At 34.8% G+C, this 72089-nt stretch overlaps 6 protein-coding genes and 1 long non-coding RNA gene across 9 annotated transcripts; 3 read left to right on the top strand and 4 right to left on the bottom strand.

Moving 5' to 3' along the window:
• Positions 1–8208: 8208 nt before the first annotated feature.
• On the top strand, positions 8209–9167 carry LOC107468428 (uncharacterized). The gene is made up of 3 exons (XM_016087710.1): positions 8209–8597; positions 8648–9020; positions 9093–9167. Exons 1-3 carry the CDS (start codon positions 8209–8211, stop codon positions 9165–9167), a joined length of 837 nt encoding a protein of 278 aa, XP_015943196.1.
• Positions 9168–13944: 4777 nt separating this feature from the next.
• LOC107468633 (heat shock 70 kDa protein, mitochondrial-like) lies at positions 13945–17277 on the top strand. Its single transcript, XM_016087952.3, is given in 7 exon segments — positions 13945–14155; positions 14697–14761; positions 14864–14942; positions 15031–15597; positions 15683–16303; positions 16509–16608; positions 16611–17277. Coding segments are annotated over 7 exon segments (1944 nt in total). The 5' UTR covers positions 13945–14080; the 3' UTR covers positions 17048–17277.
• A 2526-nt stretch (positions 17278–19803) lies between these two features.
• LOC107468594 (transcription factor GTE7) lies at positions 19804–22506 on the bottom strand. Its single transcript, XM_016087900.3, has 4 exons — positions 20925–22506; positions 20586–20805; positions 20316–20490; positions 19804–20214 (listed from the first exon to the last, which is right to left on the bottom strand). Exons 1-3 carry the CDS (start codon positions 22242–22244, stop codon positions 20432–20434), a joined length of 1599 nt encoding a protein of 532 aa, XP_015943386.1. The 5' UTR covers positions 22245–22506; the 3' UTR covers positions 19804–20214; positions 20316–20431.
• Positions 22507–30028: 7522 nt separating this feature from the next.
• Positions 30029–31174, bottom strand: LOC107468505 (uncharacterized). Its single transcript, XR_001587984.3, has 3 exons — positions 30901–31174; positions 30713–30806; positions 30029–30316 (listed from the first exon to the last, which is right to left on the bottom strand). It is a non-coding gene; the product is annotated as an uncharacterized LOC107468505 (long non-coding RNA).
• A 2568-nt stretch (positions 31175–33742) lies between these two features.
• On the top strand, positions 33743–35070 carry LOC107468725 (40S ribosomal protein S26-2). 2 transcript variants are annotated; one of them, XM_052255402.1, is made up of 6 exons: positions 33743–33880; positions 33961–34053; positions 34145–34229; positions 34334–34467; positions 34770–34852; positions 34911–35070. In XM_052255402.1, coding segments are annotated over exons 1-6 (399 nt in total). In that variant the 5' UTR covers positions 33743–33877; the 3' UTR covers positions 34912–35070. The 2 variants fall into 2 exon arrangements, with proteins under 2 accessions (XP_052111362.1, XP_015943557.1); XM_016088071.3 differs by having other exon boundaries at positions 34770–35070.
• Positions 35071–35684: 614 nt separating this feature from the next.
• Positions 35685–38550, bottom strand: LOC107468718 (uncharacterized). Its single transcript, XM_016088064.3, is given in 3 exon segments — positions 35685–36454; positions 37665–38098; positions 38101–38550. Coding segments are annotated over 3 exon segments (1278 nt in total). The 5' UTR covers positions 38528–38550; the 3' UTR covers positions 35685–36037.
• Positions 38551–55763: 17213 nt separating this feature from the next.
• Positions 55764–64625, bottom strand: LOC107468620 (probable RNA-dependent RNA polymerase 5). 2 transcript variants are annotated; one of them, XM_016087933.3, is made up of 18 exons: positions 64154–64625; positions 63435–63606; positions 63222–63348; positions 62777–62851; positions 62358–62547; positions 61921–62119; positions 61728–61815; positions 61492–61632; positions 60646–60717; positions 60010–60116; positions 59200–59348; positions 58819–59041; positions 58291–58516; positions 57910–58082; positions 57457–57616; positions 56813–56951; positions 56326–56498; positions 55764–56197 (listed from the first exon to the last, which is right to left on the bottom strand). In XM_016087933.3, exons 1-18 carry the CDS (start codon positions 64500–64502, stop codon positions 55961–55963), a joined length of 3000 nt encoding a protein of 999 aa, XP_015943419.1. In that variant the 5' UTR covers positions 64503–64625; the 3' UTR covers positions 55764–55960. The 2 variants fall into 2 exon arrangements, with proteins under 2 accessions (XP_015943419.1, XP_015943420.1); XM_016087934.3 differs by having other exon boundaries at positions 63435–63600; positions 64154–64624.
• Positions 64626–72089: the final 7464 nt, after the last annotated feature.

Here is a 72089-nt window from a genome sequence, read left to right as displayed (position 1 = left end):
TTAAGTACTCCTTCTTACTCACGAAAGAATGCTTGAAAGATTCAGGAGACCAAAATTATTTGTCTAGGCTAATCTTGCTCACACAAGAGGCGGATTCAGAGGTGGAAGATCAGGCAGAGGAGAAAGATTTTTGTACAATGACAATAACAGAGTTGATTCTGGAGGACAATTTCAAAATAGCAATTTTCAAAGCAACAATTTTCAAAACAATAACTTCCAAAATAATAATTTTCAGAATGGCAACTTTTCGAACAGCTCAAGATCTACCTCACAATACAATGACAATTTAAGACTCACTCAGAAAGGCTACAATGAAAATTCAATATTTAATGCAGAATGATGAGATAAACAATGGGAGAATGATGAATGGTGAGAGACCCGTGTGTCAAGTCTGTGATAAAATTGGCCACACTACCAAGAACTGCTGGTACAGATATGAAAGGAACAACAATTATAGAGCTGATTCGAGGTCTGATATGCACAACTCACAAAATTCACAAACAAGTGCATCCTCTTCTCAACCACCTCATGCACTACTTACAACTCCAGCAACTATTCATGATCCAAACTGCTACTTGGACTCAGGAGTAACCCACCATATGACCTCATATCAACAAAACTTGATGGAAGGACAAGCCTACGAAGGATCAGACCAAGTGATCATAGGAAATGGTTCAGGTTTACAAATCAATCTTGTTGGAAAATCTTTCTTTAAATCTAATTTGAGCAATAAGAAATTTATTCTACAAACACTACTACATGTGCTTGATATTACTAAAAAATTGTTGAGTGTATATCAATTTTGCTGTGACAATGCAGTCTACTGAGTTTCATTTTGACAAATGCTGTGTAAAATCCCAGGGAACCAGTAAAGTAGTTATCTAGGGAGAAGTTGAAAATGGAATGTACAAATTCCTCAATTTCAAACCATCAACCAAGTCTGCTTGTGTCTCAACACTGTGTAGCAATGACAACTTCTTGCTTTGGCATAATAGGTTGGGGCATGCCTCCAATAGTGTAGTGTCTACTGTCCTAAAGTCCTATAATGTCCATTTTGATTCAAATAAGTCAGTTTGTGAAGCTTGTTGTGCAGGAAAGTCTCACCAATTGCCCTTTCCTGTTTCTAAATCTGTATACATAGGCCGGTTGGTAACGGGTAGGGTAGGGTAGAATTTGGACTCTACCCGCGGGTTGAAAATATTTTTAAAAGTCTACCATACCCTATCTGCGGGTTGAGAATTTCTCAACCCTAACCCTACCCCCACCCTAAAGTTCTAAACCATACCCTACCCGACTCTACCCATAGAAAAATAAAAAATTTTCAAGCAAATATAAAATTCAACTATTCCAAATTTCATATATATTAATAAAATAAAAAATAAAAACTAAGTTCAAATTAAAATTAAAAACAATAAAATCTTAAAGAAATCTAACATAAAATTACAAATAATATGATCATTAACTAGCTTAGTGGTTATTTCAAGTTTTTATAAGAGGAAGATTGTGTATTTAACATTCACTTTCTTCACTACATATATAACTTTTACATATATATTATATAATATATTAGGGGTACGGGTAGGATATACCTTGGACCCGTACCATACCCTACTCGCAAGCAAACTCGCATCGCACCCTACCCTACCCGCAGCGGGTTGGGTAGACAACCCTATCTAAACAGATTAGTTTGGGTTGGGTACCCGCAGGTAGGGTATATATTGCCAGCCCTAACACAGCACCACTTCAATTAGTGTATTCTGATATTTGGGGTCTTACCCCCACTCGTGACACTAATGGAAACTTCTACTTCATTTTATTCATTGATGCATTTTCTAAATATGCGTGGCTATATCTCATTAAAGCATGATCTCAGTTCAAATCAGTATTTACTTTTTTCCAACATATGGTTGAGTTGTAATTAGACACTAAACTAAAAATGCTACAAACTGATAATGCTACTGAATATACTAGTTTATCTAAAGAACTGCAGGCACAGGGAGTTATATACAGGTTTTCATGCCCTTATGTGCATCAACAAAACGGCAATGTTGAGAGAAAGAACAGATATGTAGTCGAGAAAGGACTTGCAATGCTTGCTAGAGCTGGCATGTCTACAAAGTACTGGAGAGAAGCCTTCTCATCAGCAGCAAACATGATTAATCAACTCCCTACACCAACCCTTGACAATTGCTCACCTATGGAGAAGCTCTTTGGAAAGAAGCCAAATTATGACACTCTAAGAGCCTTTGGCTGTCTTTGTTTCCCTCATTTAAAGCCCTACAACAAACATAAATTGGACTTTTGCTCTGCTCCATTTGTATTCATATGATACAGTTCAGCATACAAGGGTTACAAATGCCTCACACAAAGTGGCAAGATAGTGGTGACAAAAAATGTAGTCTTTGATGAAAGTAGGTTTCCATTCAAAGAAGGAAAATTTTTGATAAGCATATCAGAGAAGGATAGCTCAGAAACCAACAATCATGTTCCACCAAGAATACCTCTTTTGCCAAGCTTTATGTCCCAAGGACACCACCTCTCAACATAGTTGCAGCAGCAAACTCCATCTCACTCAACCACATCAGACACAACTACGAATCTAATTACAACACCTAACATTTTAACCCTGCAGCCTACCTCACTCATACAGCAACTAATTCCTTCAAACTTACCTAATCAGCTAACTTCACCTATGAACCACACATCACAACCTAGAACTCAAATCTATCAACTTATGTCACAGCCTATAGCACCATCTAGCATTCCAGTTCCAATTCCTATCTCTGATTTAGAGATTGTCCTACCACCACTATCAAATACTGCTCAACTAAAAACCATTAATATGCGCCCTATGACCACAAGAAGCAAACATGGCATCTTCAAGCTAAGAGCACTACAAGCAACAGTTGAACTAAGAAATGTCAGAGAAGTATTAGCTCACCCTGAATGGAAAAAAGTCATGGACAATGAATATGAAGCACTAATGAAAAAACTAACATGGAAGTTGGTACCATTGCCACAAGAGAGAGATGCCATTGGAAGTAAATGGGTATTTAGAGTCAAGTACAATGCTGATGGCTCATTATAGAAGCATAAGGCCAGATTAATTGCACGGGGGTTCTCACAAAGACATGGATTTGACTTTACTGAAACATATAGCCTAGTAGTAAAGCCAACTTCGATAAAAATGATCCTGACAGTGGCATTAGCAACTGAGTGGAGTATCAAACAGCTAGATGTTAATAACGCATTCCTTCATAGTGACTTAAGTGAAGATATTTACATAAGGCAACCTCATGGGTATGTAGTTGGAGATAGCAGCCTAGTTTGCAAACTCACAAAAGCATTATACGGTTTAAAATAAGCACCCAAGGCTTGGTACCACAAGCTTTTCACAACACTTAACCACTTAGGATTCACTGCTACCAAGTCAGATGTTTCAATCTTCTCAAAGTTTACCAAAGGAGCTAACCTCTTTGTTTTGGTGTATGTCGATGACATCATCATCACTGGAAACTCAAATACAAAGATCAATCAGGTGATTCAACAATTAAATAGATAATTATCACTCAAATATTTAGGTGACCTGCATTATTTATTAGGGATATAAGTTTAAAAAATTTGCAATGATAGGCTGCTACTTACTCAAGAAAAGTATGTAAAGGATTTACTCATCAAGGTTGGAATGGTTGGATGCAAACCTTGTCAAATTTTGAGGAGCAAGCTTTGAGGATCCCAAATTATACTGGTCAGTAGTTGGAAGTCTACAATATCTGACTATTACAAAACCTGAATTGGCCTATGCTATAGGAAAAGTTTCACAGTTTTTTCATAATCCTTTGCTTGAACATTGGAAGCTGGTTAAAAAAATTTTGAGGTATATTAGTGGGACTTGCAATTATGGACTACACCTACACAAGAACAGCTCCATGCAATTCACTGCATACAATTATTCAGATTAGGGTGGTGACCCAAATGATAAAAAATCTACATGGGGCATTTATGTCTTCTTAGGCAAAAATCTCATCTCTTGGAGTACAAAGAAGCAGATAGTTGTGGCAAGATCCAGTACTGAGGCTGAATATAGAGCTTTAGCAGACTTGGTAGCTGAAATAATATGGCTCTAAAACTTGATGATTAAATTAAAAATTGACATCCCAATTCCTCCCCTGATGTACTGTGACAATTTCGATACAGTCCTACTAGTTGCAAATCCCATTTTACACTTAAAATCAAAGCACTTCGAGATTAACCTCCACTTTGTTCGAGACTATGTGATAAAAAAAAATAGTAGTTGTCAGTCACATTCCTGGTTCAATACAGATAGCAAATGTGTTCACAAAAGCTCTTCCCAATGTTGTGTTTCTACAATTTCGATCATTGTTGAATGTAGAAGAGAATGGGCCGAGTAGTGAAAAAGAAAGACAAAAGTCAGGAGAGTCCGAAAATGGGAGGTATATAGAGAAGAACTTAAATTACAGCAAAAACTCAAAATTGGTGGAAGAATCAGAAGAACTTGAAAGTAGGGAGCATGATAGAGTAGTGATTAACTCTAGCTACTCAAAGGAGTTAGAATTCAGTTAGAAGCAGTTAGAAGTTAGAGCTTTCTATTAAGAGTGTCAGGCTGGCTTTCAGTTAGTTAGCCAGCCTTTTTCACCTCTGTGTCTATATATATATATTCTGCTCAGGAGTCAGGCCTGGTACCTTTTAGGGATAAGTAGTTTTAGGATAAACTTACCTGTTCCAATTAAAGCATTAAGAAAAATAGAGTGGTACGAGGTAATTGATAATGATTTGAAAATTAAAGTGCCCTTTAAGAATATTTATCAATTAGACATTAGACTAGTCTATAAATAGAATTTCAAATAAATATTATAATAAATTTAGTTTTTTTTAAATATATTTAAAAACACAAAAATACTATTAACCTCCCTAACATCACAGAATAAATTAAAAATTTTAAGTAATTTATCTGAAGCTTAAACTCAACTTTGTATTCTATTTTTTATTTTTAATTAAAGTTCCTTATTTTTTGTTGTCTTTTTCATCTTTATTTTTTTTCTTTAATTTCTGCATTTTATTTTATTTTCAAATCTTGTATACTTTTTTTTTAATTTTATTTTTGAAATTACAATTGAAACTCTGAGACACTTACAAGAAAAGTCATTTCCACTTCTTGAATTCAGATAGTGAAACAATACTAAAAATTTATTAATTTATTTATTATTAACAATAGAACAAAAATTGAGTAAAATATTGAGTTTACAAATTGTAAAGAAGAATACTAGATGGCTATTAGAATTTATTATTTTTGGTCATCACTTAGTTATTAGTATTTAAAAGTATTTAAGTATGAGATAAAGGTCAGTTTGGATAAACAACTTAATTAAGCTCCTTTTAAAAAAATAATTTAAATAATAAATGACTATATTAAAAGTAGTTTATAAATAAATGATTTTGTGTTTGTGTTTTTAGTTCTAAAAGTGCTTATTTTATAAAAATATGATAAAAGTAACAGTATTATGAGAGAAGTCATTTTTTTTAAGTATGAGATAAAGGTCAGTTTGGGTAAACAACTTAATTAAGCTCCTTTTAAAAAAATAATTTAAATAATAAATGACTATATTAAAAGTAGTTTATAAATAAATGATTTTGTGTTTGTGTTTTTAGTTCTAAAAGTGCTTATTTTATAAAAATATGATAAAAGTAACAGTATTATGAGAGAAGTCATTTTTTTTTAACTTCGCTATAAGCTTCTAAGAACATCTCCAACAGTAAGAAAATGAAGGACCCGTTCTGACAAAAGCTGAAGACCAACCATTAGAACAACATAAGCATGAGTCCCAGCACGTATTTCAAAGCAAGCAAGGCCCTGCTCAAAGGGACTTGCTTTGTTTTCATTATAATCAATAAAATTTTAACATGTGGCACTTAATTAAAAAAAATTAAATAATATGATAATAATATAATAACTAATAACGTTACATAATATGTTATCAATAAAGGGTTGGTCTTCGTCTTATTATATACCAACTTATTTAACTTTACGTATATAATTAAATATTATAATTATTTATAAATTAAATATGATTTAAGTATTTAATTTAGTTATTTAAAAAATTATATTAAATAATTAAATTATATTTAATTTATCAATAATTATAATAATTAATTATAATTCTATTTAATTAATAATTTATATTAATTATTTAAATCATAATTAGTATAAGTAATTAAATTAATATTGTATATTAATTATATTATTATATTAAATTAGCAGTTGTAAAATTAGCTGTTGCAAAATTAGCTGTTGAAAACTAGCCGTTACTATGTTACCGTTATCATTAACAAATTAATATTTTGTTACTTTATATATCTACCACTTAGATACATTTCTATTCTCACACTTTCTACTACTCTTTTTCATCTTCTTCCAAGTTTACAAAATCAAAGTTCTGCTAATATTATTTTTTATTCGAAAGAATGGATCCAAACCAACTCAACTCTTTCTTCACTCACTTACAAAACTTTTCTCAAATTCCAAATACCCAACAATCTCAAACCTCAAACTCTCAAGTTTCGAATCAAAACTTCACACTACCGAATACATTTCAAAATCCAATTCCACAAAAGTTTTCTAATTTCAATTTTCAAACTCCTTATAATAATCAATTTTCTATATTCCAACCGCAAAATCAAAATTCACAAACACCACATTTTCCGTTTTCATCCATATTTAACCCCTCTATCAGAAATGTTACTCCAACTTTCTTACCATTTCCAACTCAATTCAGTGCATCAAGACATGACTCATCTGGTGTTGGTGGCTCTTCTAACCCATCATCTCAGACTCCTATACAATCTAATCCAAATTCGCAATATTCAGATTTTGCCAACCCTCGTGGATTAGATGTTATCGACTTCAATGATGATGGTATTAAAGATCGGAGGCAAGATAGTATTCAACACTAGCATTGGAAAGAGGATGAGATGCTGATCAGTGCATGGTTAAATATTTCATCTGACCCTGTAGTTGGTATCGATCAAAAGGGAGGAAATATTTTGGAGTCGAATTCATAGCTACTGTCTAGAATTTTAATCCGACATGACAAGGGAAGTAGTTGCATGTAAGAAACGATGGTATAAGATCAACAAGGCTGTTGCACAATTTGCTGGTTGCTACGATCAAGCTAGTCGAAACATAAGGAATGGTTCGAACGCTAATGATATAAAGGAGTTGGCTTATAAACTTTATTCTACAAATTATGGTAAAAAATTCACTTTTGAGAGGTATTGGAACATGCTTCGGTTGGAGCAAAAATAGAGAAGCCAACTACCTACACAGAGTGATGACTCAAAGAGAACCAAAGTTAGTGCAACTGGAGCATACTCATCCTCATCAAACCCAGAAACACCGTTGGCTGACGAACCCGGTGTGGACTCTCCCGTTCGCCCACAAGGATCAAAGAAGAGCAAGCGAAAAGGTAAGGAAAAAGCACAGATATCTGAAGATTTTAGCGAAAAGAAATAATCGGTTGTTAAAAAATTATCTCTCATGGAAGATATTAAGAATGTTAGAGAAAAGGAATTAATGGATAGGCAAAAAGAAAGAGAAGAGGAGAAGGAACATAGAGCAAAGATTATGGCAATTAGAGAGAATGAGTTACAAATTCAAGCGGCAATGAAAGAACAAGAATTACAAGCTCAAGCGGCAATGAAGGAACAAGAATTACAAACTCAGAGGTATATTAAAGAAATGGAGATAAAATCAAAAGAAAGAAAAATGGATAGGATGGCCAAGGAAAGGGAAAGGGAAATGGATATGCAAATACTTAATGCTGACACGTCTACAATGAGTGAAAAACGACGAGCTCTTCATGAGATTGCATGTGAGAAAATAATCGCCAAGTGGTTTACTTAATAGTTCCTTGTATTCGTAGAGTTATGTAGCATGCTCTTATTTTTATTGCGTATTACTGTTATGTGATGTAGTTTGTTTTATTTATTTCTGATGTAATTTTTTAAATTAGTCAATATTATTGTGCCTTTATTGTTCATGAAAGTGACCGTTGCAAGACTAGCCATTAAGTAGCCATTGCAAAATTAGCCGTTAAGTAGACGTTGCAAAACTAGCCATTGCAAAACTATCCGTTGCAAAACTAGCTGTTAACTAGTCGTTAAGGTACTTATTGGAGACACACTTATAATATGGCTAGAAATTTTGATGATATGTTTAATGAGGCTTTGTATGGCGAAAGAAGATGGCAAGATAACACACTCATAGATAATTGGATCGATGAGTGTTTACTCGAAGATTCAGAAGAAGAAGATATCGATAGAAGCTCTATACCAACTACTCGTAGATGGATCAACAGAGATCGAGAAGCAAGACATGATCGCCTTTTCCAAGATTACTTTACAGATGAACCGGTGTATAATGCTAACATTTTCCGACGAAGATTTCGAATGAGAAGACATGTGTTCCTTCAGATAGTAGACGCTCTCTCAAACGTCTATCCGTATTTTCACCAGAGGGTTGATGCAACCGGAAGAAGAGGCTTGTCGCCACTCCGAAAATGTACCGCTGCGATACGGATGTTAGCATATGTCGTAGCAGCTGATGCTGTTGATGATTATGTGCGCATAGGCGAGAGCACACAATTGAATGCTTGGAAAAATTTGTTGAAGGTGCCATTTCGGTGTTCGATGATGAATACTTGCAAAAACCCAATCCAAATGACGTACGACGCCTGCTACAAATGGCGGAGGGTCGTGGCTTCCCTGACATGTTGGGTAGCATTGACTGCATGCATTGGCAATGGAAAAATTGTCCAAAGGCGTGGAAAGGTATGTACATGAGTGGTTATCGTGGGGTTGCAACCATAGTACTTGAGGTTGTAGCATCTTCGGACCTTTGGATATGGCATGCGTTCTTTAGAGTTTCTGGTTCAAATAACGATATCAACGTGTTAGATCATTCTCCAGTGTTCGATTATATTCTAAATAACTGTGCTCCAGAGGTAAATTATACTATTAATGGTAATAATTATACTATGAGATACTATTTAGCAGATGGTATTTATCCTGAATAGGCCATATTTGTCAAATCAATCTCAAAGCCACAAGGGGAGAAACGCAAGTTATTTGCACAATACCAAGAAGGGTAAAGAAAAGATGTGGAGCAAGCATTCGGAGTGTTGCAAGCACACTTTGCAATTATACGTGGTCTAGCTCGTTTTTGGAAAAAGAAGAAGCTTGCCAACATAATGAGAGCTTGTATTATATTGCATAATATAATTGTTGAGGATGAAAGAGACACTTATGCAGAAAATTTTGCTCAAGGCTTAGAGTATGATGATGTCGAAAATGGCTTATCACAACCTCAGCTGGGAGAAGAAGATTTTGCACCATACTATCAATTTCTCCAAAGAAATGCCCAACTTCGAAATAGGCAGCAGCATAGACAATTGAAAGAGGGCTTGATTGAACACATATGGCAATTTCACAATGCTTGTCGTCAACTATAGAGCTTAATTATGTTTTTCTTTGTATTAAGTAATTTTACAAATTAGTGTAATCCCGAATTATATATTATTTATTATTGTTATTGAAGGTTGTGGTAGGCTTAGAGAAGGGGGGTTGAATCTATGCCTTCCTTTTAAATTGCTGTTATGACCCTTTTAAAACAAACTTTCAATTCTGATTCTGTTTGTACTCAGCAACAGAAATTTATGAGACAATTTATTTTTGTCTCATGAATATCAGAAAACAGAACTCAGCAGAGAAGAGAAAAGCTAACACTAGCATGTATCATAGTTCGATTGCTTTGTGCTATGCAACCTACGTCCAGTCTCCTCCACAACAATGGAGGAATTTTCACTATAGTTAAAAGTATTACATACACCAATTTTACAGGATTGACGCAGTCCTTTCACACTCAAGTTCTAACCTAACTTGACATTGGCTATGCTAATACCTTATTCACTCTTAGTGCTAACCAAACTAAGAAAAGGGATACCTCACAGGTACAAGATACAAGACATAGACATACCTAAAGAAATCAGAAAATAACTCTAGGCTTTTCTCTCAAGTGTATCACTCAACCTTTTTCCACTCATGGCTTTTAATTGAGCTTTCTCACTATGCCTTTTCTCACAAGAAATTACAGAAAGATAAACATAGAAAAGTACATCACAATCTGTAAAACATGAAGGAGATTGACTTTATCAGCAGCCTTTTTGCTATGTGCAAAACCAGATTTGCAAACCTCAGATACAGTTCTTCAATATTGGCCGAATACTTATTTGAAAAAAAAGCATTATCCAAGTAGAGGAACTTCTTTGCAGAACTCAACTCTCAAACTCTGGTTTTCTCTCATTGGTTTCTGAATGAACAACAAACCTCTTTTATCTCCTTGCATATTACTTGGTTGCTCTCCCTAGGTCAACTTCTTGAGTCTTGAGCTTCACCAACCCACAAACTCACTTTTTCTCATTAAACATCAGAGTAGAAACTTTGCTTCTAACTTCTCCATCTTGACCGAAAGCCATAAAGCAGCAACCACAAGAGTCTTGCAATGGTCAACTTAATCTGAACCCTTGAAAACCAACTTGGTCCCCAAGACATGTTTGAGACCGTGGATTTACAGCAGAGAAGAACAGAAATTCTCTTTTCCATATAGCTCAAAATGGAGTGGCAGAGTGTTGAAGATGAAGAGAAGAAAGTGTGTTGCATGTAAAAGAAAATGGGTTACCTTTAATCTTTTCTTAAGCTTGATTTGGTTTGAACTTACTGATTTGACATCTGCCTTTCAAACTTAATCTCTCTCTTTCTTTCTTCTTCAGTGAATGGCGTGTGGGAGAAGCTCTCTCTTTTTTCTGTGTTTTCTGACCAAGAGCAAAAAGGTGAACGTTGATTTTGTGAGAGTAGGTGAGAGAGATTTGCTTGACGAAATCAAATCGGGCTTGGATATGGATATGGTTTGCTTGGCCCGTTTTGATTTCTTTAGCTTTATTTCTCTTGGGCTTTGCTTGATTTACTAGCCCCCAGCCTTGTTGTTTTATTTTGTACTAATTGGGCTGCTTAAATTTGAATTATAGCCTGCAATCATATAATAACTAATTAGCAACATACAACTATTAATTAATCAACACTAATTATTTATTTTGCCAAAAATAATGTTTGTCATCACTAATTAATTTAGTTAATTTCTTAACTCCACAAACACCCCATTTTCTATTTTTAAATTTAAATATTTAAATTACATTATTCAAAAAAATTAATTACATTAATTTCAAGTATTTTAATTAATTAATTAAGTGGGACCACAATAAGGACTAAAGTTAGTTTTTTCTAATGGAGAAGAGAGAGATGTTTTGAGTTTCTATTTACTGTTTATGACGTAAAAACTGATGTGAAGTTACTTTTTATGACAGGTGGGCCATAAACAGAAACTGTAATGAGTTCCCTACTGGAGATGGTCTAAGAGCAACTCCAACAGTGACTTTTTGGAGTTCCTATTACTATGCATGTAAGGAAAAAAAAAAAGAAACCAACAGTTGGAGTGAAATGAGAAGGAGTTCCTTCTCTTGGATCGAGAAGAGAGAGTATCTCTAAATGTGGACTCTTGTTGTCCACTAATAACTTGTCACTTAGCAAGTTATTATAAAAATAAATAATTATATAAAATTTTAATCAATTAAATAATTAAATAACAATTAATTCAGTAATAATTATAATAATTAATTATATTAAATAATTATATCTTTATTTAATTAATAATTTATATTAATTATTTAAATAATAATTAATTAGATTAAATAATTAAATTTTTATTTAATTAATGATTTATATTAATTATATCACATACTTAATATTGAATATTATTTACATTAAAAATAAACTTAATTTTTACACCTTACAAAATAATTTTTGGTTGGGTTGGTTAATTTTATTTTTAAAATTTAAAATGCTAACCACATTATTAAAATTAGTCGTTGCAAAATTAACTGTTAAAAACTAGCCGTTATTATGTTACCGTTATTATTAATAAATTAATATTTTATTACTCTATATATACCACTTACATACACTTCTATTCTAACACTTTCTTCTACTATTCTTCATTTTCTTCCAAATTTACGAATCAAAGTTCTGCTGATATTATTTTTTTGTTACATATGAATTTTTTTAATATTAATATTATTTAATAATGAATTATTTTTAAATTTATAAATTTAAATAATATTATTGAAAAAATATTTTAATTAATTAAGTAAGATCACAATAGGGACTAAAAAAATAATTACATTAATTAATTAAGTAAAACCACAACAGGGGTTAAAATTAGTTTTTCTTAATGAAGAAGAGAGAGATGCTTTGAATTCCTATTTACTGTTTATGACACAAAAATTTATGTAGAGTTACTTTTTATGACAAGTGGGTCATAAATAGGGACTGAGATGAGTTGTTTATTGGAGATGGTGTAAGTAGCTTATTAGAAAGCTGCAATTTAGTTTTGAAAATTATACCCGACATTAATACTACTACTTTTCATAAGTTAAAAACTCAAAAAAGTTACTTTTAAAACTTTTTAAATTGACCCCAAAAAAATATATTATTGAATTACTAGATTAAAAAAATTGAGTTAAAAACTAAATAACGACCAAAAATAATAATTTCTAATGATCCTCTAATATTTCTCATAGATAAATTCTCTAATAGAGTCATATTGTTCGTACTTGTCTCTTTTATTATCTATTTTACAAGTACAATATTTAGTTTATATGAATTTTTATATAAAAATATTATTTACATACAAAAATTAATTATTATATATTTATGTATAAATATATATAATTTAATTTATTTTAATGATGATAATTTTTTATTATGAAACGAAAGATAAAGTAAGCAACTTGTGCCTTTGCAAATGTAGCCTACAATAATGTTTACAGAAAATCGAATCTCCTCTGGTAGCGTTATGAATACTTAGGAATTTCTTATTAAAACCATTTCAATTTGTACTTTAGTACTTACGGTTGGCCTTTGGTTTCATTGACCAGTTTAAAGCATTCCCACCATGGTGCACCTTGGCCGTCAATGGTTCCTCCACCAGTAATGGTAAGGCCATTTATATCTGAAAAAAAGATCCATCGACTCCTATCATCATTTCCATTTGGCCATTTCCAAGTATCAACGCTATTTGGAGCAGTGAGAGTTGCAGAAAGCTACCAAGCCATACGAATTATACTATTATTTATTGCTCAATATATTATATTCAAACATAGTAAATGACATACATGATTACATGTATATTGGCGGATAATATTAGGACATATTTTATTTAATTTAGTATTCTTAATTTTATATATGTAATATTTATAGTATATATTCATTGTATTTAACATTATTTTATTATTCAACCAGTAATTAAAAAATACGAAATAAAATATTTTCAAATTGTTTTGGACTTTTTTTTTTGATATTTTTGTGTATGGGCCAGTAAACAAAGAAATTTAGAAACCAATCAATTAATCACTCATTAGTCATTACACTAGCTCCACATTTAATGGCGTCTATAATTTATTTATTTATTTTTTGGTGTCTAAAATATATAAAAATAAATAAATTCTTTAAAAGAATTTAAATATCTCACATCTAAAAAAACTAAAAATATTTTTATATTTTCAGTTATTGAAAGACAGAAACAGAGACCTATTCTCATTTTCTCTTTAAACTAAGCAAAGGACAAAGAACCACTATTCCAAATAAAATTTAATTTTGCTGTAAGATTGTTATGGTTTTAAATCTCAACCGTTTGATTAACCGATGGTTAACAAGGGTGGGAGCATGAGAAGCCCCCAATATTAAGACCCACCTAATACGCCTTCTAGAACATTCGTGTCACCGTCGTTAAAAATAAGAGCAGTAAAAGCACCGTTTTAATTTTTCATGAGAAGTGAGAACCAACCAAAACCCTAAACCCTCCTCAACAGCCAGACACTCATATAAACCTCTCAAACCCACTTTCTAACATTTGCCTCTTTCCATTTTCATTCCGATCCATCAATTTTCTGCAATGGCTGCCGCCGCCGTCCTCCGTTCCCTCCGCCGCCGCGACGCCGCATCTACCTCTTTGTCCGCCTTTCGCTCGGTATATCACTATCATCGCTTCTCTTTTTTCTTTTTTCAGATTTAATCCGCATAACGCCTCTTTTTGTTCTTTTGTAATGGCTGATGTTATTCTTTTCAGCTCATTGAAGTTTTTTATTCATTAAGAATACTCCTGTTTGTTCTTAGTTATCTGTTCATAGATTTTGTTGAGATTTTAGCTTACTTGTTCTGTTGGAATATCATTTAAATGCAGTCATATGAAAATGAGAGTTTAATATAACTCGACAGTTGCATATTGGAGATACTAGATACTCGAATTCAAGGTTTTCATATCCACGATCTAACCATTATGTTTTTATTACAACGGATCTAAACTTTTCATATTTCATTTCGTGCTTACAACTTTTATAATGGATGATGTGTCTAGCTGATCTAGCCTGGCTGCAGAATTTTTTTGAGTTGCTGTTGTTGTCGATAGAATGTTTGGCTACTTGAATTTTGAATGGTGTACTGAATTGTATGCTGAAAGAATATTTTTCTATTTTTGATATATATTCTTTTTTTTTTACATGTTTGTGCAGTTGGCGGGTGGCGCTAAGCCAGCATATGTAGCTCATAAGTGGTCAAGCTTGTGTCGACCTTTCAGGTGCCGTTTTGGGTTTCTCGTTTCTGGTTTCATTGGTTACTCGCGTTGGAGATACCTTTGATGTCATGTTAACTCATTAAACTTTTTCCGTCTTTGCCACAGTTCTAGGCCTGCTGGAAATGACGTCATCGGTATCGATTTGGGTACAACCAATTCGTGTGTTTCTGTTATGGAAGGAAAGGCAAGTCATTCTTGCTCTTAAATTGTTGTTTTGTGTTTCCATTTTCCAATATTATGGTTTGTGCTGATTTATATTATATCTTCTATAGAACCCAAAAGTTATTGAAAATTCCGAAGGTGCTCGAACAACACCATCCGTGATTGCTTTCAACCAGAAAGGGGAGTTGCTTGTAGGTACACCTGCAAAGCGTCAGGCAGTAACCAACCCGACAAACACACTTTTTGGTACCAAGCGGTTGATTGGTAGGCGCTTTGACGATCCTCAAACACAGAAGGAGATGAAAATGGTTCCCTACAAGATTGTTAAGGCCCCAAATGGAGATGCATGGGTTGAGGCCAATGGCCAGCAGTATTCCCCCAGCCAAATTGGTGCCTTTGTTCTCACCAAGATGAAGGAAACAGCAGAAGCTTATCTTGGGAAGACAGTTTCCAAGGCTGTAGTTACTGTACCAGCTTACTTCAATGACGCTCAGAGGCAGGCAACAAAAGATGCTGGTAGAATTTCAGGTCTTGATGTGCAGAGAATTATCAATGAGCCCACTGCTGCAGCACTTTCATATGGAATGAACAACAAAGAGGGTCTCATTGCAGTTTTTGACCTTGGAGGTGGAACATTTGATGTCTCCATCTTAGAAATTTCGAATGGTGTTTTTGAGGTAATTACTTCATTTATTTTCCGCTTCTTTTTCTTTGCCTTGGAGGAAGTAAAAGTAATCTTATACTGATAACATCTGTTTCAAGGTGAAAGCAACAAATGGTGACACATTCTTGGGTGGAGAGGATTTTGACAATGCATTACTGGACTTCCTGGTAAGCGAGTTTAAGAGGACTGACAATATTGACCTTTCAAAGGACAGGCTTGCCTTGCAGAGACTTCGTGAAGCTGCTGAGAAAGCTAAGATAGAACTGTCTTCAACATCTCAAACAGAAATAAATCTTCCTTTCATCACCGCAGATGCATCTGGTGCTAAGCATCTGAACATCACATTGACCAGATCCAAGTTTGAGGCTTTGGTGAATCACTTGATTGAAAGGACTAAGGCACCATGCAAGAGTTGCCTGAAGGATGCCAATATATCTATCAAGGATGTCGACGAGGTTCTTCTTGTTGGAGGGATGACCCGTGTGCCTAAAGTCCAAGAAGTGGTTTCAGCTATCTTTGGAAAGTCTCCAAGCAAAGGAGTAAATCCTGATGAGGCAGTTGCCATGGGAGCGGCAATCCAGGGTGGTATCCTACGTGGAGATGTTAAAGAGCTGCTGTTACTTGATGTTACACCACTTTCTTTGGGTATTGAGACTTTGGGTGGCATATTTACCAGGTTGATTAACCGCAACACTACTATCCCAACAAAAAAGAGTCAGGTAATCCCTTAATCTGCCGATGCTTTCTTTAGGAAGTTGTTTTTAAGTTGTCAATCTCTAAGGAAGTTCAATGATCTTTTTATTGCAAAGACATGATTATATGAGTAATTCAAATACCCCAAAGTCTCGTATCCATTCAGTTTCGGTTTCTGCAATTTTTCGATATGTTTGTGTCATGATATGACGTAAGCTATCGTTGTTTCAGGTGTTTTCAACAGCAGCTGACAACCAAACACAGGTGGGTATCAAGGTGCTGCAAGGTGAGAGGGAAATGGCCGCAGACAACAAAATGCTTGGAGAATTTGAGCTGCCAAAGACAAGTCAACTGGTAAGGAACAACAAATCACAATCCGATCATCCGGTGGACTCTCAGATGATGAGATTGAGAAGATGGTTAAAGAAGCGGAATTGCATGCTCAGAGAGACCAAGAAAGAAAGGCTCTCATTGACATCAGAAACAGCGCTGATACTACCATCTACAGCATTGAGAAGAGTTTAGGGGAATACAGGGAAAAGATTCCCAGTGAAGTGGCCAAGGAAATTGAGGACGCAGTTTCAGATCTAAGAAAGGCAATGTCAGGAGACAATGTTGATGAGATTAAGGCAAAGCTTGATGCCGCAAACAAGGCGGTCTCCAAGATTGGTGAGCACATGTCAGGTGGGTCAAGTGGCAGCTCATCTGCTGGAGGTTCTCAGGGTGGTGAGCAGGCTCCCGAGGCAGAATACGAGGAGGTGAAAAAGTGAACCAAGTAGTGTTTTGTAGGCAGTTATTCCATCTGATTTTTTATCCCTCGATTTACAGGTGAACAAATGAATCATCTTTTTGATTTAGTAGGAGAGAGTATAAAAGGTTACGTAATTTTGTAACTAATTATTGGAGGTAACTTTTTACCCGGAGTGTTTTCAATTTGTAGTGCTGATTCACGCTGTTTGAATAACGATATTGGCAATTTTGCCTGGTGTTTTTTGTTCTCTCTGCAATTGGTTATGAATACAGGATTAAATTCAAAAGATAGAGAGTTTAATGATAAATTAGATATAAAAAGAATAAATTATAAAAATCTAATTACGACCGTTTTCTATACAAAAGTTTTAAAATGGAAGATATAATAATAAAAATTAAAAAAATAAGTTATATTTTTGGTTAATGTTTTTATGTTTTTTCTGTTAGAAAATATAAAAAAATAGTAATTCAGTATTTTTAAACATAGTATCTGTATTTATGTCTCAATTAAATATTATCCATACAATATTTCCAACTGTTTATTTTAACCAAGTCTTTTGGTTTATGCGGTCAATGTATGCTTAATATTCGATATTTATAGCGGCTATTTTCTAGTATTTGATTTTGTTTCTTCTTGTTATATAAGTAAAACAATTATTACGGATAATTTCTGTGAAGAATTGCACATTGACCTTTGGATAAATTTCTTTGTCAAGATTAGGTACTTTTATTCATACCAGTTTCATGTTTACAAACGAGACTAATAGTATTGTGATATCCATATCATGCGTATTATGTAGATTTAAGAGACTAATGCATATTCCTACAAATATAATATGTTGTATGAAATAATTCAACTTATTAATGCTGAATTTAAACTATAATAAGCTCTAAAAACTTGTACCTAAAATAAGGTCAAATACATTTTTGGACCCTGTAAAGTTCATGATTGTTGGAATGTCTATATAATTAGTTCTGTTCAGTTCTGAACAGAATTTTTCGTTGTTGATCTATTGGAAGATACTTCATCAATGAACAATAATACAAAAGGAATGAAGAATGGATACGAACGCTCCATGCATCACACAATACAATTCAATGGCTACAAGAATTTATGCAGATGCTACTTGTGCGATAAGGAATTTCGCTACTTTTGGAGTAGATGATGTTCTGTTTCTATTGTTCTGTTAAACAAGTTGACCAATCTAACAGCTGCAGAATGGATTGGGAATTTGATATTAGAACAGTTACTGTTATTATGGCTATGTAGAAAGACTGCATTTGAAATTTGATCGCAAAAACTTTCTCTGTAAGGTTTTATGTCAGTTCAAAACAGAACGTAGTTCTGTGAATATGTGATGACTATCCTTTGAGGAATTGAGGCTAAGTAGCTATTTATAGAGATGTGTGAGAACTTGAGTTGGAGCAGTTACCACTCCACTATTTTTGTGGTCAAGTAGGATTTAAGTTCATTAGTTATTCTCTGACAATCATTCTCCCATTTATATGCATCCTTTGGCCAACGCTATCTACAACTTCCAAAACTTTTGAGAGTAACTTAGCAGAGTTGGGAATATATACTATCATGCTTCTTGTAAGTCACATGTAAATGTGAGATTCATTTTCTTGGGCTACAAAAACAAATGGATGATGTGTTGTCTTATATAGGTGGTAACTTCTGATGTGGAATTCGCATATACAAGTTTTTAGAGAGTCCATTACTTGGTACTACACTTATGTATGCAGTAAGCTGACATGTATTAATATTAATTAGCATGTGACAGCTTTTGCCATTTTGGATAACGTTAAATTCCTTCTTCTGATAATATTGTCGGGTACCGAACTGTTCCTGCATAGATACCATCGAATAAACTTAGTAGAGTTGTATGATCCGTGATTCCATGTGTTTTAATAACATTTTATTGATACATATTGGCGCATGTCTTAGATGCTTTATGGTAAGGTAAAGCAGTACATTTAAGCTTCAGGTCCTTATAGTGTAGTGTGTACTCATTTAGGCCCTGGCTATTGTTAATTCCACAACAGTGTATCCAATTCAAGAGGTATTTCTCGCAAGGTTGCAGACAAGACAAGTTGGAAATGCTTGCTTTGAATTTCAATTCTGATGAGATCGGTGGTCCAAATTTCCTTTAAGAAGGACTTGTTCTACCCTTTCCAAGAGGAATCACTAGGGTACTATTATATAGTGGGATATTATTCAGCTTCGTTTTCCAAATCTTTAAGTTACAGTTGACTTTTAGAGTAGCAAAAGATGAATCTTTTTGGTAGAGTCTAACCTGCATTTACCTATATTTTAAATCATATGCTTTAACTGCAATGAAAGGCTGTTCTGTACTGTACTAGCAAGACACCACTCTCTCTGTGTATCAGTATATGGGGTTCAAACTAACACTAATCTCCTGTCAAGTGTGAAACGTCGACTCAGTGGTGCTATTTTATTCATATTTTTCACCCTACCTATGACACTCTGGAGCTTGAGGATATGCTTTGGTCAATTTAACTCGTGCAAAATTGTTTAAACAATATTTTTCAGTGATTTCCACTATGGCGACGCTTAATATTTTTCTGGCCATATGGTCATAGCACCAAAACAAATGTCACTCTCCATTAATAACAAGATCTGAAAGTACACAACAGTGAAAATTTATAATATTAGTCGTCTCATTCAACACTCAATAGTCGCCACTGCCAAAGCAGCTCTCAGAGCCAAATGATCCTTCCTTCCTTCACTCTGGTCCATCTTTTTACACTTCCCTTGAAAGAATTGGTGATTATATAATGAGTCATTAAAGTCTGTAGTACATACAAAATTTAGATCTCTAATCTGATTAATTGTCAAGCCCAACAAGTTAGATACATATCCCTTTTAAAGGGCCATCTCCAACGAGGATAATTCTATTTACTGTAGCAGTAATGTGTACAAGGTGAACTCATAAACATTGATTTTCCCCAACCTATCCTAATCTCTAACCAATCTAACATTACTAAATTAAGATTTTCACCACATTGCACTCTAATTTCTGGCCTACCATTGTTTTGATTAGCTCTTCAGTATTCACGAATCCTTTTTACAAAATATTGCACACCACAAACCATTCTAGCAGTTGCTCTGCCACCAAAAATCCATCCAATATGAAACAGCAAGCCATGTTCACAGCAACACTACCTGAAATAACAATGCAATCACAAATTTAGCCATCATTCCATCTGCAGAAAATTGAAGCATTGCAGCGAAAAGGAGATACAAAGAGAATCAAAAGCACACACCTCATCCATGAGTTGAAGCTGCACACTCAAGAGAAGCCGTGAAGCAGAGCATTTTCTTCGGCAGAACACCGCACATTGGCCATGTTGAACCATTAGTAACAAAAGTCATCTGCTTGCTACAAGTGACCATTGTCTGCTTCAGAATCACTCCTTGAGGAACTCGCTGAATCTGAATCTGCAAAGAGTAAAATAAGAGTAAAATTTTAGGTTCCCCTGCTAGCAGATTGTCTCAAGAACAAACCAAATAACAACTAGGAGCAAATTTAGTACCACTAGATGACGAGGAATCACTACTTGAACTGCTGGAGCTACTAGAACTACTACTAGCATGGCCGCCGGCGACTTCTTTATCTTTCTCAATCTCCACAGGGGGGAAGGTACTCATCGGCATCTCATCCCCAATGTCAATATCCTCATCCCCAGCATCCATTTTCTTTGGTTTCTTCACCTCAGCCGGAGCCGCCTCAACCTTCTCACCAATAGCCAATTCCTGTCCATTTGATCAGAGTAACAAATTAGCATATATGGCAAGAAAATGATTATGATGATATATAAAATAAGTCTAACCCATTCAACAGATAAATACACAAAAAATGAAAGGAGTTTTACCCCATTGGATTTATTGGATGCGACATTGTTGTTGTTCAAGTTGCCAATTAGTGCCTGCCGCTTAATTTTGCTCATCATCTTCTTCCAATTTGTCACCAATCGATCAAGTTCCCAAAGGGTCTCAGTGTCAACAGCCTCAATATCAAGCTCAATCTCATCCCCATCCTGCTTAAGGTTCCCATTCCTCTTCCTTATGATCTGTACCACCTGCTCCATTTTCTCAGGAGGCAAACTCTGCAGCCCAATACCCAACTTGTGTTTCTCCTCAAGGCTCATCTCCCTCTTATTGGGGTCCTTCGCCTTAGGCTTTGGCTGCTTCAGAGGCTTCACCGGCTGGGCTCTCATAGGGGAAGGGGTGCGCACAGGCGACTGCACCATTGGAGGGTTCGAAGAGCTCGCAGGGGCCTGCACTGGCTCGGGTTGAAACCTTGCCGGAGGGATCACATTCTCCTTCTTGTTCTTAACCCTCTCAACCCTCTCCGGTTCCACATGATTCCATGAACTGGCCTGCAATTCCTCATCAACATCCTGATCCTGCTGCCTTATCGAATCCTCGAATTTCTCATGCACAGGACGATACAGCTCTTCAAACTTGGTTAAAAGCAGGTCAGCCATGTTGTGCACATCGTGACCAGGGGGATTATACGTCAGCGCATTTTTAAACGTCAATCGCACATCGGCGGCAAAATCCGACGGCGTAGAGTACACATTCTTCGCGAGATTGGACTTCACGGTGCCCAGATCCATGGGTTTCTTCACTATATCATAATAATCGTGAAGACCCATTCCAACGACATCAACGGGGGCGTTGAAGATCCACCCAACCTTGTGCTTCATGATCTTCTGTAGAACCTGCGAGCAGGACTTCATCAAGTTTCCAATCTCTGAATTCGATCGTTTCAAATCTTTGGTGATGGAATTCACCAACGGAAATGGCCGTTTGTTGCCAGAGATCTTCTTGGTCGACGATTTTTTGGGAGGGCCATTGAAGCTCTGCTTGGGTTGAAATTCTCCATTCTCGATTCGACTCTTGAGCTTTCGAATCTGCTCGAGCTCCAAGATCAAGCGATTCTTGAGCTCGTTCAGTTCCTTCTTTGAGTACGACGCCACGTTGAACGTGACATATTGGTAATGGTTGCCGTCGTTGGACCTCCGGTTGATGGAGGAAGCATCATCTAACGCCGATTGATTCTTTTTATTACCAAATTTTGAATTAGGGTTAGGGTTAGAAAATGGTACTTTCCCCATGAATCCAGCTACACCGCCTCTATGCTGCGGCCAATTAGGTTCGTTTCGGTTGGCTAGGACGGCGGAAGCCATCAAGGTGCAAGATCACTGCCGTCCGGTCAGATTCCGGCGCACCTCTGGCATGAAATCTCCAATGCGGGTCGAACAGAACATAAGTCAGGTCTCAAGATGAGATTACTTGCCGGCGATATTCTCACGTGCGGTGTAAATCGTCACGCGCCGCCGATGGAAACGAAGCTTTTGAATCAAAGGAGCTGACAACCAAAAATAAAAACTAAAAAAGCGTAGTTGGTAGGGTTTGGAATTTGGCTTACCCTAATCTGTGCGAGGAACAAATGGGTGCTATGGCCGGTTCTTAAAGGCGATGAGATCTGCCCGTGTCTATTTCGGGTAGCCGTATTAACCGTTGATCTGCTCTTAATGTAAAATCCCACGGATGGCGTTGGTTCATCCGGTGCCCGGTAAAATGACCGCAAGATCTGGCACGGACGGCATTGATTTCCTAAGGTTACCACATGGCCTTATGAGAGCCGTTCGATTTTGGGGGAGGAGGTGCCTTGATTTGGGTTTGAGTTTGAAGCGAATTTGGAGTGAATGTGTCGTGCATTTAGGGTTTCGACAGCGTCTGGGCTCACTTGATGACGTGTCGGGTGGCCAAACTTGCTGGCTCCGGCGTGCGGTTGGGAATATACGCGCAGCGCGTGGTTGCGAGCAAAATGCGTTTGTGTGTGAGGGACATTTTGGTCAATGGCTCAGAACGTTGGACGAGGACCAGTTCTTCTACTCCAAAAAATAAATATTTTATATAAATAAAAAATAATCAAATATATATTTACATAAGAAAAACAAAATAGTTAGAGAGAATCTTATCCCATTACCATAGTCCTAAAGAAGAATAGTGAAAATTTATGGTTGACTTGACTAATGAATAAGTATATAAAATTAATTTTAATTAGTTAATTAGTATTTTTCATTGTAAAATTATTTTTTTAATTTTATTTTTTGCAGAATTTAAAATTAAATGTTAGAATAAAAAATTAAAAAACATTGGTTAAATTTAGTTGAATAAATTGATTATGTAGTTAACTATAAATTAATACATCCATAATATGTATATATTAAAAATTAATTCTAAATCACCTATTTAAATAGAACCATGTTTCTGTCTTTTGTCTTTTTGGGGTCTTTGACTCCGTTGATAAAAAAATATATATTAAAATATATTATCTATAACCTTTAAACTAATTAGTTTGGATTTTCATTTAATTCAAATCGTGTTTAAATTTTGAACGAAAAGGTAAAAAATGCTACTGTTCTAGAAAGAAAACAAGTGTGGAGGGGATAATTAATTATGAATGGAGTCTATTCAAAACAACTCTCCATAAATCAAAATAAAATAAAAAAAGGAAAAGTCAAGGTAAGAACTAATAAAACCTTTCTTTTCCGTGTATAGCTTATAATACAATAAATTGTGTTATATGTATTGTTTTTATGTATAAAAAATTATATATTCTCTTAATTTGATAATAAAAAATAGAATTTTATTAATATTTATTTTAAATGCATATTTTAATATCACCGTTAAACTTTCCCAAAAATATATTACGGAGTTTTGGATTATTAGTCTACCTTTAATACAGAGAAAAGGACAAATAGGTCCTTGATCTTTTGATTCGCAGATATTTAAGTCCTTTAGGATTTAAAAATACATTTAAGTTCCTGACCCTTTTAAAATCTGGACATATCGGTCTCTCATATTCACTTGGGTCTCTCAGACTCAGGATCGATATGTCCATATTTTGAAAAGATCAAAGACTTAAATATATTTTTAAATTTTCAGGAATTTAAATATCCACAAATCAAAAAGTCAGGGATCGATTTCTCCTTTTCTCCTTAATATATATGTTAAAAACGTATTTTATCTCAATCTTAAAATTTTTAATATTTAAAAATAAATTTTAATTTAAAAAAAATTATATTTATAAAAGATGCATTATTTAGGGGTGTTATCAGTTCGGTTTGATTCGATTTTAGACCAAAAATCAATCGAATCGATCTATTCAATTTTTACAAAATACTATTATACTAATCAATCGATTTGCTGTCTGTGCAACAATCGAATTGAACCAAATCGAATAAAAAACGATTTGATTCTATTGGTTTTTTCGGTTTTTAAATCCTAACTATAAAAAATTAATCTTAGTAAAATGATGTTCAAAACAATTAATAAACTGAAATAACATTACATTACATTCAAATTCAACACAATTTCAACTCATTCCAACAATTAAACATAAAACAAACACATTTGTTAAGTTTAAAATTTCCATTTCAATGCATTACTAAGTCACTTTTTCGATTCGGTTCGGTTTAATTTGATTTTTGTCGAACCAACCAAAAATCGAATCGAACCGATCGATTTACTTCGCAAAAAAAACTAAAAAAACCGTTTTTCGATTTTTTATTCGATTGTTGTAAATTTTGGTTCAATTTTACGATAAATTTCGATTCGGTAACTTACACCCCTACCATTACTTTAAATTAATATAAGAATAGTACATTTTTTCTAATACGAAAGGAGCAGAAGAGATTTTTGTCTTGGTGTTTTTTGTCATTTTTTGATAATGGATAACCTCGAACCAAACCCACACTAGATGTATAACGTGATTCTCACTCACACCTATCATTGAGAAATAACCTTGTTTGTGTTTCAGTTGCACTCAAAAAGATTTTTCTCTATTTCAAATTAAAATTGAATAGATCTATTTTATTTACTCCCACAAATTAATTTAAGAGATGATAAATGTTCCTTATCTATACAATTTTCTAGAAGTTATATATTTAAGAGTTATAGGAGTTGTAATATATGCTTTTCACATTTAAAAATAATCATTTAAAAGCGAATATTTGTAGATAAATGGCCAAATAATTTTTAATTGAATAAACTAGTACTGAGTATTGACTGCATATAACTCAGCGTTTAAATTATTTTTGAGGTGAATTAGTAGACTTACTCAAATTATAATAATATTGGGAAAAAAATATGCTTTGTAATTTTTTTTAATTTATGGATAAATATTTTAATTTGTCGTACAGAAACAGAATAAAAGTTAAATAGAATGGAGTTTATGTTTCGTAAATGCCTTATTAAAATGTTATGCATAAAATGCTAATATATAGGGACACCTAACATATCTAAAACGACAAGGCATGATTAAAATCATTTCAAAGAACAACTTTTATAAGAGTATTTAATATTCAAACTTATGTTCACTATGCATTAAGAGAAACCCGTACAACTAAGATTTAATATATTTGGTTTTTTTAGTATAAGTTTTAAAAATAGTTTTTTATTATTGTGCATAATATAGTAAAATAATGGTGAAAAGAATTATTACAACATGAACGAAAAAAAGAATTTGAGACATGTATCTAATTTCCTCTTGCATTGAATGCCTTAATTGTGATGCATTAAGAGGAAGCTATCCCAACCAACTACCAAGTGCTTTTATATATATAACATATGGCAACATATACAAAATTAAAGCAATAATCTAAAATAAAAAGTTAATTATTATTAAATTTATAATTTCTATTATATGTAAATTTTATTATATTAATTTAATAATAATAATTAAATATTTATTTTTTGTATATTCTTGCTTGTTGCCTTTAGATGCCTATATGAGAAACTGATGACGAATGAAAACACTTACCCCTTTGCTGGCATATTATTGATTAGACCTGTTCTTAATAATGTTATGGTCTAAAAGATTGATGAGCATCAAGTTAGCTAGATCTAGTGTCATTCCAATTAGTAGGAATACTTGTAGTATATAATCACATAAAGTAGATTCACCATGCCTTTACTAATTTACACATTTAGCAGCAGTTAGCACTTAGCAATAAATCTTAATCAGGTAGGAGTGCATCCAATCCAAGCTTGAGCTGCATGTGTGATATGAAATAAAGCAACTAGCTAGGGGATTTTAGTCCTTTTTAATTTTGATATTGGATTTATAATAATATTTTTTAATAATATGTGAAATTTAGTATATTTTTTATTTATATAGAGATCACAAATCCGATTCTTCGATTTGTAAAATTTAACTTTTTTAAAAATTTTTGAAACACTAAATTAATTCTCTAATTTGTGAACTTACAAAAATCCGAACCTTTCAATTTGTGAACTTTTATTTTTTAAAATTTTTAAAATACAAAACCAACATTTCTATGTGTGTTTCAATTAGTAATTTTTTTTTAAATATGCAAATCAAACTCTCTAATTTGTGATTATCTATACTCAATTAAAATATATCATTTTTTCATAATTGAAAATAATATAATAATAATTTTCATATATATATATATATAAAAATCAGCCGATTTTAGCATCCTTTCCAACATATGTATGAGTGGGAAAAAAAAAAAGAAAATTAATTACACTACTTGGTGGGAGAACATATGAGGTGTTCATTATGCATTATGTCTATTAATTTTGTTTTCAATTATAAAAAATGAAGTATTTTGTCTACTAGAAGGCGTATGTTCTATAGATACTAGTACAATATCAATACTCAATCTGGATATCGCAATATACAGAAGAAAAAAAAATAGTAAAAAATAATAAATTTTGGTGATTCTCATTTATACATACTAATTTAGATATTTTTTAGTTAAATATTAGGCATCATGATAATCAAATTTGATATAATAGAATAATTATTTTTGTAATAGATGAATAACTAATCAATTATATTTATATTATTATAATGAAAAAATTTTATATGAGATGTAAATACGTATTTTATATATATAATGATTGGTTGGTGATCGAAATTAGGGGTGGTAATGTAGCGGGTTTTTGCTCTATTCGATCCCGTTTTACTGTACAACAACTCATATAGAACCTGTCATCTTCTATCTGCGGGTAATAAAACGTTGAATCCTAACCCGTTTCTGCGGGCATCCGTTCCGTTCTTATCCGCCCCTATAATTATTAAAATTCAACAAATAAAATTAAATTTTAAAATTTATATAACCATCATCACATACATAACATAAATTAAAGTAAAAATTTAAATATGATATAATATTATTAATGATTTACTAATTATTTTACATATATTATACATATTATATATTAAAATTATATATATTATATATATATCGAGGCAGATAGGGACGGATATTACCTAAACCCGACACCGTTCCGCTCATCTTAAGAATCCGTCCCGCTAAAAACTTGCCTCGAACAAATAAGGGCGGAGTGAGTATCCGTGGATTCGAGTGGTATTGCTATCCTTAATCTAAATATACATAGAGAGAGAATAATATTCAAATAAAAATATTTAAATCGATACGATTTTTATTTAACCAACGATGAGAAAAGAAACAGAGAAGTTTTAAGTATGAGTATAACCAAGGCCATGTAATTAAATCTAAATTTGTAAATAATAAATATAGAGCACACTTTTACATAGTGAAGACTCAAGAATATGGAGACCCCTCCATAAACAAATGTCAACAAAATGAGTCTCCCCAATGAAGCATTATTATTGCTTGGTTCTTGTTATTACTTTTCAAATCTAAAACAGGAAAGCAACAAGTTCCTCACCTCAAATGGGCTATGAACTAGTCTCTATCAATAGTTTTCATAAGCCTTATCCCCCACTTACCTATGCTATATGTCACTGAATAATATCAACTCATTAATCTAATAATAAAGAGATAACAACCGCAATGGGTATGTTATATATATTATATTGTAGCTGCTTCACATTAATTGGGCAGCCATATCTAAAGGTCATCATTCAAAGTCAAAGAGATGTTGCCAAATGGGTGAACAAACAACAATCTTCAATGCTGTTTTGTGCTCCCACTATAATGATCTTTTATTTACTCTCTCTTCCTCTTAAACTAATTAGTTGACAACCAAGAAATATATATGGCTATGTGAGAAAAGAGTTTTACACTTTTTCCTTTCAAAAAGACATGAAAATATTTAATGCTTGTCTTCTTATGCAAACTTCTTTAATTCAAAGTATTTTAATCCTAGATTGCAAATTTTAAATAGTGGAGTAAGTGATTTCCATTTTATTTTAGTTAATACATTAAAAATTAATATATTTAAGCATCATAATGAAATAATAAAAACAAGAGTTTAACTAACATGTATTTTAAGAATTTATATTAATATTATTAATAGAAAATTGTAAAATTTAATCTTCAATATATTTCTTGTATATATATCAATACATAGTGAGATTGATTATTGGTAACTTAATGAAACTTTGAGCAAATAGTGATTGTGAAAATCAAGTACCAGTGTCAATTTTTAATGGCTTCAACTCTTCAAGTCATGTGAGTATATAGACATTACATCGATCATGTCCTATTTAATCTGTTTCATTGCCTCCATAATATTACCCCATTGTTCTAATAATGCATCGAGAAAGTATTATATTATCATATGAAGTCACATTAGTTGATACTGATTATTCTGCTCATAATTGACTGTAGATACACCATCACCATTATTGATGTGATAGTACAAAAAAAATAGCATTTTTTTTATGATTGAGAAGCCGAGGGTTGGTGAAGAAACTAAAAAGGAGCTTTAATTTGATAAATACTGCTGTGAGCGGAGAAAAGGCACATCAAGTACTATGTAGGCTAATTTCTTTTATATTGTATAAATATATGTGTAATACATTGTTATGGGAAGATTAGGTATTTTTTTTATGTGGTATTTTATTTAAATCGGACGGTCTGATTTGTTTGAAGAAAAAAGTAAATAACAAATCGGAGGGTCCGATTTGTTTGATAAAAAAAACTACAAATCGCATAGTCCGTTTTGTATTTTTTATTTTTTTTATTTTTTAAAATAGAAATCAGACGGTCCGATTTTAACATTAAAATTTTTTTATTTTCGAAATCACAAATCGGACCGTCCGATTTGTGATTGTTTGGGAAAAAAATAAAACAACTCGGTACCTCCGATTTGTAGCTCCCATAATAAAGTTAAACACTTCTCTTCTCACATCATTGGGAAATACACCCTTCTCTCTCCCACACGAAAAACAAAAACCGGTACTATGTATAGTTTGAGAGTATAATTACGTTCAATTAGATTAATTAATATTATTTAGTATATTTAAATATTTATTATAAAATATTAGAAAAGAATAATAATAAAAATAAAAATAAAACAATGAATTAAACATATAACATATTATCATTCAACTAATTAAATAGAACTTGAACTTATCAGAAAATATGAAAGTATTATGGTCATTATTTACTAAAATATTAAGAACCTCCCTTTAAAATTAAAATTGACCATGGATAAAGTTAAGAAATTCCCATTCACATTAGCTATACATTTTTCTCTTTTGTAGAATGGACCTTCTTTTATTCTTTCATTCACACTTGTTAATTTTCTAATTACAATGGTACATCATCTTTCATATCCTCTAGTGCTGAAAATTCGTTCCCTCTATCTAAAGTTACCTCTACACTTTGCTAGAAAGAACAATATATCTAAATATTTGAAAAAAATTAAAGAGGCGTACTAACTAATAAATCAATGAGAAAAAAATTTGATGGAAAACAACACAATATTTAAAATATAATTATGTGAATAGATAGAATAGGAGGATTGATTATAAAAAGTAATAAAAAATTATACAAATGAGAAATTGTGTTGCATTAGAAAGTGAAAAAGAATATGACATTTTATTAACAAGATTAGTTTTTTAAGTTTGGATACTAGTTACTTTACATCTTTATCAAATAAGCCCTCAACCATATTATAGAGTCTTTGCATTTTATTTTATATAAAAGGGACAAGCATATGAGCAAATCAGAAAACTAAAAGTGATTCTCAATTCAAGCATATATATCAATAGATTACAAAAGCAATAATGTATTAATTACAACTGATACATATCTGTGTTGATTGGGATCCACTGAGCAATTAATTAACTACTTCTAAATCAAATATTATGACAACGTAACAATTAATAATGATAGTGTCTTCCCCTTCTATGCTAAAGTCATATCATATGCATTAACTTGCAAAAATAATTGTTGGATCACAGCAGCACTCATCCAGGAGACAACAGCAGCACAAAGCTGCTAAGCTGCAGATTTAGCCAAAACAAGACAACAAAATCAAATTAATTAAAGAATAATAACAATAATCAAACGGCTTTTTTACTTGGTCAACTAATTAACTATGTAAACTTTTTAATTTGTTTTAATAGAATTAAACATAAAGCAATGCTCCGTAACCAATAAATATTATTATTTTTAATTAATATTTAGCCTTAATAATTTATACATATATTTTAAAAAATTTTATACACAAAAAATATATAATTTATATTTATATTTATCAAAATTTATATAACATTCTTTTAGTAAAATACCTTACTTAAATTATGATAAAAATAATTTAATATGTATGCTAGTCAAATAATAACTAAAAACACTAAAAATGAGTGACCCAATAATTTCTCTTAAATTTATTTGCTTACCATCCTTCAAGGAAACCTGGTTGTCTTCTGGGTGGTGGAGGAGCAGCATAGTACTGCGGCGGTGCAGCCACCGGCGGTGGCCCCTGATAAGAACCTGTTTGGGATACAATACCATATATATAAAATAATTAAGAAGCATGTAATTCAATTTCAGGCAATGATTTATGAGAAATGAAAGGACAAGTTACCTTGAGCAGGGTATGGATAGCCATATTTGATTTCACTCATCTTCACAAGAACAAGCTTTGAAGAAAAACCAGATAAAACCCAAAATGTTTCTTGAATGCAATGGTAGGACACATATATCTAGCTCTCTATATATAAATATATATATATGCAGAGCACATACATGCTTTAAGCAAAAGTAAGAGAGAATATAAGAATATAAGTGGTGGTGGATGGAGTTAAGAAAGAAAGCTCCAGAAAGGACGTTTAATTTCTCAAATCTTACTTATTGGATGTTGGCATATGTACATGTATATATGTAACTTCATTGTCAATACTAGATTCTTTTATATATATACATCTTGATTTTGATGTACATTATAAAATATAAAAAAATAGTTATTTTGCTATATAATAATATAATTAGACGTACGTATTATTTGTGTAGTTTTTTCTTTGAATTCACAACTTTTAAGTGAGAATAGAAAAATTATATCATTTGAATTATAATTTATTGACGTTATTTATGTAGTTTAATTATGCATTAAAAGTAAATTATATATATTTTACTTTGGAAAAGTTATATCCACGGCCACCATCTCCTTAATTAGAAGAAGAAGAAAAGAATCAAACAATGTGGTGTAAAGCATGTAGTTGTACCATTTAAAGTCCAGGTCACTGTTATTATTCAATTATAATCAAATTCTTATGTAGTTGAAGAATCTTCTTTAAAAAAACATTTTATATTATTTATTAGTTTTTATTATGAATGAGTTGCAATGAAAAGAAGGCATGCTGTCCCATGTGAACACTAATAGAGAGAGTAGGGCTTTCTTTCTTTGTTTCTTTCTTAAAAAGCACTCACATGATGAAGGGTGGTAGCTATATATATACACCTATGTTTGCAACTTGGGAGAGTAGTAGGAAGGAGCATTAAGAACTTTATACCCGAATTTGTTCTACACACGCTTTCACACGCTTTTACCGCGCCTTCTAACTACTTTAGTCTTTATGGGAAACTTCAAGATAACGATAAACTTATTAGGAGCAATTATTTAAAAGTAAGGATATATTATATTATATTATTTTAAGCGAAAGCTAAGGAAAAACAATCTTTAAAAAGTTAACAAGAATTAGGGGTGTGCATGGCCCGCACGGTCTGAAGACTCGGCTTGGTCTTGAATATTTTTGGGATTAATTTGGTGTGATTTTATCGGGTTTAAGGTTGGGTATGAGTTTAAAAAATAAACTCGGTCATTATTTTGGGTCCGGTCCGGTCCATAGCTCGGGTCACCCAAAATCAGTCCGATGATCCGGTCATCATACATAATTAATATTTTGTATTATTAGTGATGGATGATGACTATTATTATGTGAAATTTAAGTATTGTAATCCTTAATATTTGGTGTTATTAGTTATTATATATAAGACTATAAGTTAATGTTTTATGTTTAAAATGCATAAGACTTTAGACTAATGCATAATCTTGTGTTATTTGTATTGATTTAAATATTTGGTGTTATTAAGAAATATTAGTATTGATTATGGTTATGCTTTAATTTTAGAGAAGAGTTGGTTTTTATTATATTTTTCTAAGTGAATTTTATCATGTCAAATAATAGTTGGAGTCTTGAAAATTTAGATATTTTTACATGCTAACTTACAAGAAGGTATCAAGGTAATATAATGTTAACGGCTCGATTTTCACCCGGTTTTTAACCGGTATAATTGTGGCCCGAAAGTGTATAGGTTTCATCGGGTCTAGGGTCGGGTTCGGGTCTAACAAATAGGTCCGATATATATTTTGGATCGGGTTTGGGTCACATCAAACCCGATTTCACCCAGCCCATGCACACCTCTACCAAGAACTATTATAATGCTAAGATAAAAAAAATATTTATAACGATTTGTATTAAATAAAATTATAAATTAATTAAAATAAATAAATAAATCTTATTTTAAACATAAAATATTTATTAAATAATAATAATACATGAATAATATATAAATATATAATAAATTGAATATTTTTATAAATAAAATTATAAATATAATAATAATATGATAACATATTAGGTGGTTTGAATTAAATTGATCTTGAGAAGCATATTTAAAATTGGACTTGATTTATGTGGTTTGTAAAAAATAAAATCTAATCAAATTTAAATTAATGTAATTTTAATTGGTTTTTGGTTTGAATTTAATTGAATGAGTGGTTTAATTTAAATCGATTTAAATTTAAATACCCATAATTTTAAGTATTCTCTTAAAATAGTTTGCTATATGAATTTTTGTATTTAATTTCATAAAATTTGTACCTTGTTATTTAAAAAAGACAATAGTTTAAAAAATCAGTAACTTTTTGTAAGTTTAATTTGAATTTGATTAAAAAAATTTTGTTTGTTTGTAATTTTTTTTAAAAAATATTATTTGAGAAAAAAGTTTAAGAGAGATGAGCGAAGTTAAAGAATAAAATGAAAAAAATAAAATTAAAATTAAAATAAGAATTAATGCTTGGTCTAATTAGTCCAAATGCTTTTTATAGTTTTTCTTGTTTTTTAATTTGTTTTTAAGAAGTTTTTATAATTTACTAGTCAACACCGTCATATCAGGTATATAGCAATTCGGACTTAAATACTGTGATAAACTTGAAATAAAAAATATTTATAACGATTTGTAAAAAAGAAAGATATGGTTTGATGTAAAACAGGCCCAATTACATTTTTTTGGTTTCTTTCAAATAAGAGTCATGGAAAGAAATGAAGCCCAATTGGATATGGTTTGATGTAAAAGGCCCAATTGCATTTGTTTTTGTTTTCTTTCAAATAAGAGTCATGGAAATGAAGCCCAATTCTGTGTCCAGTGGACACTATAAAAGAAAGAAAACACTGACAAAAAAAATAATAATAAAGTAGAGAAAACCCTAATTGTGCCACTGAGATTATCACCTCCAGAACCCTAGCTAGCTTCAGAGCGGAACGAGCTTCAAGCCTTCAGCCATGGTTCAATCTCTTCTTCCTGTGATCTCATCTTGGTTTCTTCTCCTTCACTGCTTAATACTTACTTACTCTCTCTTTTGTAGACTTTCAAGCGCAGAAACGGAGGAAGAAACAAGCATGGCCGTGGCCACGTCAAATTCATTCGCTGCTCCAATTGCGGCAAGTGCTGCCCCAAGGTACTCTCCTCTTTATCCCTTCTCCTTTCAGATTTCTTTCATTCTCTCCTAAAATCGATGAAATTTCTGGTTGTTTTTTCAAAATTAATAGGACAAATCAATCAAGAGGTTTCTTGTGAGGAACATTGTTGAGCAGGCTGCAGTTCGTGATGTTCAGGAAGCCTGTGTCTATGAGCGTAATGATTCTTACCCGATCTGTATCTTTCTTCATTCAAGATTTGAGTTTTTCTTTTTTTTTTCTTGAATTTTGAATGTTATTTAATTGTTATTATGTTTGTAGAATACACTCTTCCGAAGCTGTATGTGAAGATGCAATATTGTGTTTCGTGTGCTATTCACTCTCACGTTGTGAGGGTGCGATCTCGCACTGATAGGAGGAACCGTGAGCCTCCGCAGCGCTTTGCTAGGCGCAGGGTATGTTGTTTTTTGTGCTCTAATTGTATCTTATAGATTGCTGACTAGTGCATTGCTAAGGATTACTAATTGAAGATGATTTGTAATAATGTTGATATGATTTTGTTTGGACTTTGGTTATTGAATAGATAGATGAATTTTGCTGAAGCCTAGTGAGATTTATGATGTGTCCAAACATCTGCTAGGGTTTTCATTGTGCCTTGTGTGCTTTACTAGTTGTTTTCATTCATTATGAAACATGGCTTTTATGTTCTATGTTTCACTTCCTGTTGTTTGATTAGTGTCTTTTATTTCTTTTAAAGGATGATGCACCAAGGCCCGGTCAACCTGGTCAAGCTCCTCGTCCTATTGGAGTTGGAGCTGGAGCTGGAGCTGCTCGTGCTTAGACATAACTCCATTCTATAATTTTGTTGGTTCAATTTTGTTAAGAACTTCATGACATAACTCCATTCTATAATTTTGTTGGTTCAATTTTGTTAAGAACTTCATTTTCTTTTGCTGTTTATTATTTAAATATCAGTTATGTTGGGATAATGATGTTTTTTTTCTTACTCTGGTTGCCTGGAATAATGAATGATAGCAATTTAGTGGTTTTGATGAGAATGATTACGGAGTTCGATTCGATTATCTTCCAAAAAGATTGTTGATTGTATTTTGATCAGAAAATTTGAATATGGAAACAGAATTGATGTAAATAAAAAATATTGCAGATAAAATTAAAATAAATTAAAATTTACGGATATTTTCTTTAGTTTATTGCATTGTCAAAATATAGTAATACAAAGTTTAATATTTCAACCCGCATACAATACATTAAGTTGATAAACATATATATTATCAAAAAGTAACAATACAGTGGGTGTTACAGAAAAAAAATATATAATTTTCTTTGTATGTTTGTACTTCCACATTTGTTGTGAACTAAATTATTAGTTACTCTTTTTGTTAAAGAATATTAGTTTTGTATTTTTGATATCTTTTTTTTTTTGTATTCGAATTGAATGTTATACTATTTAATTTAGTATTTTAAATGTAATTGAAACTTAATTTTAGGTGAAGTGTCTTAAATTACTACTTTTTATCTCAATGCTATAGATTTAATTTAGATAGAATGAATACCCATTTAAAATCTCTTTAGAAAAAAAACTGGTTAAAATAAAATAGTATCACCAATTATCACTTCATGTCTCACTAGAAATATAATTAGAATAGAATAATTATTCAATTTTATAATTTTATTATATTATATTTCTTTTGTGTTAATTATGTAAATTTTACAGTTTGCTCGTCTGCTCCATTTTCTAACCTAGCTAACCTAGTCAACCATAACATTGCCATTTACATGAAAATTTACAAGATCAGCATTTTACATGTTTTCTGTTGCCATTTTCACAAATGCAACCCTTTATATTTATAGCTTATACAATCTCAGATTTAGAATCAGAAACAGATCGTATCTTCGGAATAAACTTAATCAGATACATCATATCGCCTATATAACTTGAAAATATGATGTCATTCAAGGGTAAAAAAAAATTAACTAGCTCTTTTTTTTTTTATTAGGATTAAACTAGCTATCTCTTGGAGCAGGCATTATCCTAAGTCTCTCCTCAGATGCTTGATTGGTCCCCCCACTAAATCTCTCCTCTGCTAGTAGTGACTGCAAATCACTACCATTTGCCAAACTGTTAAACTCAACAGCTTTAGATGGCATTGTTGGGTATCGACGTTGGCAAAATGTCATTAGCCTCTTAATTGATTGCAAGTACTTGCGAGTAGTCTCATCATTCATAATGTGAGCAACACTGTTGGTGTAGATCTTTTCACGAGCAGACCTTTCGTGGATACCAACCATAGTAACACCAATAGGCCAAGGTGCATTCCCAATGGCCAGCTTGATGTAATGGTCCATTGCAGCCAGATAATCTCGCTTCATGCAGCAATTAACCACAATCATTAATGCCTGTCGGATGTCATCAGGAAGAACCTGAAAATTGCATGGAACCCAACACGATCTATCAGCGAATTGCTTCAATGTGCTTACATTAGCGAACATACTATGCAAACGAGAAAAATTTATCCTTAAAACCATAAAATTTACTACTTGAAACAATATCCATTAAACATTCAACGAGTGTATATAATTATGTTCAGTAAATCCTCTAACACTCCGACTCTCTTGTTGTGTCCCTCTCCCAACAACAAAACATTCTAGGACTGTGTTTCAGTATCTTCCTATATACTGAATAAAGGACCAAGCAGAAAATCATTCTTAACAGGTAAAAAGCAGAAAGTAGAAACTAGCAATGATTGTCGTTTCGGAACTAATATTGTCATTAGCATTAGCAGGTAAAACATACAGCACGACGCATATACATCTAAATTATGACCAGTACAATTTCCAGCACAACCTCAATAATTAAGACAGAGGAAATGGGTATATCAACTAGCCATGATTGTCCTTGTTGTTTCTGATCACCAATTTTAACAACAAAGCTTTCTCCACTGGAAGAGTTGGCACTTGGCAACATGTATCAATTGAAGCCATTGGGATCTATCATAAATGCAAAACCAAACCAAAACACTCCCCAACTGAATCAGATAGACTCCATGAACAAACTCACCAGAGAAACTAAACTTTGTCCTCCTAGATGGGGTTAGCCACAGACTACGCCACAATACCTATCATAAATCTTGTGTGTTTAAACAAATTATATCTAAAGTTCGTTAAATAATTTCTCGTATAATTTTCTTAGGTTTCTCTCTTCCTGTACTTTACAGTACTACCCTTCATTTGATCCACCCTCCTAAGCCTAAGCATTCTTCAAAACCTAAAACAAGATTCTCACTCATCCCTCTCCAATGATGTCCATACCACTCATCTATAAACAAATTTATATTAATAGATATGCAGATATGGACTATTCAAGCTCCATCCTAACAAGTAATCAAATATGTCTATATAGACATGCAAACATGCAGTAATCAAATTCAGGGTGTGTTCAGTTTACAGATTTGCTAACTATGGTTTGATCACACATACAATTCCATTTTTCCCCCTCCAATCCTACTTCAATGCTGAAAATCACCCTACACATCACTCGACACTGATCTTCAAAATTTAACTTCCACATAACTGTTTTCCCTTCAAGAATAATTTCAATTAGAGAATAACTAGAGCGTGCGTAAAAATTCACCTTCTTCCTGCAGAACTTGAACAGCGGGTTGAGGTACCGCGCGCACTGCTTGAACGTGGCGACCATGGACTTCCCTTTCGCGGTTCGCTTCTCGGCCTCCAGCATCTCCTGCAGCTCTTGCTTCCACTCGTTCAGCAGCTTCTTGAAGAAAACCAAAATCTTATCCTCCTCGCACAGCTCCTCGAAATTCGCTTTCATCCGCTTCGAGTCGGAGTCCTTGTCGCCGTCCATGCCACTGGACCCTTCGCTCAAATCGTCATCTCCAGCGCCACCTTCCCTGTCTTCAGAAGCGCCGTCCTCCGCCTTCTGCCTCTTCCTCTCGCCCAGCATTCCCGTCTTCTGACGCTTTCTCAGCTCCGCAATATCGCGCAGGAAATCATTGGTCTGCCCTTCCGTCATGTCGCTATCGACTTCAAACAAACCAGCTTTCAAACGTACTTCAGGCGATCCAGCCTGGCATCGTCGTCTTCGCCGAACAGCGTCACCGGCTGCTTGAGGAACCGGAGCCGGCGGATGACCTCCTGTTTTGAGAGGACGAGCTTGTCGATATTCTGCTCCTCGGTGAGGGAGGTTCCCGAGGCTAAGGAGGAGGCAGAACCGGGGAGCTTGGATGTACCACCGGTGGAAGACGACGCGGCGGCAGCGGAGGCTGAGCCGGAGGTGGAGGACGCATTATTGTTGTTGCTATTGGTGGTGGCGTTGTCGTGGCCATTGGATTTGGCTTCCAACTCACGCTTCTCTTGCTCGCGGAGCTTTTGGATCTCCTTCTGTTGAATCTCGGAGCGCTTGAAGACTCTCTTTCCGCCGGTGACCTCGGCGAGGGATTGGCGCTTCTTGAGGAGCTCTTGCTTGAGGAGATCCATTTGGGATTCTCGGGTTGTGGCGGTCCACGACTGATATGATGTTTATGTTACTTGAAAAGCACTAAATACTCTTTGGATATGGATTAATTTTTTAGTTTAATTTATTCATTTATACAAACAAAAAAAAGGGGTAATTTACAAGAGATAAACCCTATGACCAAATATGATACACAAACCTTTTAAACGATACTAGTACCACCTTTTAAAGAAATAAACTCTCTAATTATTTCTAGCAGTTCGAAGATGATTAAGGTTCACCCCTAAGTATTTGTCTAGGTCATTAATAAAAGGAATATAAAAAATACCAAACAATATTTTCTTCCTTTTATTAGAAATATTTTTAAAATAAATAGTTTTAGATTTTTTAATGTTAACCTTCATACCATACCTGAAGCTTTATAGAATAACTCCAAGGTGTGCACAACATTCTGAACTTGACTTTTCTTCGCTTTACAAAAAAGGAGGAGGTCATCTGCAAACATCAAGTGAGAAACTCTAGGTCCCCCTCTATAAATAGCCACACCATCCTAAATACCATCGTCAACTTGTTTGGAAATGAAGCACGCAAATCTCTCCATGCACAAAACAAATAAATACAGAGAAATTGGATCTCCTTGCCTGAGCCCTCTGCGAGGTTGGAAGCTGTCCAATCTATTCCCATTCCAAAGGATGGAAAGATTTGAGGCCTGAACACAATTCATTACAAGCCGAATAATTAGAGAAGGAAAGCCAAAAGATTCAAGAGTGTGCTCAAGAAAATTCCAATCAATTCTATCATAAGCCTTTTCTAAATCAATCTTAAAAGCCATAGCTCATTTTCTAGACTTTGTCCGCTTAAGAAAGTGAAGAACTTCTTAGGCGACAATAATATTATCAGGTGCTCCTCTACCATGAATAAACCCTCCCTGAGTTGGGCTAACAATCTCATCCAAAAATAGTCGTAATCTATTAACCAGCACTTTAGTCACTAGCTTATAAATTACATTACAAAGGCTTATTGGCTGAAAATCCTTCAATCTAGTTGGAGGGTTGCACTTAGGGATAAGAACAATCAAAGTTTTCAACAAAGAATGACTTAACGTCTCCCCTAAGAATGTTTTCTGAATAGTACGCCATACCTCATGACCCACCACATCCCAATATTCCTTGACGAAAAAAACTTGAAAACCATCCGGCCCAGGAGCTTTGAACGAGCTCATATTATCCAAAGCTTCTTTAACCTCTAACATTGTTACCGGTTTAGACAAATTATCACAAGCATCCTGGCTAAGAGCTGGCATAGGAATTTCTCCCATGTAATTAACCTCAACAGGCTCAATAGAGCAAAAAATATTTTTGAAGAAATGAACAATCTCCCTTTGCAAAACTTCCGGATCATCAGACCAAGACCCATCACTGACTAGCAACCCATGAACCTTGTTAGATTTTCTTCTAAGGATGGTTTGCATATGGAAAAAGTTAGTATTTCTATCACCATACCGAACCCATTGATCTCTTGACTTCTGGTACCAAAGCAATTCTTCCTGGGTCAAAACTATATTATACTCAGCTCTCAATTATTCCTCTTTATGCTTTAGAATCGGATCATCGTTAACTTCCATTTTCCGTTGAATACGATTCAAATAACCCTCCAATTTCCTCTTTTTAATAAAAATATTACCGAAGACCGTAGAGTTGAATTCCAACGAAGCTTCTTGGACCCCCAACAACTTCCTATGGATGCCAAAGTTTGTACTTGATGTGTGAGCATCTTTTCTATCTTTTCCTAGTGAATTTGCATCTAAATTGTTGAGTTTAATAAATAATTAATTATCTTTTAGCCAATATGGATGCTACTTTGAGTCTTTTGTAAATTTATTTATTTTAGGTAGCATTCGGCTGGATTTGATGGAGTTTCTGCAGCACAAGAACAAAAGGAGATGACAGCGAGGAGCGACGCATACGCGTGATTTGGAGCTTTCCACGGCGACGCGTGCGCGTGAATGACGCGTACGCGTGATTTGAAGATTTGCACAGCGACGCGTGCGCATAACTAACGCGTCCGCGTGACTCGCGAAGAAGACCATCGACGCGTACGCGTGACTGACACGTACGCGTGACATGTGCCACGTGCAGAAAATGCAGAAAACGCTGGGGGTGATTTCTGGGCCCCATTTTAGCACCCAAGTTAGGCGCGGATCCAGTGAAGCCAAGTGGTCCCCACGTTACAAGACGCGGAGTAGTTAGTTAATTCTAATTTAAATTCAAATTTGATTTTAAAATAGGAATAGATATTATCTTAATTTTAAATATTAGATTTTAAAATTATACTCAAAATATCAAAAGAAAAAATAAATAAGTTGGGAATAAAATATTGAGAAAACAGTTAAGGCTTCAGAGTTATCTATTTTTCCGGATTGATTTTTCTTACTTACTATTTTAATCATGCAAGATTTAATTCATGGTAAATTATATGTGACTAGACCCTAATTCCTTAGACCTTCCTAGTCTCTTCTAAAATTCATTAACTGCCAATTCCTTGGTCAATTAATTCCAATTAGAAGATGATGATCAAATTCCAGTTTATATGCCACAAGAATCCTAATTATCCAAAAATAAGGGGATTATATGTCACGTATCCCGTTAAATACAAATAATTAGAAATTCAGGATAATATGTTTTCAAGCTGTTGTTCAAGTAAAGAGTTTTTCCAAGTTTTACAAGAACTCAATTAGAATATGGGTCATACTTCCGTTCCACCCAAATTCATAAAATAAAGAACGAAATAATTATTGGAATATAAATCAAAACATGAAATAAATTAGAAAGATCAAATGAATCAATCCATACAAATAGACAGAGCTCCTAACCTTAACAATAAAGGATTAGTGGCCCATGGTTCAGAGAAGAAAAATAAGGGTTCTGGTAAAAATGTGTATTGTGTCTAAATGTACCAAGTTCCTATTTATAACTAATCCTAATAAATTTAAAATCTCATTATCTAAAATTAAAAATAATATGTTTTCCTAAAAATAAGATTTAAATTTAAATTCGAATTAATTAACAAGTCTTCAGCTTATGGGTGGGGACCACTTGTTTGTCCATTCTGCAGCTTCCAATCTGTGTTTTCTGGGCCAGAAACTGGGTCAAAACGCGGCCCAAAATCCACGCCAGCAATTTCTGTAACTTCTGCAGATCGCGCACGTCACGCGTACGCGTCGCTGGTCTTCTTCGCAAGTCACGCGGACGCGTCGTTGAGCAAATCTTCAAATCACGCGTACACGTCAGTCACGCGTACACGTCGCCATGGATACTTCCAGATCACGCGCACGCGTCAGGCACGCGTGCGCGTCACTCCTCGCAGCCATTTCCTTTGATTCTTGTGCTGCAGAAACTCCATCAAATTCCGCCGAATGCTACCTGAAATAAATAAAATTGCCCAAAACTCAAACTAGCATCCATAGTGGCTAAAATATAATTAATTCTTAATTAAACTCAACAATTTAAGTGCAAATTTATTAGAAAAAGATAGACAAGATGTTCACGCATCACAACACCAAACTTAAACTGTTGCCTGTCCTCAAGCAAAGAAGAACTGAAAACAAGAATAAATAGTGAGAGGAAATAAGAGTATAAAGATAAAAGAATAAGAGAGAATTAAGATTGGGAGAGAGAGAAAGAAAAGTGAAAACGGTACGACGACGGTGACGCGTACGCGTGCAGCATGCGTACGCGTGGGTCGCGAATTTTTCAGAAGGACGCATAAGCGTCAGGCACGCGTCCGCGTGTCCTTGATTTTGTGTGATTCGCGCGAAGCCAGCTGCGCGCCCGCGCGACTCTCTGGTCGCATGGCTTGGGAGCCAAATTTTCATACGACGCATTCGCGTCGTGCACGCGCTCGCGTGGATGGCCATATGTGCAACTGACGCGGACGCGTTAGTCGCGCGTCCGCATGCCTAAATTTGTGCTTTTAGCACACTTTCTTCCCCAAGCCAGCACAACTCTCTGCCCAACACTCCTTTACGTCGATTTTGCAGGTCACGCGTACGCGTCAATGACGCACACGTGTGGATGGCGATAAGTGCAAACAACGCACACGCGTGGTGTACACGTACGCGTGGTCATATTTGTGTACCAAGCATGAGTCTAGTGCCATTCCCGCGCAACTCTCTGTCGATTATTGTTTTTCATGCACACATGATTGACGCGTTCGCATCAGTGACGCTTGCACGTCGTGTGCTCTTTCTCTGTTTTTTTTATTAGCTTGAGGTGTTCGGTTCCTGTGATAAAATAGCTGCATGATCAGAAATTAGTAAGAACTCAATAAAATAACTAAGAAAACTACTACTACGAAAAATAGCTAAGGATACGAAATTATCGGGTTGCCTCCTGACAAACGCTTCTTTATCATCACTAGCTTGACAGTCAGCTCCTCTAAGGAGGAGGATCATTGGGGCTCAGCTCTTCACCCCTTACTGTGAACTTCTTTCCTGTGTCTCCATAACGTAGCTCAATATGCTCCAGAGAGAGGATTCTAATTACTGTATAAACCCATGCTGGATTGTTGGTCAACACCACCTTCATTCCTGGGGAGAAACCTTCAGTGGGGGATCTTTTTGTTTCTCCATCCTCTGGGTACTTTCTTCTTTTTAGGAACCTCCTCCATGGTAGATGATGCATTCCCAACACCAAACTTAGGTTTGATGTCAGGAGGACTTTTATTGATTGTTGCCAAGGGAGGTTTGAGCTGCAGATTCTGCTGTGTATCATCAAGAGGTTTTTGAAGGTTTGGATCAATAAGCTCAGCCTGCATGCACCTCTCTTCTTTACCTGTTGGATGTATATCTTTGAAGACATGAAAGACCAGTTGCTCATTATGCACTCTAAGCACTAATTCACCCACTTCTACATCAATCAGAGCTCTTCCAGTGGTTAGGAATGGTCTTTCTAGAATTATAGAGGTCCCCTGTATCAAGAATCACAAAGTCTGCTGGGAGGAAGAATTTACCCGCTTTAACCAAGATATTCTCCACTAATCCCTATGCAGGCTTCATAGATTTATCTGCCATCTGTAATGCTATCTTTGTGGGTTGTGCCTCTTGGATTTGCAGCTTCTTCATCACAGATAGGGGCATTAGATTTATGCTTGCCCCCAGATCACATAGGGCTTTCTCAAAGGTTGTGCTCCTCCGTGAATATGATTCGCCTCCCTTTTGGTGCCATAAGAATAAACAGAAAAGCTTTAAGCAAAGCGTCAACACCAAACTTAAATGCTTGCTTGTCCTCAAGCAAAGAAAATCTGAAAACAAAAATAAATGATAAGATGAAAGAAGAATAAAAGGATAAAGGAACAAGAGAGAATTAGGATTGGGAGAGAGAGAAAGAAAATTAAAACTGGGCGGCGAACTAGTGTAATTGTGCGGCGCAGGCGATGCGTACGCGTGCAGCACGCGTACGCGTGGGTCGCGAAATTTTCTTAAGGACGCGTAAGCGTCAGGCACGCGTATGCATGCCCTGAGTTCTGTGCGATTCGTGCGAAACCAGCCGCGCGCGTGCAAAACTCTCTGTTCGCGTGGCTAGGGAACCAATATTGGCATACGACGCGTTCGCGTCATGCACGCGCACGCGTGGATGGCCGTTTGGTCAAATGACGCGCACGTGTCAGGGACGCGTACGCATGGTCAATTTTTGTGCGTCTAGCACACTTCCAGCCCCAAACCAGCACAACTTTCTGCCCAACACATATTTATGGCGAAATTCAAGTTGCGCCTACGCGTCAATGATGCGCACGCGTGGAGTGCCAAAATCACCAATGACGCGCACGCGTGGGGTACGCGTACGCGTGGGCCTGTTTGTGCGAAAGGCCTCATTCCTGTGCCACTCCCGCGCAACTCTCTGTTAAATTTTATTTTTCACGCACATGCATATGACGCGTACGCGTCAGCGACGCTTGCGCGTCATGTGCTCTTCTTCTCTTTTTTTTTATATTATCCGGTTCCTGTTCTAAAATATCTGCATGATCAAAAAATTAGTAAGAATTCAATAAAAATCAAATAAGTAAGACAACTATTATTATGAAAAATAACAAAGAATGAAAAGGAACGATCATACCACGGTGGATTGTCTCCCACCAAGCACTTTTAGTTAAAGTCCTTAAGTTGGACATGTGGTGAGCTCCTTGTTATGGTGACTTATGCTTGTACTGATCCAGGAATTCCTACCAATGTTTGTAATTCCAATGGCTACCGGGATCCCAAACTAGGCGCATAACGCCTTTGAGCAAGTTGAAGCAAGTGACAAGGCCCCAAGAGTGTTGATTGTGTGAATGAATCCAAGGGTCCCAAACCTTGCTTTTACATCCGTCTTCTTGTAGATCACGATTGTTTCCACCGGGTGGCAAGTGATCTGAATTCTCACAGAGACATCCAAATAACCTTCTAGACCCATTCAAGTGAGCTCTACACCAATCCTTGCACTTCAATTTGAAGCATGCAACCATATTGAACCTTGCTTGACATCTCTTGCCAGTAAGCATCTTCCTCTTACTCTTAATGCCACAAAGAGCTCTAAGTTGACCATCCGTCTCTAGTAGCCCATATTCAAGTGGGAGAGTACAGGTTAAGGATAAGAATTTTACCTCCTTGAATGTTGTATTGGATGGTGATGGCTTTGAAAGAGGTCTTTCAAGCTCCACTCCCTTGTCTTCTTATTTGAATTCTTCTACCTCTTTGCAAGCTTCCTTAATTTCAACCTCTTCCTCTTGGTAGCTTTCTTCTAATTCAATCTCTTCTTCATTGCTTACCAAGGGCATGGGAGGTTGTGCATATTCTTCTTCTTCCATATGTGAGGGTGGAAGATTCTCTAATTCACTAGAGTATAAATTCATTTGATTGGTTTCCTCACTTTCTTCTATAGGATCTTGCATTGTATCTCTTGGGAAGGAATTTGCTTGTTCCCCTTCCTGGTTCTTGATCATCGTCTGCACATAATTTTCTACATTTTTGACACTCGTCTTTATATCATGTAGGAATTCTTTCATGAGGAGCTCAAGATCTGATGGTATTTGAGATGAATAAGGAGATTGTGGCTCTTAATATGAATAGGGAGATGGTGGCTCTTGGTATGGGTAGAAAGATGATGGTTCTTGATATAAATATTGAGATGGTGGTTCTTGATATGAATATGGAGGTGGTGACTCTTGATAGTTGGAACATGGAGCATTGAAGTGTCTTTGATTTTGACCTTGCCAACCAAAATTTGGATAGCTCCTCCATCCACCATAATATGAATTACTACCCGGGTGTGAGTAGTAACCTATGTAATCTCTCTCCATTATTTTTCCTTAGCACAAAACACCAAACAGAATTAAACGCACCATATGGTCAACAGGAAAGCAAAGAAGACAGAACAAAAATTTTTTTTTTGTTTTTTTTTTTGAAAATATTTTTTTTTAGAGAAAAATTACTACGGGAACACCAAACTTAATTTCAAAAATTAAGAGGAAAAAATTTTAAAATAAATTGTGATGCGTGAGCATCTTTTCTATCTTTTCCTAGTGAATTTGCATCTAAATTGTTGAGTTTAATAAAGAATTAATTATCTTTAGCCAATATAGATGCTACTTTGAGTCTTTTGCAAATTTATTTATTTTAGGTAGTATTCGGCTGGATTTGATGGAGTTTCTGCAGCACAAAAACAAAAGGAGATGGCAGCGAGGAGCGACACGTACGTGCGACTGACGCGTACGCGTGATTTGGAGCTTTCCACGGCGACGCGTGCGCGTGATTGACGCGTACGTGTGATTTGAAGATTTGCACAGCGACGCGTGCGCATGATTGACGCGTCCGCGTGACTCGCGAAGAAGACCATCGACGCGTACGCCTGACTGACGCGTACGGTGAAATGCGCCACGTGCAGAAAACACAGAAAATGCTGGGTGTGATTTCTGTGCCCCATTTTGGCACCCAAGTTAGGCGCGGATCCAGTGAAGCCAAGTAGTCCCCACGTTACAAGACGCGGTGTAGTTAGTAAATTCTGATTTAAATTCAAATTTGATTTTAAAATAGGAAAATATATTATCTTAATTTTAAATATTAGATTTTAAATTAATTAGGATTAGTTATAAAAAGGGGAGACTTCTCTTCTATTAGGTAGATTTCATTAGGGGGATTCCATTAGGGAATTCTATACAAATTTACATTCCACATTCCATGAGCAACTAATCCTCTATTGTTAAGGTTAAGAGCTCTGTCTATTTGTATGGATTGATTTTATTGCTTTTCTATTTTAATTTACGTATGGATTTATAATTTAAATATTTGTTTTTGCTCTTTATTTTATAAATTTGGGTGGAACGGAAGTATGACCCTCTTTCTATTTGAGTTCCTGTAAAACTTGGAAAAGCTCTTTACTTGAACAACAGCTTGAAAACATATTCTCCTAAATTTTAATTATCTGGATTTAACGGGATACGTGACATATAATCCTTTTCTTTTTGGGTAATTAGAGTTTTTGTGACATATAAACTGGAATTTGATCATGTAGCCTCTAATTGGAATTAATTGACCAAGGAATTGGCACTTAATGAATTTTAGAGGAGACTATAAATATCTAAGGAATTAGGGTCTAGTCACATATAGTTTGCCATAAATTAAATCCTACATAATTAAAATAGTTAGTAAGAAAAGTTAATCCGAAAAAATAGATAACTCTGAAGTCTTAACAGTTTTCTCCATATTTTATTCCCAACTTATTTATTTGTCTATCCTTTTTATATTTTGAGTTCGAATTTAAACCTTTTGAATATCTCAATATCCTTTTCTGCTTGCCTAACTAAGCTTATCACTCAATAACTGTTGCTTAATCCATCAATTCTCGTGGGATCGACCCTTACTCACGTAAGGTATTACTTAGTACGACCCGGTGCACTTGCCAGTAAGTTTGTAGGTTGTAAAATACCGCATCAAGTTTTTGGCACCGTTGTCGGGGATTGACTGTGATTAACAACCTGAAGAATAAAGCGACCGCTAGGATAACTAAGGTGGTTGAGTTCCTTTCATATTTTTTATTCCTCCCCTCATTTTCTATGTTATGTTCCGGTTTTCTACTATTTTGCATTGTTTGTTGCATGATCCTTTATTAGTGAGAATCCTTGGTCTAGTTTAGTTTTCCCATAATTACTTTAATTCTGAAAAGATGTCTCATGTATTACTCATTGAGCTTGAATTCAAATAAAAAATACAGAAGTGATGTATTGTATGAGAAATTGAGTTAATTTTAAAAGTAGTCTTATTTACTTAAATGTGGTGGTATTTTCTGTAATTATGAATGCATGACATGAACAGTGCATATTTTTTATAGTGAAGTTTATGAATGTTAAAATTGTTGGCTCTTGAAAGAATGATGAAAGAAGAGAAATGTTATTGATAATCTAAAAAATCATAAAATTTATTCTTGAAGCAAGAACAAGCAGTGAAAAACACAAAACTTGCGAAAAAAATTTAAAAAAAAAGAAAAAAAAGAAAAAAAGCAAGCAGAAAAAGCCAATAACCCTTTAAACTAAAAGGCAAAGGGTAACAAGGATCCAAGGCTTTGAGCATTAATGGATAGGAAGGCCCAAAGGAATAAAATTCTGGCCTAAGCGGCTAAATCAAGCTGTCCCTAACCATGTGCTTGTAGCGTGAAGGTGTCAAGTGAAAAGCTTGAGACTGAGCGGTTAAAGTCGTGATCAAAAGTAATAAGAGTGTGCTAAAAAACTCTGGGCACCTTTAACTGGGTACTCTAGCAAAGCTGAGTCACAATCTGAAAAGGTTCACCCAGTTATGTAATTTATGTATCCGGTGGTAATACTGGAAAACAAAATGCTTAGGGTCACGGTCAAGACTCATAAAGTAGCTGTGTTCAAGAATCAACATACTGAACTAGGAGAATCAATAACACTATCTGAATTCTGAATTCCTATGGACCCTAATCATTCTGAACTTCAAAGGATAAAGTGAAATGCCAAAACTATTCAGGATTGTAGTTGTAAACCCACTATAAGAAGAGACATGAGCTTAATCGAACTCTCATTCTCATGCAAATTCACATCCTATGCTTATATTAGTTTTGGTTGCTTGAGGACAAGCAACAGTTTAAGTTTGGTGTTGTGATACGTGCACATCTTTTCTATCTTTTCCTAGTGAATTTGCATATAAATTGTTGAGTTTAATAAATAATTAATTATCTTTTAGCCAATATGGATGCTACTTTGAGTCTTTTGCAAATTTATTTATTTTAGGTAGCATTCGACTGGATTTGATGGAGTTTTTGCAGCACAAGAACAAAAGGAGATGGCAGCAAGGAGTGACGCGTACACGTGACTGACGCACGCGTGATTTGGAGCTTTCCACGGCGACGCGTGCGCGTGACTGACACGTACGCATGATTTGAAGATTTGCACAGCGACGCGTGCGCATGACTAACGCGTCCGCGTGACTCGCAAAGAAGACCATCGACGCGTACGCGTGACATGCGCCACGTGCAGAAAACGAAAAAAACGCTGGAGGTGATTTCTAGGCCCCATTTTAGCACCCAAGTTAGGCCGGATCCAGTGAAGCCAAGTGGTCCCCACGTTACAAGACGCGGAATAGTTAGTTAATTCTAATTTAAATTCAAATTTGATTTTAAAATAGGAAAAGATATTATCTTAATTTTAAATATTAGATTTTAAATTAATTATGATTAGTTATAAAAAGGAGAAACTTCTCTTCTATTAGGTAGATTCCATTAGGGGGATTCCATTAGGGAATTCTATTCCAATTCTATACAAATTTACATTCCATGGGCAACTAAACCTCCATTGTTAAGGTTAGGAGCTCTGTCTATTTGTATGGATTGATTTTATTGCTTTTTCTATTTTAATTTTTGTTTTGGATTTATATTTAAGAATTGTTTTCGCTCTTTATTTTATGAATTTGGGTGGAACGGAAGTATGACCCTCTTTCTATTTGAGTTCTTGTAAAACTTGGAAAAGTTCTTTACTTGAACAATAGCTTGAAAATAATTTCTCCTAAATTTTAATTATTTGGATTTAACGGGATACGTGACATATAATCTCCTTATTTTTGGGTATTAGAATTTTTGTGGCATATAAACTGGAATTTGAACTTCACCTTCTAATTGGAATTAATTGACCAAGGAATTGGCAGTCAATGAATTTTAGAGGAGACTAGAAAGGTCTAAGAAATTAGGGTCTAATCACATATAGTTTGTCATAAATTAAATCCTATATAATTAAATTAGTTAGTAAGAAAAGTTAATCCGGAAAAATAGATAATTCTGAAACCTTAACTATTTTTTCCATATTTTATTCCCAATTTATTTATTTGTCTATCCTTTTGATATTCTGAGTTCGAATTTAAACCTTTTGAATATCTCAAAACCCTTTTCTGCTTGCCTAACTAATCCTATCAAACACTATTGTTGCTTAATCCATCAATCCTCGTGGGATCAACCCTTACTCACGTAAGGTATTACTTGGTACGATCCGGTGCAATTGCCGGTTAGTTTGTGGGTTGTAAAATACCACACCAGTACTATCCCAAGATTTCTGAACAATGGCCTTATAATCAGGATGCGTTGCCCATGCCGCTTGGAATCTAAAAGGCCGGTTTCCTTTCTTGATAGGAACTCCTTGACATCAGATAAGTAGGGGACAATGATCAGAGTGGGAACGGCTGAGAACTTCAACAAAAGCTTCTGGAAAAAGAAGGCGCCATTTTGTAGTACATCAAGCTCTATCCAATCTCTTTGCAATTTCTTTGTTTCCTTGAATTTTACGGAACCAAGTAAACCGTCTTCCAGAGGTTGTCAGATAAAAAATACTACAACAATCTAGAGTACTTGCAAAGATACTACTGCGATTTGAATAGAAATGACCCCCATTCACCTCATGAACACTCAAAATATCATTAAAATCCCCAACCACCACCCACGGGTCCTGAATGCACAAACCAATATCAAACAGATGACTCCATAATTCTACTCTATTAGTGGCTTGAGGGCTGCCATAAACCGCACTGCAGATCCATCTTTGCCCACCACCATCAATTTCCAAAGTTATACATTAATTCATAGCCCAAAGAATTTTACAAGAAAATTTTAAATTAGCAGAGAGGAACCAAATTCCTCCCTCGTGTCCAACAGCATCTACAATCCCTACAGGATAATAGCCTAATCTTCCCCAAAATTTTTTCATAGTTTCAAACCCAATATGAGTTTCCACCAAAATAAAAAAAGTTGGTTGAAATTTTCGTACCAACTCCTTACAGTGCACCCGAGACATCTTATTTGATGCCCCTAACATTCCAACTAATAATATTTAAATGGTCATAATCCATAAAAAATAAATTAAATAATTGGAATATTTAATCATTCTACCTCACGTTGATGGACCCCTGTCTCCAAGTGTCTCCTTGTAGACTTGCACCACAGAACCATCATTCTTCTGTTGATGTTGGGTCTCCAAGTTTGTTGTTGCACTAACTTTATCAAGCTCTTTTTGTACTTGAGAATCCATTGACAATGCTTCAGTAGGTGAGTTTTGAAGCGAAATAGGACGCTGCCTTTTGTGCCCTGCTTTAAAAAAGGGAGTACTCTGATCCTTGAAAGCCACCTGAGTTGTTCCCAAAGAGCCAAGCGTGGATGGAGGATCTTTCTTTTCCTTAGGCTCCACCTTTGCATTTGATAAGGACTTCACATTTGCATTTGATGAGGATCCAGCATGCATGTTATTAGACCCAAAAGAAAATTTCTTACTCACCAAATTGGAGCATATTGCTACATTGGCTTTTTTTGGCACCACATTGTGGCCTTTACCCACTTTTTCCTTGCCTTTTCTACTAACTATAACCCATTCACCCTCTTTTGCACGAGTATCCCTTTCCATACGTGAGTCTTGCAAATTATCATGCACAAGATCTACTGCACCATGCTTATCCATAATTGGAATTGATTTGGCATTAATTTCAAATTCAAAAGTTAAATTTTGATTTTTTACTGGGATTTGACTACCTTCCACTGTTTTCTCGTTGTTATCTACAGGAAAAAGTGATGACAAATTTTTCTCCTTCACCGTGCTTTCCTTCCCAATGCCATTGTTGTTCTCTTTCGCACATTCTCTTGTTACATGCCCAAAGTAGCTACATTTTTCACAAATTAAATTCAAGTGCTCATATTCTTTGTCATACATATGACCATCAACTTGAATTTTTTTATAACTAGAAGTCCCAAGTTAATTTGCATACATGCTCTTGCATACTTTCCCCTCTCTGCAGACTTGGTGGCTAAGTCGATGCGGATCGGTTTGCCAACAGCTGACGCAATCATTTTCATGGCTCTCTCTTGATAATAGTTAATGTTTAAACCTGTGATTCTTATCCAAACCATGGTAGACCCAAAAGTGTTTTCACAAGGTCTGAATGAAGAACTCCAAGGTTTAACCGCAACATAGCTTCAAGTAATCATCCACGGTCCTCCAAGGAGAACTTTCTCTCTATCCTCCAAGAGATCAAATTTGACTAAGAAATAGCCAAAACTGACATCTAGTACCTCATATCCTCCTTTGGTTCTCCAGACGCCTTTAAGCCTGTGTGTGATCGCTGTATAGCTAAAATTTTTTCAAGAACTTTGATCACGATGGCATCTTTGTAGGGCTCTGCCAATATCTCTTTTGCTTCCTCAGTGAATGTCACAGTTGGTATCTCCGAATCGCCTTGCTTACCAACTACTGTAGCCATCTTATCCCCATCAAGAGAATCAGCAATCTCCAAAGCTCTCCTTGCTGAGGCACCAACAACTTTATCTCTGAACGATATCTGCTGACTTTGAGTCTTGTTACCATCTCCTTTAATCCCCTCCTTTTTACCTGATGCATGTCCCCCTCCGCTCTCCCCCTTATTGCTTCCGCCGACATGGCCGGCTGCCTTGCTATGTGCCACCCTCGAAGACTCTCCCCTGCTCTCCCCACTCTCCATTTCACGTACTCTCATGTACTCTCTCGTACTAGGGTTTGTACTAGATCTATTTTTTTGGACTCTTTAGAGAAGATCAAGAATAGGCTGGCTAGTTGGAAAGGTCAGCTCCTTAACAGAGCAGGTAGGCTTTGCTTAATTAAATATGTTGCTTCTTCTCTTCCTATTTATCAGATGCAAGTGACTCTTTTTCCTACTTCGGTTTGTCAAAAGATTGATTCTGTGCTTAGACAATTCTTGTGGAAGGAAAATGTGGGGGACCGTTGCTTAAATTTGGTCAAGTGGAGCAAAGTTGTCACTCCAAGAAAATATGGAGGCTTGGGAATTAGAGATACCCAATGTGTAAATTTTGCTTTACTCGGAAAGCTTGTTTGGCAATTATTGCATAATAAAGATAAGCTTTGGGTAAGAATTATGTTGGTAAAATATTTATCTGGGAGTTCTTGCTTTTCACCCAATTTTTCTAATAATGTTTCAAGCACTTGGCGAGCGATTTATAAGATAATAGAAAAGCTTCGTGATGGTTTTGATTGGTGTACAGGCAGGATGTCTCAATCCTTTTGGTATCATGCTTGGCGACCATGTGAAATGCTAGCTCCTTTGGTTCCTTTTGTGCACATTTCTGATTCTCACTTGAAGTTAGAAGATGTCTGGCACCATGGGCATTGGCGGTGGGATATTTTTTGCACAATGATTCCGGAAGAAGTTAAACTTGATTTGATGCTCTTTGATCCTATCAAGTAGGCAGGAGATAAAACAGGTTGGTTTTGGACAAAGTCAAATACTCTCATCTACTCGACTAAAAGCGGGTATGAATGGCTATAGAAGAAGAAATTTGGCTGGAATGATAATGAAAATTGGCTTTAGCTTTGGCGCTTGAGAATACCGGAGAAGATAAAGTGTCTGCTCTGACTTTGCCTCAACAACGGAGTTCCCACAGCTAGTTACCGGTTTCAAAGAGGTCTTTCTACTTCTGATTTTTGTCAGAGATGTTATCTTGCTCTAGAGGATATTAACCACTGCTTTAAGACTTGCCAAAAAGCTCGTCAGATTTGGATTAGCTTAAATTTGGGAATGACCGCTGAAGACTCTAGTTTGGATTTTGTGTCTTGGATTCGTTCTAACCTCAACAAAAATGAGTTTCTCTTTGCAGCGGCCTTTTGGTGGATTTGGAGGGATAGGAACAATGACATCTTCCACCAATATAATCCATGGAGTAAGGAGAAAATTGTTCACTTAGTTAAACATGTTGCTCGAGATTTCTCTAATGTTATTTTCAACCAAAAGCATATTATTCCTTCTTCTTTGAAATATAACTGGGAACCACCTCCAATGAATGTCTGTAAAGTGAACTGCGATGCAAGCGTTTTTGAAAATAAGCAATTAGCTGGCTTTGGATGTATTATTAGAGACACCATGGGAATTTGGATAAAAGGTTGTTCTGCCAGTATACCTCTTTCTCTTTCTAGTGTTCTCTGTTATGAGTTTCATGCTATTTGGAGATGGCTTGTTATGGCTTGAGATTGCGAGTGCAAAGAGGTCATATGTGAAACTGATAATCTTGATGCGTTTCTTCTTGTTTCGCAAGGCACAACCAGCATGATTAGGAATAACTCTAATCTGCTTGACAAAATCAAAGAGATGCTCCAGCGCAATTGGACAGCTACTTTAGTGCTCATCCAGCGAACAGCAAACAGAGTGACTGATTTAATGGCTAAGACTGCTGTTTTAAACAAGCAGGTGTATCTAGAGTGGTTACTGCCTCCTAATAATTTAGACATTATTATTAGAGAGGAGTACTACTCTTTTTCTTAGGTCTTTTTTCTTTGTGTTATGTTCCGTCACAAAAAAAATTCTTTAATTATTTTGAAATTATATCTCAATATTAAATTCATTTAACTTTAATTATTTGGTTTTTTAAACTATTTGCTAATGATGTCAATGAGTTATAATTCAAATGACATAATTTTTCTACATTCATCTAAAAAATCGCAAATTCGTCTCTTGATTAAAAAAAAAAACTATTTACTCATGATATAAATAAGACAATTAAATGACAAATCTACAGAGATTATCATTCTACAATAAAGGCTTGATTGTATGAGTGTCTAAGTAATTTTCATTCACCATTGACCCATCCTTACACGTCAATTTAGATTGGTGGAGTGGAATTGTATGTCTAAATACATCAAAAAAATAGTTATATCTCAACAATCTTTTGTCTAATCTCAAGAGAGTATATATAATTATTTGATAATTAATATGTGAAAAAATATATTCAAATAAAAACAATTATAGAATGAATTCCCATCAAACATTTTGTTAAGTTAGCATAAGATGTAAAATATTGTTCAACAGACAGTAACATTTTTAGATTTAGTATATTATATGGAAACATGAGATAAAAGGAGAAACATAAAAATATCTCAAAGCAAAACGGAGAGAATAATTGATAGAAAACCAAAAGTATAAATATTAGTCGGAATTGTACATTATTTGTACTTTTATTAAAGATTAAAAGGAAATTTAAATTGATTGCAAGACTTTTTCTACACAATCATGCTTTATTCAAGATAACACAATTATAAATTTATAATTGAATCTCTATCTCAACACCAGTAAGATAATAAATTAACAAATTCTTCCATACTATCACCATTTTTAAGTAATCACTAACAACTACTAAATTGTTTAAAGTTCTAACTCAAAAAAGAATCATCATCGACTAACTACAACCAAGTTTCTAAATTTTCATTTAATTTCTTGAGCTACAAAAATAATGACAGATAAATTTAGTAGGGTTAACTACATGTATTAGACATGAAAAATCCCTATCATCAAATATTAACAGATACCACATTCCCACTTAAAAACAGTCACAAGAGAGTGGATCCTCTCTGATGAAGAAAAAATTGGATGGTGTCAATTGTGATCTCTCACCCTTCATTACTCTCTCATATTTAATTTTGGTCCCACTTATTAAAAAATCTGGAGAATATCCATTTTCCACAAGAATAACTGCAATAAACCAAAATAATGCACAAAGTTTGCTTCATTTTCCGCAATATAACTTCCTCCATCGTGCCTACGGCCGTGCCGCCATCAGCTCCATCTCTATCACCATCATCATTGTCTCCACTACTGCCACTCCGTATTATTAGACATTAACGTCATAAATCCCCAAAACGAACATGGTCAGTTGGTCACATATCGCATATATAACTTAAAGCAGCAACATAAAGATCTACAATGAATATAGTGCACAAAGTTTCATTACTTGCCAATGACCAATCCTACAGGTTGATACTCGATAACATGAAAATCCTATATTATATTACAGGCACAGCTAAGGTGCAAGTTTGGTAACAGTTCATCAACCAAAGTATTGGCATAGGCTATGATACAATTAACTAGCTAGTATGACTGTGTAGAGTGAAGATGATCATCCAATCTCACGCAATACAGAGAGGGAAACCACAAAAGCCTTTTCATCTTGTTTAAGGTTATAAAGACTGCATAGAGGTGAACCTGCAACCATCCATGCAAATCTGCATTTACCAACTTGCTTCACTGCCATGGCATGGTCATAAGTAACATTATACACAGCCAAAGCATCATTATAAATATCATTTATGTCTCTTGCACTATCTTCCATATTGTCAGCACCACCATACAGTTTCTACGCAAAAAGGAAAATTCCCATCAGCACACACTGTTCATGGTAACATCCAGGGAGTAAAAAAAATGTGCTTACATATAGAATGAGTGTATATACAAATAATATAACTAGAAAAATATGAATTTCACCTGCTTATAATATTTGATGACTTCATCTGCCTTCTCTTTGGAAGCATCTTTATCATTTTCTTTGTCTCTTAAGGCAGCAGTCATATCACTCTTATACTCCTCATATAAATTTCGCCAATTTTCCAAACTTGTTTTAGGTACTTCAATATCAAAACAAGGGAGTTTTTTTATTTCTGGTAACATGGACAGGACGATAATCAGCATCCATAAAATGGACAGATTGTACATCACCTTATATAAAGTGCTTGGAGGAAAATAAATAAATAAATCATGAAAGTAAGCTTCAAAATCACGTTAAGATTGCTGCCTTATAACCAGAAGATTGCAAATTTGAATCTTCATAAACACCCCTTATCCTCTATGAAAAAGTAGAGCAATATACATCTATCATCCCGGGACCTTGCCAGATGGTAATGTTATGTGCTTGACAATCCTTTTCTATATTTATATAAATACATAAATACCTGACTTAAATGCAAGTACTCACCTATTGCAGAATCTTCTTTATGTTGCCATCTGAGAACCTCATCGTATATCATTCCTAACACAGAGGTTGAAGTGAATGATTTCTCCTTTTCCATATAATGTGGGAACAATTCTGCCGACAACTCTTTTGGGACTTCAATCTGTTGATAAAGTACATGTTTCAGAGTTCAGACTGGAAAATACAGATGGTATTCATTCTGGAAAGCATTATTTGTAAATATTTACATCAATAAAACCAAATTCAAAGTGATGTCATCTATTTGACCATACAGCACCAGAAACAAGATTTTTCAATCCTGAAACGAACATTTAAATAGTAGAAAACCGAAAACCACAGATGATAGAATAAAGGATATGAAATTATTGCATCTATTGGCAATGACTGGCAACAAATGAATAAGAGAAGTTTAGGACAATTGATCAGAAGAGAAGAGACATGCACCCAGATTTGCACGCCATAATGAACATGCAAAGTAGAACACAATACATTCTAATATTTACAGATAACAAAGTTCATCATGATAACAGTAAATTTAATCAAGTAATGAATGCATTGCACACAATCCAAGATCATAAAATCCCATGATTGGGGAAAAGGACAAATAGTTCCATGCCAAGTGAGAAGAATGATACGGTCAAACTAACCTTACGACCACTTTTCTTCGGGGCATCCAATGCCATATAATATATATTAACCAATCTAATTATGTTTTCCTTCACTCGTTCCTTCTCCTCTTCATTTCTTATGGTCAAAAATCGATCCATAAGTGCCATCCAGCTCTCAGCAGCCACACCTATTGCATTGCTGAAAGATACAAAAAATAAAATAAAAGAAAATCCCTAAGATCAACTGGAATTGTGTTCCACCAACAGCCTTGTTACCTGGATTCGCTATGTTATTCAAGTATTACATGTAACGAGTACAGGATAAGGTGTCTAAATCAGCATAAAAGAGTGGTCATCTAGTAGATATGAGTATGACGCACGTATTTAAATCTAATTTTTCCTGCAGTACCTTGCACAAGGTACAATTTCGACTTCGGAAAGCAGATATACAACTACAATTCTACAAATTTATATATATCTCTGCAAATTCACCTTGGTTCAAATCGAGTCTTTAGGTATAGTCTAAAAAGCTGTTCCTCAAATTCCTCAGAAGACATATCACGTGGTTCTTTAACACTTGGTTCTTTATCATGTGGTTCTTTATCATAAGGCTCTTCAGGTCGAGTTTCCATCCAAGGATCACTCTGTCTGAAGTATTTTAATAGCTGCAGCATTTCAAACTTTGAATGGTCAAATTAAACTACTTTAAAGATCCTCAGAGAATAAAATGCACATATACATGCAGACAAATAGCAAATAAGAAGGGTATATTCCCCAAGAAGAAAAGTTCCATTTTGTGAAGATAATGGGACAACAATGCAATAAACAAATTTAGAGAGAAGAATAAATTGAATTTCAAACAGAGATTGGAACCTCAGAATTTTGTGAAACCCAGTACTTGTCTCCATCAAAATCGCCTCCGGCAATCTCATCTGCCACAGAGCGAGGGCCAACACACGGGAAGAAAATTGCATACTTGCTATCGCCAACATAAGATTTTAGTTCCTCCACAGGTACCGCATCCATTCTGTGAATGTCCCCAAAATGTAAACCTGGATTTCTGTAAACTAACACCTCCCCTGTAATTGGGCCATTTTCACTACATAAAAAAGGAACAATCAGCTCAGACATAATAATATTAAATTGCAAAAAATTATTCCATTTTTTAAAGGAACGCTATAAAGCATGATGCAGCTAAACATGCTCATTGCATTTTGTTCTACTCAATATTGCATACAGTTCATTCTTGGCGAAAATGGCCATTTTCACTACAAGGATGTATGTGTCAACAAGACAAATATTCTGTTTTCATTAGTTTTGAATATCAAATACATCTAAAATTTAGAAATTTTTCTGGATAAAAGATTAATTAATTCCAAAGAGTAAAAGATTTATGCTTACTGAATTACACAAACTTGATTTCTTTCTAATTTTCCAGTAGGATCAACAGTCCCCATCAAATAGAAAGAATCCGGTATATAGATCTTCCCTCCTCTAAGCTTCTTCATTTCCTCCTTTGCAAATACGGACAATTGAAACTGCAAATGTGGCTCTTCAATAGGAATCCCACATAAGATCATTCGCAACGCAGTGTAGTCATCCATCTCACCATGGTTTAGAGCAACTGCATGTAAATGATGGTTAGAAAGCTTTGCTTGGTGAGACTTCAACACATTTAAAACAGTAAATTAATTCAACTCTTATCCAAAGTCCAAAATAACTAAATAAGTAAGACCTTGATGAAATATGACTAAATATATCTTATTAATCTGCATGAACAACCTCTAAAAGCAGCGCGCTTATTAGAGAAGATTTGGTCAACATCTTTCAGATTATCCTCAAGTACTTCTATGAAGTATTCATTTGGAACTCCACCATAGCTTAGAAGTGCAATGAGATATTTAGACAAGAATGACCGATTTGGGTGATTGCTGAAACATGTGGAACTTTAGTTAGTGATTTCTCTCCCTAAAAAACAGTAGATATTTTGCTTCATAAGAAAAAAGCTTGAACAATCTACTATCTATTATCGGTTGCAAACTTTGGGCAACATAGAATCATCAAATAGTGTCCTTATGGATTTCTTTCAATAGAAAAAAGATAGCGAGTAACCATTTATATTCGTTTTATCAAATAAACGACTACTGTGCTAGGGGCTAGCCTTGGCAAACCTTGTAGCCTTTGGACTTGGAAGTTCCTAGTAAAAACTCTAGGAACAACCTCTCTGGATGCATACATCTACCTTCACCAAACTCCACCAGGTGAAACCCTCATCTCCTCCAAGCACTCTTATTAAGGAAATCATTATATGCCTCTTTAGCCCATTTATATCGAGGATTATTAGTAAATGGTGAAACGTAAATATAAACAATAAATTACAGCATTGAAAGGGCTCATTAGTCAATGGTCTGGTGAAATGCTAAAGTTGTGCATCCAGATGAAACACATAATTCGAGAAAAGCAAATACATTATCCCCTTAACAAGTAATATGTGATTGGACATATACTTTATCAGCTTCTGAACTAATTTAATTATCAAAATAATGATAACTAAGACAAAATACTAGCAGGAAAGGTGATGATGTGAAAAACCTCGTTCCCACCACTTCTAACGAATCTATGCTTGGAGCATTTGCAAGTTCTTTGTCAGTCTTAACTTTAATCATTGAATCCCGAACCTGGATTGTCCTAGGAGGAAGCTGCATGATCATCAACCCATATAGTATTAGAGACAAAAAGTATACTTTACGCTAATATTTTTCTTTATCTAGAGAAAATAAATTATTTTATAGAATAGACCACAATATCAATCCAATTCTAAGTAGAGAGGATGTCAAGCACCTCTAGTAACCAGGAAAAATATATTGGAAAGCTAAAATACCAGCATGCCCTATGGATAAATTTGGGAATATACACTTCTATAATATAGTCCACCAACGCTTAATTGCAACAATATTTTATAAACATGTCGCCTATGTTATCCTTCTCATCATTATAAGACTACATGTTCAACTTAATCATTGAAAACCAGAATAAAAACAGTGGAGCAAAACATTGAAATACCAAAATGTACAAATATCTTATGATCTACACAGTTATAATTTACATATCAATTCAGACAGCTTAAAAAGCACTCAGCAAACTAGGTGTTCCATAATATTGACTAGATAAACATATGCCAAAGAAGAAACCATGACTTTTAAAAACAAGAGTTGTTCAAAAACATACCGTATGATTAACCACAAGTGTGCCTTTAATTGCAGAACCCTTGTGGAAGAGACGGCACTGGATCATCAAAGGCTTTATGGGCAAAAGGGAAAATTATAAATTCTATTAGGACAATATCCACGCATATGACATGAACAAGCAATACAAAAACGTCATTGCAATATTAAAACAGGCAAGGAAACCACAGAAATTGAGCATCTCCCATTGTATCATCAAAAGCTAACAGATTGGGAATTTCCTAAGTTTAATGACAGTCATAAGCACATATAAAATTTGTCATTTACTTCACCAGGAAATACCAACAAAAGGAGAACCAGAATATGATAAAGTACAGGGAAAAACATATTGTCTCTTTCATTTTTCCCCCATGATTTAATCCATTTAAGACATTTTTATTCTTATGGAAGACATGACGGAAAAAAAAAATACCAGAAAAATGAAGAGCTCCCATCCAAAATTTTTCTCTTCCATGCATCGACTTTCAGAACAGTTTTTGTGTGTGCAGTCATTAAAGTTTAACTCCACAATTTTTCAGGCATTAAATAAGATGAAGCACAAGCCACAAACCACAATATCGGAGAATGTATAAACCACAAAGGTGAAACTTGAGTTCATCCTTTCACAGGAAGTGAAACAAAATTTAATCCACCAACCAAAACTGTTATTAGTTACCAAAAGCAGATGCATGGTTCTTTTTATGATGAAAGAGTTGCAGTAGTGCCGTAGTGGTTTTGCAACACATTTTTTCTTTTTAATGTGGATTCTTAACAAATGACTAGTCATTGGGGGAAAAAAGGAATTTAACTGAACAATTTAGTGGAATAATACACTAAAAAGTCAAGAAACCTTCGTGGTTTTATTTTTGGCAGTTCCTTTAGATACATTGGTAGGGCAGCACGACGCCAAGTCTTCTGAGATGAACCCAGTTCCATCTGTGTGAATACGCGGTTTGCCATCTATATCGGGAATTTTTTCTCCTTTTTCATCCTAATTCCCAATGACAAGGAAGGTCAAATAATAATAATTTGCTTCATGCAAGACTATAAATTATAAAAATTGAGTATATTGGCAACTGACTATACCAGGCAATATTCATCATCAATTTGCTTAACATTCACACTAGCCAAGTCAATGTCAAGTTTGAATGTCTTTGATAGAAGAAGAGAGAATCTGAAAACCACTACAGTTAGTTTCTTGGACAAAATCTATTATGAGGTGATCAAGTGCAGGCCAAAATAAAATATAAATGTCTAAAATTAGTATTTGTCATAATACCTAGCCATATACTTATCCACACTAGCTAACGTGTGAGCATGCATAAACAAACATCTAGCTTCGATCATTTTCCGATCTGCCAGAATGTACGATGCCCTCTCATCAGCAGAAGAAAGTGACTTCATCCTAACAAAATAACACTTTACAGAGGACGATGCTGGGTCCTTCTTCTTCTCTTCCTTTCCACCATCTTTAAAAACTGCTCAATTGGTGAAAGATGTATAAACACATGCCAGTCACTACAAGTTTCTTAAACAACTCAAGAGATAACATCTGATATATGGCACAGTAATGATCTATTAAAAATAGAATATTATATATCAAAGGATAAAATTTAAAAGCAAATTTCTCACTCTATTTAGTAGTTAAATCATAATTGGAGGTTAACCAGAAAAGGGAGAGGGGGTACATATAAAGAACAAGAATAAAAAGGTTACCAAAAAAGCGATATAATCTAAGGCCAACTTGGATCCCTTCCTTTCCAAACTTCTCATACAGGTTGATAGCCTCATCAACAGTGATTCGCATCTTTGGGATACTTTTCTCCTCGGAGAATTTAACAACTAAAACATTGTCATCCCCTAACGTTCTCTGTAGGTGTGTTCTTGAGTTCTGTATAATAGGACCCTGAGAGATTGATATACATACAGGACCAATAAAGTAAAGCATTAGCATAGAAATAAAATATCTATGTAGAAAAATAAACAATATGCAGGCAGCTTACTGATACAGAATCACAATTTCATAAAAGTATACAAATAGCAATGCTATACAAATGGGAACCTTGACGGCAGTAAAACCACCGAGTGGTCACAAATTTTGACAGTACAAAAAAACAATGTCGAGATCTACAAACCTTGAATCTTAAGCTCCCATCCGTAGAAACATAGCATTGATATACATGTGGCCTACTAGAATCCCATTCAACATACTGAAGAAACCAAGGTTGTCGTTAGTACAAACAGAAAAGAAATTTAACGCAGAATGAAAGAGCATCATGTTAATATGCATCATTGTAGACTGTAAAAGTCTTCTATCCCAAGGCTAAACAAGATATTCCCATCCTGTTAAACAAAATTTTTATTTTTGTATGTCGAGCACTATTGAAACAATTAAGAGTTTACTAATGCAAATTTTATGACTACCATAACTGCCAAATATTAAAATTTGAAACCAAAGTCAACTTGATTGCAGATCTCACAGTTGCACTTAAACCAATTGCAAAGGAATAAACTATAAACCTATTGCAAAGAAATAAACCAACCCAAATTTCTATCCAGAAATCAGTTCATGATATTTACCGATTGCCGATCGCAATCCTTTATATATTTATGCCCCACATCTTGCCATATTGTTCTCTCAAACCTTCCCATAGGCAAATCTTTCAAGCTTCTAATATAGTCCGGTTGAAGTCTCTCAAGACTCTCCCTGTAATTGTATGAATGAAAACAGAATTATATGCAACGAAAAACCAAAAACCATCCAGAAGAATAGCCAAGATGCACTGAGCTTACCCTCCAATGTAACTCAACAGCAGAAAGGCCCTTCTGAACTCCAATTCTCCAAGTGCCACCATCTGTGGACTAAGCATTTTCTCTTCTCTTCTCTCAGCATAAAAATCCAAGGGGTTTCGTTTAAGTTCTGTAACAACGGCCTGAGAACTGCCTAAACCAACTGTATCTGTAGCTTCAAAAATGAACGACAAAGAGTGAAGCTTGTAAATGATCCCACAATGGCACTAAAAGCCCTAACTAACGACATTAAAACTGTGTTATGTTCCCGACAGAAGCAAGGTACTTTACTAAGAAACCAACATCAACATATAAATGAATCATAGTATCACACTCAACATTGCATTTGCAGTATTCATGCTGCACAAATGATACTCTATTTATTCATACAAACAATCATGGAAAAGAAAAGCAAACTCAAACAAACAAAACAAAAATAATTTTGACAAAAGGGTAGGGGCAAAACCGGAAATAATTTAGTCTTGAAAAAAGAAAGGAAAGTGGAAAACGATTTTAAACTCAAAATATGCTATGCACATAAGAAATAAGATCAAGCAGATAGAGATTCCAAGTTCAAGTTTGTCAATAGTTAAAAAGTTCCATTTTTTTTTCCTAAAGAAAAATCAAAAGAGGAAGCAAAGAAGTGAAGAACTACTCCTTTTCCTGTGTAACTGAACCCAGCAACGAGTGAAAAGATGCAAACTCGAAGTAAAGAAGCATACTTTGGTGGTGCTGGCTCATCGTGCGCGTAGGTGAACCGGTGAAACCGTTGGGAGAGAGAGTAGAAGAAGCAAAAGGGGAGTTCGACGGAGAAGGAAATGAAGATGGGGATGATGAGCCAGTTGATTGTTTGATCAAGTAAAGTATGAATGCGCTTAGAGACTTGATTTTGGAGTTTGAGATTTTGTTTAGTAAATTAAGGGCTTCTTGCTCGTCAATTTCAGCGAGCTTGCGCCTGACTTTAGAATCTGGAGGACTCTGGTTCTGTTCCTTGCAGATGCGCTCTAGAAGATTGTCCACCGAAGCTGGAAGAGGCACCACTACTTGCTCTGTTCCATTGTTACTCGCCATGTGATTGTGAAAATGTGTGAATGAAGAAGAAGAAGAAGAAATGGCGAAGAACAGTGAAAAGAGAGCGTGTTAGGAGTGAGGACACTGAAGAGTGGGTGACTATACATGATTCTGCGTTTACGTATAATGATTGAAATTTTTATCTCCAGAATTTTAATTTTGAAAAGTGTTGTAACTAAATAAAAGGGTTATGATAGCTAATTAATAATTTTTTTTAATAAGATGGATAACTATTAATTAAATTAAAATATTTTATATTTTTAAATTTTTTATTTAAATTTTAATATTAAAATAATTATTTATATATTTAATAAAATACGAAAAAAACATGTCAAAAAAAGTAATGAACGAAATTGGTGGAGGGAAAAATAGGTGACATGACATAACACTGTCACTGAGTTTTAAATATGATGGCGGAAAAGACTCGAGAACAGTAGTACTGTAGTAGCCTAGTAGTAGTGGTGTCTCCTCTCCAAGACTCCGAGTCTACCATGCGTTTTTAGGAAATGCTCTATTTTGGCGTTTTTTTCTTTTTTTTCGTGATTGAAATAAATTAAATAAAACAAATAAAACAAATAAAATAAAAAATTGTTTAAATAAAGAGATAGTCTCATTTAAAATTATTCTTAAACTTCTTTCAAAGTGAAAGAAGTTCTACATGTGAAAGTTGTAACTTTTTTTTGGTGTTAATTAGCGAACAACTATTATTTAAATAAGAGAAAAAAATAGTAATAAAGGGAGCGCTAATTATTTTTGATATGCTAATTACAGTTGTATAATACGTATAAATGAAATTTTGGGTGTATAATACCTAACTATGAGACTCAATTGGTTTCAAAAAAAATCGTTAGCGTCGATTTGTTTAAAATCGTTACCAATGATTTTAGTGAAAAGGAAGAATAATTAGAAAGCTTTGGATCAACAACCAATGGCTAGAATCAACTTAGAAAATAAGAGTAACGATTTCATGGTTGTAAAAATTTTGAAAAAAAAATTATCTTACTTAAAATGGTTAATCTCATTTTCATAATTTTTTTTGTCTCTTTCTGAAATCATAAGTCACGATTTCTTATGACATTGAAAACTCCCATATCAGGGTATTACACCAAATTAGTATAATACTAATGTATTACACTCTTCTGATTGTAATATACAAAAAAAAATAGCCGATTGTGAATTTCATGTAGATATCCGTATATCCGTGGATCTACAAAAATAAATAAATAACTAAGTAAATATTTTTTATGTTTTATATACGTTGTATTATTTTATATTTTTATTTAAGAAAATATGTTTAATAATATTTTAAGAGTTAAAATATTTAAAAGAGTGAAAAAAGAATTTTATTAATATTTTTTAATAAAAATAAGTTTTTTAAAATATTTGTATGTTTTGCAAATATATCTAAGATCGGATGCGGATCGGATTAGATCCAAGCTTAAAAAAAGTTGATATTGGATTCGATCCGATAATTTTAATGTTGATCAGATCGAGATTTCAGCCATATCCGATCTGCATTCAGTAGGGGTGGTAAAGTGGGCCTCCCCGCTCCGCCAAAGCCCGCCACAAAATGGAACGAGCTGGCCTGCCTCGCCAAAGTAATATAAACTGGACTTATTATCCCGTCCCGTCAGCCAGCCCGCATTCTTTTTTTGTTCCTCAAATCCAAAATCATGACAAAAAATCTCTCCAAATCACAAATCATAAAATTGATTCACAACATATTCAGAATTTCTCATTTCATCAATTAGATAAATTAATAATTAGAATTTAGATCAAACAGATCAAAAAATGAGAAAAATAGAAGTAAGTCACCAACATATCAGAATAGATCAACAAAATGAAAAAAATTAAAACAAATAACAAACTTTCAAAAATATAATCACACTCAAATTTTGAAATAGATCTATGACTCAAAAATAAAAAATTGAAATAGATAAGAAAATAGCAGGGCTGGAGAAGGTGCGAGAAGTTCACCGCTACTGATACTTCATACCGCCGCTGTAAGGGGAGACCACTACTGCTGGAGAACCTCTCGCTAAAGAGAAGAGACGAGCGCAGACCCGAGAGAGAACATACGAGCGCATTTGCAACGGTGAGGGAAACAGAGCCAAGAACGAGAACGAGACACCTTTGCCAGTGACGCTAGTGATCTGTGCTGTTACCAGTTCAAGGGACGCTGAGCTAGTAAGAGGGAGAGCTCTGAACCAAGGACGCCGATGCTCTGAGCCGCTGCCACCGCTCGTGCTCTACACTGCTACTACTATGCGATAGAGTGAACGACAAGAGGGAAGAGGGAGGGAAGGTTGCTGCCGGTGTTCTGATATGGAGGCCAGAGACTCTGTGCACTTCTTGTTTGCTTCGAGAGAGGGAATTCGAGAGTAAAAGGGATGCGAGAGAGATTGTGAAACTGAAAACCTAGACTAAATTCCCATTTTGGTCCCTGAGATTCATGCGATTACCCATTTTGATCCCCGAAATTTGAAATTACCTATATTGGTCCTCCAGATTCAAGTCCAGGCACCAATATGGTTTCTCGACTCTTTTCGACGATGACTAGACAAATGGAATGCTGAGATGGCACCCTCCCTGTCACGCGGGATGATGAGTAAACGACATCGTTTACCCTTGACACCCAAACAAATCATAAATGTCGTTGCTTTGTATATGAAGGAGAAAAAACGATAGAGACCCAAAATAAAGTATTCTTCTTCTTCTCTATCTCCACTATTCTTCATTTCTGACTTGTTTGGACACTAAGGGCAAACGACATCATTTACTCATCATTCAGCGTGGTAAGAAAGGTGCCATCTTAGCACTCTGTTTGTCTAATCATTACCGAAAAGAGTCGAGGGACCATTTTGGTGTCCGGACTTGAATCTGGAGGACTAATATAGATAATTTTAAATTTTGGGGACCAAATTGAGTAATCGCGTGAATCTTAGAAACCAAAATGAAAATTTAGTCGAAAAACTAATCCCAAATTTTTGTATTTATATCTTGCACAAAAATTACCAAAATAACCTCAAAAAAGAATTGCAAGCCCGCCAAGGGAACCCGTCCCACCAAAGTCCGTGGGTTTGATAGAGCGGACTTGGTAGGGATGATAATTTCTCCACGCGAGGCGGATACCCAATGAAATTTATCCGTCAGGAGACAGATTTAGGGACCACTTTCTACCCACGAAAGTGGGAGACGTGGCGTCGTATAATAAACGGCACGGGATGCGGGGATAGAGTTACCCGCCCTATGGAGACCCATATAATACCCGTGTATGGAAAATGACTAAACAACCCCTTGTATATATTAGCTTTGAGAAAATCTTATATCCTTAATCCTTTATTGTGCCATCACACCCTTTCTCGCAAGTTTTCTCGAGCAAAATCCAACCTCTTTCTCCCCACTTCTCCTTTCACTGCCATCCGACCTAGCTCAAGGAAAACGTCGTTGTCAGAAGTAGAATCGTCGCTGTCCTCGTCACGTCAGAAAAAAATCGTTTTCGTCGCTGTCTTGGTCTCCTTTGTTAGAGCATAATCGTCTTCGTTGCAATTCAATCTCCGTTGCTGCCTCTAGCAAGATCGTTCTTCATCGCCGTTCCCATCCCTAGGGCTTGGCAGGTTTTTAAAGATTGGTGGGTCCAAAATCGCTTCCCGGCCCGCTTTTTTTGCGATTTGACTCGGCATGTTCGACCCATTCTGTCACCCCTAATTTTAAGTTATAATGCAGGAACACTCATACGGACACGACACGAGACATGCGGACACGCAAATTTAAAATTCTTATAAGAAACAGGAACACGATATATAAATAAAATATAAATTAATTTTTTAATTATTTTTAATATTTTTTTAATTATATAAAGTATTTATAATATTTTTTATTTTAATATTTAATAATTAATAATATATATTATTTCTAAACTCATCTCTAGAATACATGTTAAGAATAAGACTAGACATGCTGACATGTGATGATATTTAAGAATGTTCAAGCGTGTCCGAAGAATAATTTTTTTTGTTTTTTGTTAAGATACGATTGGATACAAAAGATACACGTGTCCGACGAATGTCGATGAATATCGTATCAGAAATATGTCCAACACGTGGACACGGTAAATTAGTGAGACAAATGCCTATACTTCGTAGATTTTAACCAATTGTTATACAAGTCACAAAAAAAACAATTATTATATCTAAATGGGATTGAAAGACTAAAGTAGTGTTATTTAGAGATTAAAAGAAAGACTAGAGGTCTAGAATTTGGTATTGTGTTTGGTTATCAAAGATTAAAACTAAAATTTTAATTTTAAAATATAAAATTTTAGTATTTTTAGTATTTCTAAAAAATAGAGATAAAAGAAATTAAAAATCTAAAATTTTTGTCTTTTAATTTCTATTTTTCAATTTTAGCCTCCCTTCTAAATGTAGGCTAAGTAATTAATTTAATCTTTGTAAATTTAAGGTCTCCACTCTAGTAAGGATGCTTTCACATTTCGGATTTAGAAAAGTTTCCTATTCCTAAATACACATGTTGGTAAGAAAAAGTATACACAAAAAAAATAAAAATATACTCAAAAAATTAAAAAATAGTTTAATACATTTCAATAATTATTTTGAAAAAATTAAAATTGTCTTCAATTGTATATGCAGTAATGGACTAAAATCTTTGGTAATATTTTCATAACTAATCATGACATTATGCGTATGATCCTGCTTCTCTCACATTGATAGAGAAACGACCAATACAACTTTCTTTTAGATGAAGCATGTATATTCAATGACAAATTTCTCATCATCCCAGTACATTTCATGTTTACCAAACTACGAGAAATATGATATAGCCCATTAGCCCCAAGTCCCTAACCTTAATGGTCCAAGAATTATTCATTTAGACAACCATTGCTACTAATTAAGAACCACACAACTCCAAAAGAAAATTGAATTGCATCTTAATATCTTATATTAGTATAAATTATGAGAAAATATTTAAGTGTATCAATATACTAATGTTTTAGTAAATCGTTGATCTTAATTATAAAAAATATATAATATATATAATTAAGATTAACGATTAAAAACGTTAATCATAACCATCTTATCAGTTGTGGTTCTGTTAGGGTTTTTCAAACTATATTCTGCTAGGGTTAGTAGAGTAATTTTTATTTTCACACAAATCAACTCTCGAGTGAAGTTTTAATACTTTGACCATTGACTAGTGATTGCACATAGTTCTCTATTAATGGCTGACCTTGGAGGTTCATCTAAAAAAAAAAGATCACGGAGATTAAAGGAAGAGGAGGTTGTGGTGGATTTTGAAGACAAAGACATTGTGGAGGGATTGCAGAAACGCTCACGAAGTCTTGTTGGAAGAATGTTAGCAGACCGAGCATTTAGTGTTGGAACAATGGAATCAGCCCTGTTTTCTATATGGGGACAGCTAGCAGGTTTCAAAGTGCAAAGCCATGGAGGTAATCTCTTTCAATTCTTTTTTTTTTTTGCAAATGAAATGGATGTGCTAAGAATTGAAAAAGGAGCACCTTGGTTATTTAAGAATTATATCTTGAACCTAAGGAGATGGAGGCAAGGAGTGGCAATTGAGAAAAAAGAGTTTGCGTATGTCCCAATATGGATCCAACTTTGGGATTTACCAGAACACTGCAAAACTAAAAAATTAGAACAAAAAGTGGGTGGTACCTTGGGAGAGGTTTTGGATGTGGACCTTTTTCTTATAAAAGGGGAAGGAGGAGCATAGAATAGTTAAAGTCCATATCAATTTAGATGTAACAAGGCTGTTGAGAAGAATTCTGAAGATAGCAGGTTCGAATGAGAGAGTTATTGAATTAAAATTGCGATATAAACGAATCGGTAATTTTTTTGCAATTATTGTGGACAGGTGGGGCACAAGGTACGTCGATGTCATGAGCAATTGAAGGACGTTGTGAATGGAGAAGTGGAGGAAGAGTTGTTGGGGGGATGGCTGCGAGCTGAACAGAGCGGAAGGAGGATAGGTATCGAGAAGTAAAATACCGACTGCTATAACAATAAGGAGGAGATAGAAGGAGTATCCCGAAACCAGAATCCTACACCAGTTAACCTACTTAAAGGCTTATCAAACTTATCTATGAGGGAAGAGACTAATAAGGAGTGTATGGAGAATGAAGAGATCCAAAGCCAGCTAAAGATACAAGGGGAAGGGTAAAAATACAAGTGTTGAAGGAAATTGTTATAAATGAGAATGTTTCAGATAACTTTCTGCTGAAAAATGCAATAGAAATACAGGAGAATCAGGTATTACAGCAACAAAATCAATTTTGTTTTACTAGCAGAAGAAATAAGGAGAATGTTGGAATTGGAGGGAGACAAAAATTGAAACAAATGGAGACAAAAAATAAAAAACAAAGCTCCTTTGCCGGATCTAAAAGAAGCACGGAGGATATGGAGATGGGAAAGGGTGCCACCCAATAAGAGGCACCTACCACTCCATGAAGATGAACATGTAGAATTGTCGGGGTTTAGAGAAACCCCTGACAATTCACAGCATGAAAGGGTTTTGTAAAACAGATTCCCTCGAGGTGTTATTTTTTAGTGAAACTAAAAATAATACCTTAAATGTGGAAAGGACTGTTCGAGGAGCTGGATTCACTAATCTATTATGTGTTGAACCAAGAGGACAGGCAGGAGGTTTGGTGGTAGCTTGAAAGGATAAGGTCGATGTGCAGATTTGCCAATAACATGAGGACTTCTACATTTACTACAAATGGGAAGATCCTAATTGCAGAAGGTGTGGGATGTAATTGGAGTATATTTGAGCACAGATGACAGGCTAAGAAGTGAGTAGTTTATCAAACTACTATAGATGTTAGAATCGTGTGGTGATCTCAAATTAGTAATTGGAGATTTTAATGCAATCGTGGCACAACATGAGAAAGAAGGTGGAAGAGTTAAGCCAGCAACTTCAGTTTAGAACTTCATACACTTTATTAATGGAGGAAACCTATGTGATCTTGGATATGAGGGGCCAAAGTACACCTGGTTTAATAGACAATTTGGTAGTGCACTGGTCAAGGAGAGACTGGATCAGGGATTGGTCTCTAATGAGTGGAGAAATTCTTATCTGACGGCCTTAATATCGCATCTAAGTGAAGTTAGATCAGATCATTGTCCTTTGCTCCTAAATTCTGCGGCAACGCTAATTAAAACCAAGAGAAGATTCAGGTTTCAAGAGTGATGGTGCGAGAAGGAAGAAGCAGTCAACTTAGTAAAGGCAGTCTGGGCGGTGGAAGGTGAAGGGTCCCCAATGTATAAATTGTTCCAGAAATTAAAACAATGCAGGCATGCTATTGTCAATTGGCAGAAGACGACAACCTCAAACTCACAAACTCATATTGCTCTATTATTGGGTAAGCTAGAAGAGGAGAAAAGCAAGGGTATAAGAGCGAATGGACTAGTTATACGTCAATTGGAAGAGGAACTGGAGGAGGCCTACATGATGGAGGAAAGGTACTGGAAGGAAAAATCTAGGGTTCAGTGGCTTAAGTGGGGGTGACAACAAGACAAGGTTCTTTCATTCCAAGTTCCAAACACGGAA

The sequence above is a fragment of the Arachis duranensis genome, chromosome 10, assembly GCF_000817695.3.
Source record: "Arachis duranensis cultivar V14167 chromosome 10, aradu.V14167.gnm2.J7QH, whole genome shotgun sequence".
NCBI classification, from domain to species: domain Eukaryota; kingdom Viridiplantae; phylum Streptophyta; class Magnoliopsida; order Fabales; family Fabaceae; genus Arachis; species Arachis duranensis.
This window is presented reverse-complemented; position numbering and strand designations above follow the sequence as displayed.

What these genes read in the sequence shown, in the direction of transcription:
- LOC107468620 (XM_016087933.3), bottom strand. Translation starts at nt 64,502, where the DNA reads ATGGCGAGTAACAATGGAACAGAGCAAGTAGTGGTGCCTCTTCCAGCT. An exon ending in CACTTGTGGTTAATCATACG is followed by an intron (nt 60,117 to 60,645) that starts GTATGTTTTTGA and finishes ATGATCATGCAG; the next exon opens with CTTCCTCCTAGGACAATCCA. An exon ending in AAGACTCGATTTGAACCAAG is followed by an intron (nt 57,617 to 57,909) that starts GTGAATTTGCAG and finishes TGTATCTTTCAG; the next exon opens with CAATGCAATAGGTGTGGCTG.
- LOC107468594 (XM_016087900.3), bottom strand. Translation starts at nt 22,244, where the DNA reads ATGGCTTCCGCCGTCCTAGCCAACCGAAACGAACCTAATTGGCCGCAG. An exon ending in CATCCAATAAATCCAATGGG is followed by an intron (nt 20,806 to 20,924) that starts GTAAAACTCCTT and finishes TCAAATGGACAG; the next exon opens with GAATTGGCTATTGGTGAGAA. An exon ending in TGATTCCTCGTCATCTAGTG is followed by an intron (nt 20,491 to 20,585) that starts GTACTAAATTTG and finishes TACTCTTTGCAG; the next exon opens with ATTCAGATTCAGCGAGTTCC.
- LOC107468725 (XM_052255402.1), top strand. An exon ending in GGAAGCCTGTGTCTATGAGC is followed by an intron (nt 34,230 to 34,333) that starts GTAATGATTCTT and finishes TTATGTTTGTAG; the next exon opens with AATACACTCTTCCGAAGCTG. An exon ending in AGCGCTTTGCTAGGCGCAGG is followed by an intron (nt 34,468 to 34,769) that starts GTATGTTGTTTT and finishes TTTCTTTTAAAG; the next exon opens with GATGATGCACCAAGGCCCGG.
- LOC107468428 (XM_016087710.1), top strand. Translation starts at nt 8,209, where the DNA reads ATGGCTAGAAATTTTGATGATATGTTTAATGAGGCTTTGTATGGCGAA. An exon ending in TGTACCGCTGCGATACGGAT is followed by an intron (nt 8,598 to 8,647) that starts GTTAGCATATGT and finishes ATGTGCGCATAG; the next exon opens with GCGAGAGCACACAATTGAAT. An exon ending in TAAATAACTGTGCTCCAGAG is followed by an intron (nt 9,021 to 9,092) that starts GTAAATTATACT and finishes TATCCTGAATAG; the next exon opens with GCCATATTTGTCAAATCAAT.